Consider the following 65,946-nt stretch of genomic DNA (forward strand, 5'->3'; position numbering starts at 1 on the left):
TATTACCTGTACTTCATCTCTGCTTCTTCCACAGACAGGACATGAGTGAAGGATGTCAGCAGCAGGAAAGATCTATGTAGGTCAGTGTGGAGCTGAGGGACCTTTCACGTGGGACAGAATAGGCCGCACCGCAGGCTACGTGCGGATTTTAATGTGGAATTGAAAATGGGTTAAAATCTGCCTGCAATTCTGCCCAAAAATCAGCAGTTAGACCAGCGGATTCTGGTGTGGACTTCTGCAGCTGTGGATTTGGCTATGACCTGCGGTGTAATCCCGTCCTGTATGAAAGATCCCTAAGGGCTTAACTCTGCCCCCTTTATTCAGGGAAGGGGACCACCTTTGAGATAATCACTTTGGTTGACTTTGGATGAGCACAGTATTATTCTGTCTCTTGTACCTTGCGGTGGAGAGACTTTTACAGTGAGATCTGGGGTAACAATCTACGTCTCTTGTTATCGCGTTACAGAATGCTGTCGCGGCCGTATTTTTCGCCTTCACGGTTCTCGTCTCCTTCATTTCCTTCTTTTATCAGTTGTGGCTTTTCTTTTTCTCATTATAAAGTTATAATTACTCTTTGTGCTGATAATTCTTTATAAAAAAAAAAAAAGTTGAAAACTGAATTGAGGACTCTACTGCCACCTGGTGCCGACTTGGGAAATTACACTTGTACAGGACATCACAAGTAAATTAGAAGGGGCGAGCAGGTGGGTCTTGCTGTACATATCAGGGCTCATTCACACAAGCGAAAACTATTTTATTCTATGAAAAACACACAGTTTTCAATGTATGTGTGTATTTGGTGTGTATGTGTGTATTTGGTGTGTATGTGTATTTTATATGTATGTATTGCATCCATGTTCACTTCGTTTTTCACATGCACAAAAAAATGCACTGAGGTACAAGTGATGCCAGTTTTATCACAACCCACAGAAAACAGGGGGCATTAAAAAAATGCAGTGAATTCGGATACTAATGCATATTCACTGTGTTTTTTTCCCACACCCACAGACTTTAATTGACAATTTTGGTCTGTGATTCCGGATCAAAATAGGACATGCTGGGACTGGGACTTTTTTGCATGTTGCATTAGGGCTTATTCACACGAGCACATATACGCCACGTTTTTACGCCCGACTGTATATACGCGACCATCTGAGGCATTGGTTTCCAATGCATTCATTCACATGGGCGATTCAATGGCGCGTAAAAACGGCCATCTGCTGAAAAGATAACACACGCGACTGAAATACGCACTGACACATATATGGTGGCCAAAAGGCTAGTTCTGAAAGTATAAACGGGCGAAAATACGCTAACTAGCTCTGGCCGCGATCGCCAGAAAACGTCCTTTCTGGCGATTATACGCTGCGAACGTAAATATGCCTATGCTCATGTGAATAAGCCCTTAACCTGCGTAAAAAACGCACATCTGAATGCACCAATTTAATCTGTGCGTTGTCCGTATGCAGTCAGTAAGGGCGGCTTCACATGACCAAATTTCCGCATGTTTTTGCACGCGTAAAATATGCAAAACACAGACAATAGAAGCTATTGATTGCAATGGAGGGAAAAGAAGACAACTTGCTCTATTTGGCATTTACTTGCCATTCTATTTCAGGGAAAGGTGTAATACGCAAATTTTGATTGCAAAAAAAGCAGTCTATCTGCTGGCAGAGTCGTATTCAAGAGTTCTGAGTGAGTGTCAGTGGAGTGTCGTGTTTCTCCTCCGGAGTAATTCAAAGTCCCGGAGTGTGTGCGTCCAGGAGGGGAGCACTGCAGATAATTGAGACTGTAGGCCCGGTTTCATTCTGAGTTCTCCTCCCTGACCAATCACCAAAAAGCTGTCTTTCCTGCAGGTGCGAGTAAGTTGTATTGTATGCAAATTATACAATAAAGTTCACTGATCATTGCCCGTTCCCAGTGACTAAGTTTTTAAGTTCCAATCGTGTGTGTGGACTCTCTTTAATTAACCGCCAGATACTCAACGGTTAGAAGGAAGGGTGGCGTCACGCGTGACAACTTCAAGTTTACCACACTTATACAGATAAACGCTGTCCCAGCATTGCCTGGAAGAGGCCTAGCGGCGACTTGACCATGGTTCTCTGCGTCCCTCCGGGGAGGAGTCTGGTAGAGCCACCCTGACAAGTGACACCTCTACCCTCACCAGCTCCTCAGTATGGGCCTCGTGTCTTGGTCGTCGTTTAGCGTTGCAGACTATTCTTTTGGCGTAACGAACAGGATAAACCACCTCTGTGCTGCATCTATATACCTGTGTTACAACAGAGGTACTCAGAAAAAAACATTTCTTCTGGCGAGTCTGGAGCAAAAAGTAAATAACTCTGTGTCAAGTTTCCGCCATGTCTACAACCGAGTTACAAGAAAGTTCCTCTCAAGCTGCAATTCTACACTGAGAGAGAGAATATGCTGATATTGTTGGACCATGTGCAATTACTGGACTTTGCTGCAGAGCCCCATGTGAGTCTCAACATGGTCACTCAAAATGGTGCCCAGCCGCGCTGTCTTCTTCCTTCTTTACAGAGTGTGCCTGCCAAGAAGTCCCTGCCTTAGCTAGTTGCAATGTAGGGGGGAGGGCTACCCCCACTCAAGAATTTTGGCGCGCAATTCAGGACCACCCCCAGGAGGTAGAGTCCACTAAAAGAGAGGAGCCACTAGACTTCTCAGTTCAGAGCACCTTCCGCCAACAAGCTGCAGAGATGTTGCCTCCTTTGCCAGCGATCACAGACGCAAGGCCCATCCAGGGTGTAGCTTCTGGCTGTCCACCACTGCAACTGCGGTATTTCTGGAGGGATGAACTGGAGCTTGCAGAACCGGTCACCCTAATGTGTCCTTCACTTCCTCCATCATCCGGGGATACCATTGGAGAAACTCCCCAGAAGAGAAAATTTATCTGGCCCGAGACTCTGAAACCTGCCAGACCCAGGAGGAACTCCTCGGCTGCTTGTACGCAGGATGTTCCCATGCTGGAGCCTCGCCTGATTCTTACTCACCAAGAAGGAGTGCTGATCCTTCCCTGGATTATTATCTACAGGCACAACTAAGTAGCACACGCAGCCATTGCCCCAGGGTTGTGCCCCTTCGTTCGGGACTTTGAAGACCCTGGGATGAGAGTCCTCTTCCACATGCGTGAACACTTACACCTATGGAGGAGATTGCACCCACTTGCCACGGGGCCGTCTCATCGAGGGGACAATCTGCAACCCTAGCTAGAATGCTGTACTGCAAACCTTGCGACGCCTGAACAGGTGGCCACAAAACGTCTCCGAAACCCTGATAGTCCCTCGTCTGTTGCTTCACTAGGGGTCAGCTCCTGGGGCAGTCTGCCTACACCCACGGGCTAGACAACAGACTCTGAAACAAATGAGGCGACTCCTGTTTCCAGCGTTATCCGGTCAAGAAACTGTTTTGAATTCTAAAAGACTCTTTCCATAAGAGACATTCTCTTTTTCCTGAGTTAAGCCCCCTTAAGTATTTAAGGACTGAAAAGTTTATATTTTCCCTATTTGCATAGTCAAATGTTTCTATTATTTCCTATTGAAAATGTTTATTGTTATGCAACGTTATTGTTAAAGTACTGTGCAGGAGGTGGACAAAAATAATCATATTGGTCAAGTAAAATTGTTTAGTTTAAAAGAAAAGCTCCTGATTGAATGAGACCGTGTGAATGACGTGAATGATCTATATATATGACTGCAGGTTCTTTGTTCCCCTTGTCGTGTCTTCAGTGCCAGTGTCTGTCCAACGTCCTTGTCTGTCTCAGTAGGCGGGGCATCTTTTTCACCTTATCTCTTTAGTCCCGGACAGGGGGGTATTAACTTAAGCTACCACCCGTCATGGAGTCTTTTCCTTTTTCAGAGAAAGTGATGGTCATTCCACTTGTGTCTTTTTTTTTTTACCAGTTGCCCTTCTGTATTTTGAAGTACCACATCAGTGTTGTATTCCCTTACGTCAGAGGAAGTGATGTTCATTCCACTTGCCACATATCTTTTGTCTTTGGGGAGAAGAATAATGTACGTGCCCCATAGCTATACAAGTGTATCCTGAATTCAGTTCAACCTAATAGAATCTTCTCATGGTTTTGGTCAAAACCATTTTCATATACGCTGTCATAACAATGCTTTACTCAGAAAGTGACATTCATAAAGTGGTCTCAGAACACTAGAATGGGTTAATGTTTTGTACAAATAACCATAGGGTAGGAGCTGTGTTTATAGGTTTCGCCTTGCACACTCCATGACTGTATAGTGTTCCTGAAGGTGAACTGGAGTAGTACACTGAGATATCAATTCTCCGGATATTACACTCTGCTTTAGAAGTGCTGGGGTCAGCTTATTTTAAGTAGGGGGGAACTGTAGTGGCCTGAAACACCTATTTTTGGCCGCTCCATAATTGTCATAAATGTCATGTCTTCCATGTGGATGCACTGTGCAAAGTGTCTTGTATGCTGTTTTGTGCATTTCACAGCTGCAGCATGCAAGAGGTTAATGTCTGAAAGTGACTTGGACATGTCTGCGAAAGTATCAAAATCTGTCTAGTCACATGATGTCTCCCCTTCTATAAATGTGAGTGACTGAAAGCTAGAGAGAGTCTTTTATCATCTTCAATGGTTGTGATTGGAGTAGGAGTGCTGGCCACATTGGGATACCTTCAACCCTCATGTGGTGAAGTGATTGAGGAAGAGGGAAGGTACCCTGAGTTCTTCCATGCCAGGAACCACCTCTGAGAAGAGAAAAGGGTAAGAAGTCCACCGTGCAGAGTCATCTTCAAGAGTTCTGAGTGAGTGTCAGTTATGCTCACTCAGAAACTGTTATGTTTCTCCTCCAAAGTAATTCAGAGTCCCGGAGTGTGTGTGTGTCTAGGAGCGGAGCACTGCAGATAACTGAGACTGTAGGCCCGGTTTCAACCTGAGTTCTGCTCCCTGACCAATCACCAAAAAGCTGTCTTTCCTGCACGTGCGAGTAAGCTGTATTGTATGCCAATTATACAATAAAGTATACCGGTCATTGCCTATTCCCAGTGACTGAGTTATCAAGTTCCAATAGTGTGTGTGGACTTAACGGTGTGAAGGAACGGTGGCGTCACGCGTGACAACTTCAAGTTCACCACACTTATACAGGTAACCGCTGTCCCAGCATTGCCTGCAATAGGCCTAGCGGTGACTTGGCCGAGGTTCTGTGCATCCCTCCGTGGAGGTGTCTGGTAGAACCACTGTGACGCGTGACACCTCTACCCTCACCAGCTCCTCAGTATGGGCCTCGTGTCTTGGTCGTCGTTTAGCGTTGCAGACTATTCTTTTGGCGTAACGAACAGGATAAACCACCTCTGTGCTGCATCTATATACCTGTGTTACAACAGAGGTACTCAGAAAAAAACATTTCTTCTGGCGAGTCTGGAGCAAAAAGTAAATAACTCTGTGTCAAGTTTCCGCCATGTCTACAACCGAGTTACAAGAAAGTTCCTCTCAAGCTGCAATTCTACACTGAGAGAGAGAATATGCTGATATTGTTGGACCATGTGCAATTACTGGACTTTGCTGCAGAGCCCCATGTGAGTCTCAACATGGTCACTCAAAATGGTGCCCAGCCGCGCTGTCTTCTTCCTTCTTTACAGAGTGTGCCTGCCAAGAAGTCCCTGCCTTAGCTAGTTGCAATGTAGGGGGGAGGGCTACCCCCACTCAAGAATTTTGGCGCGCAATTCAGGACCACCCCCAGGAGGTAGAGTCCACTAAAAGAGAGGAGCCACTAGACTTCTCAGTTCAGATCACCTTCCGCCAACAAGCTGCAGAGATGTTGCCTCCTTTGCCAGCGATCACAGACGCAAGGCCCATCCAGGGTGTAGCTTCTGGCTGTCCACCACTGCAACTGCGGTATTTCTGGAGGGATGAACTGGAGCTTGCAGAACCGGTCACCCTAATGTGTCCTTCACTTCCTCCATCATCCGGGGATACCATTGGAGAAACTCCCCAGAAGAGAAAATTTATCTGGCCCGAGACTCTGAAACCTGCCAGACCCAGGAGGAACTCCTCGGCTGCTTGTACGCAGGATGTTCCCATGCTGGAGCCTCGCCTGATTCTTACTCACCAAGAAGGAGTGCTGATCCTTCCCTGGATTATTATCTACAGGCACAACTAAGTAGCACACGCAGCCATTGCCCCAGGGTTGTGCCCCTTCGTTCGGGACTTTGAAGACCCTGGGATGAGAGTCCTCTTCCACATGCGTGAACACTTACACCTATGGAGGAGATTGCACCCACTTGCCACGGGGCCGTCTCATCGAGGGGACAATCTGCAACCCTAGCTAGAATGCTGTACTGCAAACCTTGCGATGCCTGAACAGGTGGCCACAAAACGTCTCCGAAACCCTGATAGTCCCTCGTCTGTTGCTTCACTAGGGGTCAGCTCCTGGGGCAGTCTGCCTACACCCACGGGCTAGACAACAGACTCTGAAACAAATGAGGCGACTCCTGTTTCCAGCGTTATCCGGTCAAGAAACTGTTTTGAATTCTAAAAGACTCTTTCCATAAGAGACATTCTCTTTTTCCTGAGTTAAGCCCCCTTAAGTATTTAAGGACTGAAAAGTTTATATTTTCCCTATTTGCATAGTCAAATGTTTCTATTATTTCCTATTGAAAATGTTTATTGTTATGCAACGTTATTGTTAAAGTACTGTGCAGGAGGTGGACAAAAATAATCATATTGGTCAAGTAAAATTGTTTAGTTTAAAAGAAAAGCTCCTGATTGAATGAGACCGTGTGAATGACGTGAATGATCTATATATATGACTGCAGGTTCTTTGTTCCCCTTGTCGTGTCTTCAGTGCCAGTGTCTGTCCAACGTCCTTGTCTGTCTCAGTAGGCGGGGCATCTTTTTCACCTTATCTCTTTAGTCCCGGACAGGGGGGTATTAACTTAAGCTACCACCCGTCATGGAGTCTTTTCCTTTTTCAGAGAAAGTGATGGTCATTCCACTTGTGTCTTTTTTTTTTTACCAGTTGCCCTTCTGTATTTTGAAGTACCACATCAGTGTTGTATTCCCTTACGTCAGAGGAAGTGATGTTCATTCCACTTGCCACATATCTTTTGTCTTTGGGGAGAAGAATAATGTACGTGCCCCATAGCTATACAAGTGTATCCTGAATTCAGTTCAACCTAATAGAATCTTCTCATGGTTTTGGTCAAAACCATTTTCATATACGCTGTCATAACAATGCTTTACTCAGAAAGTGACATTCATAAAGTGGTCTCAGAACACTAGAATGGGTTAATGTTTTGTACAAATAACCATAGGGTAGGAGCTGTGTTTATAGGTTTCGCCTTGCACACTCCATGACTGTATAGTGTTCCTGAAGGTGAACTGGAGTAGTACACTGAGATATCAATTCTCCGGATATTACACTCTGCTTTAGAAGTGCTGGGGTCAGCTTATTTTAAGTAGGGGGGAACTGTAGTGGCCTGAAACACCTATTTTTGGCCGCTCCATAATTGTCATAAATGTCATGTCTTCCATGTGGATGCACTGTGCAAAGTGTCTTGTATGCTGTTTTGTGCATTTCACAGCTGCAGCATGCAAGAGGTTAATGTCTGAAAGTGACTTGGACATGTCTGCGAAAGTATCAAAATCTGTCTAGTCACATGATGTCTCCCCTTCTATAAATGTGAGTGACTGAAAGCTAGAGAGAGTCTTTTATCATCTTCAATGGTTGTGATTGGAGTAGGAGTGCTGGCCACATTGGGATACCTTCAACCCTCATGTGGTGAAGTGATTGAGGAAGAGGGAAGGTACCCTGAGTTCTTCCATGCCAGGAACCACCTCTGAGAAGAGAAAAGGGTAAGAAGTCCACCGTGCAGAGTCATCTTCAAGAGTTCTGAGTGAGTGTCAGTTATGCTCACTCAGAAACTGTTATGTTTCTCCTCCAAAGTAATTCAGAGTCCCGGAGTGTGTGTGTGTCTAGGAGCGGAGCACTGCAGATAACTGAGACTGTAGGCCCGGTTTCAACCTGAGTTCTGCTCCCTGACCAATCACCAAAAAGCTGTCTTTCCTGCACGTGCGAGTAAGCTGTATTGTATGCCAATTATACAATAAAGTATACCGGTCATTGCCTATTCCCAGTGACTGAGTTATCAAGTTCCAATAGTGTGTGTGGACTTAACGGTGTGAAGGAACGGTGGCGTCACGCGTGACAACTTCAAGTTCACCACACTTATACAGGTAACCGCTGTCCCAGCATTGCCTGCAATAGGCCTAGCGGTCACTTGGCCGAGGTTCTGTGCATCCCTCCGTGGAGGTGTCTGGTAGAACCACTGTGACGCGTGACACCTCTACCCTCACCAGCTCCTCAGTGTGGGCCTCGTGTCTTGATCGTCGTGGGGCGTTGCAGCATAACTGTATGTCCTGGCAGGGAGGTACTTAGCGCAACAGGACATACAGTTACACCATGAGGATAGTACTGATCTCACGCTGTCCGGCAATGGGAGCCGTCTGTCACCGATAGCCGGGCTCCTGCTGCAATAGTGGGGGTGAAGTGGGACAGCGACCCCCCGTTAAACCCTTCCCTGACGTGAACTTTGTTGATTGCGGCATGTAAAGGGTTCACAGAGGGAGGGCGCTGCCTCTGTGACGTCATCGGACTCTCGCGATGTAATCGTGGAGAGCCCATCGAGTTACCATGGCAACAGGACGCCAGTTACAGGCGTCCTACTTTACCATTGCCTATGATCGCTGTAACAAGTGATAAGTCCTGCAATGCCTTATCATAGCGATCATAAGTGCTATTGTACAAGTCCCCTACAGGGACATAAAAAATGTAAAAAAGAAAAAGATAAAAATAATTTTAAAAAAGAGAAATGTAAAAAAAAATCCCACATATCTGGTATTGATAATCAAGGAGAGCGCCTGGCACATAAAAAAAGAGAAAATTTGAGAAATATGATTTAACTCACCCGGTGTCAGGCGTGTTACTGCAGCAACCCGCCTGCACCAAGAATCCAAGTGTACTTGTAACGGTCTCTTTCAGAGGTTCTTCCAAAATCCAATCCCTTGGAGAGCTGCAGTGTAGGATAACCCATTTTCGGATGAGGAACGGGTAAATAGCAAAAAGAATAAAATCCCTCGCTGCACTTCTGATGGAAGTGCCTTGAAGAAATCTCCGCCAATGGGTGAATTCCACAAAAATAGGTTTTATTAACTAAAACCACTATAGTAAAAAGAGCTCTTTACAGGGTCAAACAACAGAAGAGAAATAGAAAAAAATACGAATACATGCAACGCGTTTCGGCGGAAGAATCCGCCTTTCTCAAGCAACATATCTGGTATTGTCGTATCCGTAACGATATGTACAATAAGTTGCACGTGCTTTTTATCCCGCACGGCAAAAAGCGTTAACAAGAAACCCTAAAAACTAAGGCAAAATGCTAATTTTTTTCATTTTGCCTCCCAAAAAATGCAATTAAAGTGATCAAAAAAGCCCTATGTACCCCAAAATGGTACCAATAAAAGCTACAGCTTGTCTTGCAAAAAATATGGCCTCACAGAGCGCCGTCCATGGATAAATAAAAAAAGCTGTAGGACTTTAAATTGCAGCGATTTAGAAAAAATAATTTCCAAAAAAGGGTCTTTATTGCGGAAAAGGGGAAAAACCTAAAAAAAATAAGAATTTTGGTATCATTGTTATCTGAACGACCCGCAGAAAAACGTATTGTGTCATTTATGCTGCATGATTAACACTGTAAAAAAATTAATGGCAAAATTGATGCGTTTTGTTTCCCTGCTATGATAAAAAAAATAATAAAAGTTTGACAATATAGTCTATGTACCCAAAAATGACACCAATATAAACTACAGTTCGCCATTCAAAAGACAAGCCTTTATACGGCGCGTCGACGGGAAAATAAAAAGGTTATGGCTTTTGAGAAATGGAGATGAAAATCTGCAAAAAATCGTTACGTCCTTAAGCCCAAATAGGCCATGTCCTTACGGGGTTAAGGAACTTCCTTTGCGGGATTTCATTGTGTTGCAGGAGCCAGTTGCGGTTTGATAGGAGTGCGGCGGTGATTCGATGGATCGGGGAAAGGGGGATGTCGTGGTGCAAGGTGCTGCATGATGTTCAGAGGTTGGTGAATCTGGACAGGGTGACAGATATTTTAGTACTGCACGTACAGGGGGAACGACATTGGTAGCAGGCCTTTTAGGGACTTGTCTCAGGACATGCAGTATGACATGCTGATGTTGTTGTCATATGCGGGTTTAATCGTAGTTTAGTTGAAAATTGGTCTTGGAGAATGTGGCGATTTGCTAGGTCCATTAAGGGACTGGATAAAGCTTGCATAAAATTGAATAGAGAGGTGTCTCGCTTTGTAGGTAGAAATGAAGGAGTGAGGGTTAGGCATAGGGAACTGGAGTCTGGAGAGGGGAATTACTGGTGAGATGACGGTGTACATTTGAATGCCATCGGGACAGATCTGTAGTTGCTAGGAGTTCAGGAGGGAATTGAGCGAGCCCTAATGCTATGGGTTGCGGCACAGGCTTGAGGGGGTCAAGTTGTGCTAGCTGTGGCGTTAAGGGGGGGTCCTGGGAGTCAGCAAAATTGGGGTTTTATTGTTAATAGGTGGATCTGTCACCTCGTGGCTTTGACAGGGTAGTGCCCCTGCAGATGGTTGGAGTGGCTAGCCTGGGTAGGGCTAGCGGGTCTCGGTGTCAGGACGTAGGCGACTAGAGGCCAGTCGGTGAGTGTGGGTCTCCCGAGCCATTGGTTTGAGGCAGGGGGCGTAGTGTGGGAAATAGGGTCTCCTGAGTCAGGTGGTGTGCGGCGGGAGGCACTACAAAATATTTCCCTGGTAGGTGAGGCAACAGGTTAGTTTTTGGGGCTCCAAGGACCTCCCCTAGTTTGGTTATTATTGTGTTGATTATTTTTAATAAAATTGCTGCTGTGGCCAATTTAATGCAAAAAGGAGTGTTGGTATTATTGGTAAAAGTGGGGTGTGGCAGCAGCTGTAGTGACTCTATTATACCCAAGGAGTCCCTGAAGTGATGGTGTGGCCTCACAGAGCCCTGATCTCACCATCATCGAGTATAGAGACAAAACGTAACTCTTTTGCGCTACAGGACACCTGATGATGAAATATATACTGGAATAAGATAGAAGTTACTTACTTCACTGGGGGGATCTGGGCTTAACCATTTCCCCCCATTCCAAGTTAAACCTAAGAGATGTGAAGACAGCGGTATTTCTTCTTTTATTGGTAAAAGTCACAGCCAGTATTAGAATAATGCTGCATATGGAAGGCAACTGACGGACTCCACACCAGACAAGTAAGTCCACCCATTTTTAAATTACCTTCTATACCATTATCCTTTCTCCATTCCTGGGATGCAGATACATCACCTTACTGCATTTTCTCACCATCATCCAGTCTGTCTGGGATTACATGAAGACAAAAGTATTGGAGCAAGTCTACATCCACAGATCTGTGATTAGCCCACTAAGATATCTGGAATAACCTTCCTGCTGAGTTCCTTTAAAAACTGTGTGCAAGTGTACCTAGAAGAACTGATACTATAAGGTAAAGGGCGGACACACCAAATACTGATCTCTCTCACTCTTCCTTTCCCCTTCGGGCTTTTCTATCTGGTTTCCTAGCAAGTTGTGACTGATTCTGCAATCACACGCAATGTTAATTGTGTATGCACCGCGGATCTCACACATCTATAGGGATCAATGGAGACTTTATGCGTGGAGTCAGCATTAAAATAGAGCATGCTGCGATTTTTCTTCCGCTTGCAGAATTCGTAATTCCTATCCGCACGTGTGAGCGAACCAATGGGAACGTTCAGATGAAGGAATTTTAGATTCGCAAAAAACATCTGAATGTTCCCACAGGAAACCATTGGTTCTAAGTTTTTTACGCCCACGATTTTTGTGCGCATAGGTCCCTGTGTGAAAGAGGCTTTAATCGTACTTTTGTGTATGGACATTAGGGACTTTCTGAAAAGGTGCATAAGTTGGCATACCTTATATTCCACCCATTTATTTACAATATGCCGGCAACCTATGATATTTGACCAGACCCCCTAAGCAAATACTGATGCCAGATTCCATAAATACAGGCCCCAGATTAGTGTACCCCTCATAACAGAGTCCAGATCAGATATGTAGATCCTCACATCTCCCATTCCCTGCACCCTTTTCGCTCTCTGATGCCACTGCAGTCCACAGACACCATCCTGGTGCAAGAACGGCAACTGTATACACCTATATGGGGTGTATGGATATATATATATACATGGGATATAAGGATGTATAGACATACAAGGTGTCCACAGAAATAATTATCGGGGCAAATTAGATCTTTTCAGTATTTCACGAGAGGATGTGTTGTTCTTCACTAAAATAACAGAAGGGAATTAATTTCAGATGAATTAGCATAATGATGTTTATTCATTGGTCGCAATTAAAAAATGCTAAGAACAAATTAATGCAATCAGTGAGATTAAAAAAAATCAACTAAAGAGTCCTGCGACAACCGCACGGTAAATCAGCCGCAATAGAGTTTTTCTAGCATCAAGCCAAGATGCAGATCATGAAAGAAATCTAATCACTGCATATTGCGGGTGGTGGTACTACAACGCAGATGCAGGACACGACGCAGCTGGAGGAATTAGAAAAACATGCAATATGTATTTACGAACAAATAAATGCAGGCAGATAATAATATATCAATAAGTAAACGATTAACCTTTACCACAGATTCACCTGTCACTAGCTACAGCTAACTGAATCCTAGGATCAATAATACTATATGCACAATACATAATAACACTAAAACTTTATCAAACAGAATTGACATTGTCTGTAATTAAATGAGGCGGTATGGCCAAATACAACGCACAGCTTTATTTCTGGGATGACTGCAGCATCCAGTAAGGTGACCCCGGACACATGGCATACGATAAGGAGCTGGGAGGGCAAGATGCTGGCTTGTCACGACGGCACTTACCACACTCCCTCCTACAGGGACGCACGCAGCCAAGGCCAGGGTAGCGCTGGGCAGCTTTCGGACACCCCTAGGATAGGGATGCCCAATAGATGGTAGAACAGGGATTGTAGTTGTCACGAGTGGCGCCACCGTTCCGGTACCCACCAGCATGAACATTGGCATGGAAATAAATCAGCCAGAGACAGTAATATAGTACCTCAGGTCCCCAGGAAGTTCAGGGCCTGGAATAACTTTACTTTAGATGAAACATCAGCAATACACAAGGCACAAATTACAGATTGAGAAAGTGCAGGCAATAGATAAGCTAAAGTACCTCCACACGGCAGACCCAGACTTTAGGATGCCTGTGTGTGATGAATTAAAGACGCATACCTCCACTCAGCAGATCCAGACTTCAGGACACTTGAGTGTGAACAATGAGAATAGAGTACCTCCACCTGGCAGTCCCAGACTACAGGATGCTTGGGTTTGAAACAATTATGAAGGAGTACCTCTGCACTAGGCCTTGGAAGAATGCGCTCACTTACTGCTCGCTCTCTCTCTTTGGGGCTCTCTCTTCATTACGGGAACACACACTCGGTGGAACCTCTCCTCCTCTTCCATCTTCACTACATGAGGGCTGAAGGTGCGCTTGTGTGCCTCTGTTCTTTACTTTTTCTCAGCTCCAGAAGATGGAAGACAACAACCTTTCCCGCTCTCAATCACTCACATTTATAGCCTCTCTCATACCACGTGACAGGACATAAATTGGTACATTTACAGACAGTCAGCTCACACTTTGCAGACATTAACCTCTCATTTGCTGCAGCTGTGCAATACACAAAACAGAATGACAAGACAGTTTTGCACGGAGCATCTACATAAGACATACATGTATAACATTATGGAGGGGGCCATGAAAGCATGTAGTGGGCCACTACAGTTCCCCTCTACTTAAAAATAAGGCGACCCCGGCGTCTCCAAAGCAGAGTGTATGAATCCGGAGTCAGGTAATCTTCAGTGTGTGACTTCCAATTCACCTGAGAGGCCTCTGCACAGTTACGGAGTGTGCAAGGCAAATCCTATAAACACATCTCCTACCCCTGGTTACCTATGTGAAGGATTAACCCACTCCAGGTGTACTGAGACTACAAGAAGTGTCATTTCTGAGTATGTTTTTTTGTTTATGACAGCGTATAAGGAATATGACTTGCAAGTACATTTAGAAATTTTACTAGGCTGAACGGAATTCAGGGACACTAGTATTGCTATGGAGTACATTCATAAGTTTTCAATCCAAAGCCTAAAGAATTGAGATAAGTGGAATGACCATCACTTTCTCTATTGAGGACAAAACACACTGTGACCATTACAAAAATTAGAATGGGCGAGTGGCAGGAAAAACAAGAGACGAGTGGAATGACCATCACTCTCTGAAAAAAGTAGAACAAGGTGAAAGGAAGGTCCCGCCTGCTGGAACAGACCAGATGGACAGCTAGCACTGAGACGCGACATGGGGGACACAGGAAACCTCCAGCCATACACATAAATCATGCATACCATACACGTGGCTTCATATACACGGTAGCATTTCTAGACTAAACATTTTTAAATTAGCATATTACATCTATAGAAAAATATATTACTTTAAACTAGGCATGAGCAAATGAAGCAAACAATAAGTGCTGTATTAAACATCCTCCTGCTCATTACTTGAGCATTATAACGTTGCAAACATATCAAACTTTTTAATATAAAAAAGAAGAGCATAAATTGGACTATGAAAAGGGACAACTTTAGAGTTCTTGTTGTAGAATGGGCCTAACGGGGGTCAGAAAAAAATGTCTCTTATAAAAAGAGGCCATATTTAAAATATAAAGCGATCACGGTGTGTCAGGGTGTGCTGATGGGATCTGTAGTACTGGGGTTGCTAGCAGCACAGCTTCACAGGTTGGGGTTAATTGAGCTGCTGGGTGTGGTATTCTCCAGCAGCCAATCCCCTTTAGTCTGCAGCACATATGAACCAGCATCTCTCAGTAGTTGAGGCGGGTCTTGCACTGTTTGGATGTATCTGTCTTATTCCCACTCAGATGTTACGGCACTCTGACCCCCTGAGCGCCAGGTGGGGTGCCCTGAACTTCCCGCACCCCACTGTCCCTGCCTACTTGCCTCGAACCTGGCTAACCCCAGGCGGACAACTGGACGGCGGTCCCTATCCTGGCTAGGGACCTGGCGACTACAAGGATACCACTAACTAACGGGGGACAGAGTGCCGACAGAAAAGGCAGATGGAAAAGACCAACAGGACTTACAAGGCAAAGCAAGGTTGGAGATGGAAGCTGACAGGCAAACTAGAAGGAGACTGACTAGCAACTAGCACTGACTGAGACAGGCTGACTAGATGCAAGCAGAGCCAATAACTAGCAGTGAGCTCAGGTCACTGCCAGCCTTATAAATGAAAGACTCCGCCCCGGGGCGGAGAGTGGGAGGAGCCAGCTCCCCCACTACTGCACAAGAGAGGTGGAGGAGTGCGAGCGGCGCCCTACGGGCGGACACGCCCACGCCGCCGCACACCAGCCACTCCATGTCGCTGGGAGAGCCCCAACATCAGGGCTCCAGGATGCCGGAGCCGACGCCGGGGTGGCGCGCACTGACCGCGAGACCCTGCGCCGCATGGTAACATCAGATCTGTGTTTGCATGTAGGTCTGTTGTGTCTCTCTGCTTCCCTAAAGACGGCTTGGACACCTGTAGTCCTAGTCTGCAGCACATGCAGCGCCCTTTTCCCTTCCTCTGACAGGTGCTGCCTCGAAACGTCGTATGTCTCTGTCTGTGTGTCAGTTGGTTGATCCCTGACACAGCTCTCTATGTCAGCACGGTGGCTGACTGTCTATTCCCCCTGTATGAGGACACATAGACTTGCTGTGGAGTTTCATCTGTGATCTGTTCTGTCGTGCTGCAGCTTGCTGTGTGATCTGTGCTCTGTTCTGTCTTGTTGCAGCTTGCTGTGTGATCTGTGCTCTGTTCTGTCTTGTTGCAGCTTGCTGTGTGATCTGTGCTCTGTTCTGTCTTGTTGCAGCTTGCTGTGTGATCTGTGCTCTGTTCTGTCTTGTTGCAGCTTGCTGTGTGATCTGTGCTCTGTTCTGTCTTGTTGCAGCTTGCTGTGTGATCTGTGCTCTGTCCTGCCCTCTTGCAGCTTGTTGTATGACCTGTGTCCGGTGCCGCTGGACTCCTGGTTAGTGTAGGGACTAGCGGTATAGCCAGGAGCCATGAAGTGGCCCGCTAGCTTCCACGTTTTGATCAAAATGTCAACTAATACCTGGTATTTATATATCCCTTATTATCTGTTACCAGTGGTTGCATTTTGGCTGCTGTATGCTGTGTTTTCTGGCTCTGTGTGTCTTGTTCTGTCCCTGTCATGTGGCATGTGTATGTATCCTGTCCTGGTGCGTGGTTCCTAGGAGCAGTTAGAGCCCACATCTGAAGACCGCTGGGCCGCCTTTTATCGGGGCGATGTCCCCGTTCAGGTGGGGCCATGCCATCCTCCCTGTAGCACAGGGTCAGTTGCCAGAAACCAGTGTGCGTATTGGGAGGGATTAGCATTAGGATAGGTAGCAACCTGGGCATCCACAGCCAGAGACAGTGATACACAGAATAAAGTTCGTAGTCCAGGCTTCGTCTGGGTTTATTTCAGCACAAAATAAAGCAAAACAGAAATGAACACCTGCTCGTCTGAGCACTCACTATACAGAGATCGGCCCTGACTACTCACTTGAAAATACGGTTTGCTGCGCACAGCCAGTCCGGTCTTCAGACCTGCAGCGGTCTCACCACCTCTCCTAGGTGTGGAGGTTAGGGGCATCTCCCTGTTAACCTCTGACCTTCTCAGCCACACACTGGGCTAGCCGGGCTCCTAGCTCCACTAAGCCGTCTCTCTGGCTCTCTCAGCCAACATCTCTCTGTTAGACCTGCAGGCCCAGGCTTTATAAGGCCTGGTACCAGCCTCACCTGGTACGTGGGAGTGGCCATCCCACCCTTCGCTTTGACCACTCCAGGAAAAGCTGGCCCAGACTATGCGGCTTGGAGCCACTTACACACTACGCTGTGTCAGTAACTTAGTGTTACTGACACACAAATGCTGGCTTCGTCCACCGAGCCCAGGCCGCTCGGTGGCACGTATCCACCCTCCAGCACTTTGTCAGTCACTGTCTCACAGTATCCATCTCTTGGTCACAATCGTGTTGGCCCTGTGCTTAGTTTGCCCACATGATCTTAACACAGGGCTTGGAATCATGCTGCTCACCAGGATCTCTTCTTCCTCTGATCCGGTAGACCAGCCCGTGGAAGACAACGCACTTTGCCAGGAACGAACTCAAAAGGAGGCCAATAATGAGGGGCTATCAGGGTCCTGAATGCATCACCTCTCAGTCCAGGGTGGTGTAGCAGCACCAGCCAGTTGAGGTCCTTTAAAGCCCACCAGACGGATGTGTGGAGGACGCAACTGCCTCTACAGGTGGAAATGTTCCCTGGTGCTGAAATACACCTGTACCCCAGGGTCCTAAAAAACTCAGACAAAAGGATGCAACCCTGGAGGTATCATAGCACAGGCCAACCAGTTGGCCCGGTGAATCACAATCCAGGGAAGGACGGGTTCTGCCTCCCCACATCTTAGCAATCGTGGAGTAGGCCTCCTATGCAGCATGGCCCATGGATCGTTTCCCCACGGAGTCCTAGGGATGGCCAAAATAGGAACAGAGGTCCCGCAGCTCCTCTCTCGGTCAGTGGACTTCTGTGGTCTTGCGGCTGCAGCTGCAGTGGTCTCAACTTAAGCCACCACTTCAAGAGCCGTGCATCCTCCAATCTGGCTGCAGGAGGAACGTTCAGTCTCTTGAGGTACTCCGTATCACCCCAAAAGAACCTTGGGTGGGTTTGTGGGTAGCCAGTGGCTACGCCTTGGATGGAGGAGTTGGAAGTAACCGCCATTTTCTCCCCTGAGAGACACAAAAAATCTTTTGGAACCACAAGACAGAGTCTTTAAAAACAATGAAACTCTACCCCTTGGGGGTTACTAAAAGTCACTTTGATGGGAGTGTCCTTCCCCTCTACTTTGCGCCAGGCCAGGGCGCGGTCTTTTTGGCACCAAATACTTGGTGGGAGTCTTTTGGCGGGAATGAGCTGGAGAGAGAAGAGTGTTAGAGTTTGGGCGCCATTTTCAGCAGTCCCTCGGCGGAGCGTAAAGTGCAAACATTTGTAAATTATTTGAACATTTCCTCTTTCTGGGTAGTACCTCTGCATTACTGCAGGCATGACTGTGTGGCACAGCAGATTCAATCCTGTTCGTCACATAAAGAAGAAGTAGGCTGCTGCAGCGTCCCGCAGGGTGACCCCAGACACATGGCATACGCTAAGGAGCTGGGTGGGCAAGATGCTGGCTTGTCACAGTGGCACACTCCCTCCCACAGGGATGCATGCAGCCGAGGCCAGGGCAGCGCTGGGCCTCTTCCGGACACCCCTAGGATAGGGATGCCCAATAGATGGTAGAACAGGGATTACAGTTGCCACGGGTGGCGCCACCATTCGGTACCCACCGACATGAACATCGGCAGGGAAATAAATGAGCCAGAGACAGTAATATAGTACCTCAGGTCAACAGGAACGGTCAGGGCCTGGAATAACTTTACTTTAGATGAAACGTCAGCAAGACACAAATTGCTGATTGAGAAAGTGCAGGCAATAGATAAGGTAGAGTACCTCCACACGGCAGACCCAGACTTCAGGATGCCTGTGTGTGATGAATTAAAGACGCATACCTCCACTCAGCAGATCCAGACTTCAGGACACTTGAGTGTGAACAATGACAATAGAGTACCTCTACCTGGCAGTCCCAGACTACAGGATGCTTGGGTTTGAAACAATTATGAAGGAGTACCTCAGCACTAGGCCTTGGAAGAATGCGCTCACTTACTGCTCACTCTCTCTCTTTGGGGCTCTTTCTTCATTACGGGAACACACACTCGGTGGAACCTCTCCTCCTCTTCCATCTTCACTACAGGAGGGCTGAAGGTGCACTTGTGTGCCTCTGTTCTTTACTTTTTCTCAGCTTCAGAAGATGGAATTTCTCGCTCTCAATCACTCACATTTATAGCCTCTCTCATACCACTTGACAGGACATAAATTGATACATTTACAGACAGTCAGCTCACACTTTGCAGACATTAACCTCTCATTTGTTGCAGCTGTGCAATACACATAACAGAATGACAAGACAGTTTTGCACAGAGCATTTACATAAGACATGCATGTATAACATTGTGGAAGGGGCCAGGAAAGAATGTACTGGGCCACTACAAGACTACCGTAGAAGAACGGTAGTTCCCATATCCAAGGACAATGTATCTTTAACTACTTCAGGACCGCTGAACACATATGAATGTCCTGTGGTCCTGAAATGTGTAAGGAGCTAGCTGAGTTTGCTCCATACAGTCCCCAGGATAGATAAATAATAGTTCATTGCCTGGGGTCTGTCGCTCAGGACCCCTGACAATCAGCTGATTGTGTAACAGCTGACAAGACCGCAATTACACAGAGGTCAGAGTGGAAGCAGTGGAAGTCTCTGCTCCGAAGGCAGCGCTTGCTGGAGGCAGGTATATTCCAATCCCTGGCCAGAAGGCATGCCTGAAGACCAGTGTTGGGGACCAGTGTTTTTTGTTTTTTTTTGTCTGCAGCCAGGGCTTAGTTTAGGACTTTGACAGTAGGATTTTGTAGTGTCAAAGTTGCATTGCACCGCACAGAAATCGCGTTTTTGTGCGCTGCGATGCAACAAAGAGGAAGGCTCCATAGGGAAACATGGGCTACAAAACCTTTCAAGTCTCATGTATATCGCGAAACCCACAAGGTTTTTGACTCCCGATGTCACATGCTACAAAACATTGCAAATGGTAAGGAACCCATAGGAAAGAATGGGCTTTGCATACATGTGATTTGTAGCATTGTCACAACGTGAGAAAATCGCGCAACTTTGTCACTCGTGTGAAAGAGGCCTTAAAGTTTCAAAGCACATGAAGATATGGAGACACCTAGAATTCGAAGAGGGACGGGAAAGCAAATTATTTACACAATGGCAAACCAAAGGAATAGAGACCGTTCAGCATATATTACATCCCCTGGAGCCTAGAGTACAAACTTTCCCAGAACTCCGAGAAACCTTTAAAGGGGTTGTCTCGCGCCGAAACAAGTTGTTTTTTTTTCAATAGGTTCCCCGTTCGGCGCGAGATAAACCCAAAAGATGGGTTAAAAAAAAAATGAAATAAAAAATATGTATATATATTACTTACCCGAATCCCCGCTCTGCGACGACTTCTTTCTTCCTTCTCCAAGATGGCCACCGGGATCTTCACCCACGATGCACCGCGGGTCTTCTCCCATGGTGCACCGTGGGCTCTGTGCGGTCCATTGCCAATTCCAGCCTCCTGATTGGCTGGAATCGGCACACGTGACGGGGCGGAGCTACGATGACGACGCGGGACCAGCTCTCCGGCACGAGCGGCCCCATTCACCAGGCAGAAGACTGGACTGCGCAAGCGCGTCTAAAAACGCCAGAAGACAGCGAATTTAGACGGATCCATGGCGACGGGGACGCTAGCAACGGAGCAGGTAAGTGAATAACTTCTGTATGGCTCATAATTAATGCACGATGTACATTACAAAGTGCATTAATATGGCCATACAGAAGTGTATGACCCCACTTGCTGCCGCGAGACAACCCCTTTAAGCTTAGAAACTCACACTTGCGCAATTGAGAGGGTTACTTCACTCACCAATTTTTGACAAATAGATAAAGAACATATCTCTAACCTGTTATGTTTAATATACAGTACGTTTTATTGAATTTTCATGCATAGCAAGTACAAAACAAACCATATATAAAGGAATATGGGGAAATAAAGAGAAAGGGAAGGGAAGAAAGGCACTTGCTCGGTGGCGGCCACGCAGGGACCCTGTGTAGCGGTAAAATGTAACAGTACAGGTAAAACAATAATTAGAGAGCCCAAACTGGTTTAGGGCTCTCTGTTATGTGGCCTTGGGTTCATTACACAAATAGCATAAACTTTCTTAACATAACGGCAATGGCTTGGCTCTGGGTCTCAATAATCTCTAACCTGTTAGACCTCTTAATCACCTCCTCCTCACAAAAACACTCCTTCTCAAGTATATATCAAGCCTTCAGGTTAAACCTTGCGGAATTCGATGGCCCATTAATATTTAAAAAATGATCAGAAGAAATCAATGACCCAGAAATTGAACAGAAAATCATGGATGGCTGGATAGCAATGTGCAAATATTTTTACTACCATTGACACCCCAGTAGAGATGAGCGAACATGTCCGTTACGGACACATCCGCACCCGGACACCGGCTTTGCCGAACACTGCAGTGTTCGCGCGTAAAGGTCCGGGTGCCGCCGGGGGGCGGGGAGATGCGCGGCAGCGCGGGCGGCAGTAGCGGGGAACAGGGGGGAGCCCTCTCTCTCTCCCTCTCCCCCCCACTCCCCGCCGCACCCCCCCCGCGCTGCCACGGCGGCCCCCGAACTTTTTCGCCCGAACACTGAAGTGTTCGCAAAGTTCGGTTTTCGGGCGAAAAAGGGGCGGGGCCGAACGTGTTCGCTCATCTCTACACCCCAGGTCTTTATATTCCATTTTCTCCCTGATGAAATTCAATCAAGACATTTGATCCATGCTACCCTTATAATAATAAAACGTTACCTATTAACACTATTAAGATTGGAATTAGAACATAGGGTGGAGTCACAGGCTTTGGGATTTTTTAGGAAATGCCGTGCGTTCATTGAAGAATGTTTCACCACACAAGAAATCGATTTTTTTCGATTTAGAACACCAATATTCAGGTATAATATTGAGTGCAGAGAGATTAGAGTGACCTCAGAGCCAGAATGTTAGTTGGTTTAAGTTTATTAGTATTTTTATAGCAACTATATAATGGTCCAGGGTTGGTGCCCTATAGCACGTATCTCGTTTGGTGTGTATATGTAAATATATATGTACTGTCAACTGGGTTAACTTATGTGTATTGGCCTAGACAGGTCACAAAAAGATCAATATCTGGTCTCTTCTCTGACTAATCTGGGTATGACTGAGACCAATTTACCATAACTCACTCTGTGCCATGTCAATCACCCTTAACCAGCCCTGGGATTGGGTATTGGGAATTAAATTTAGCTCAGGATTGGTTGGTGGGGAGAGCTAGTGTGGTATAGGAAAAGTCTGGGGGAGAGAAGGAAGGAGAATAGGGAAAGTCTGAGTGCAAGTCAGGTCGAGCCTAAGATAGGCTGGACCAAGTCAAAGTAGAGTCTTTTCCACCATACCAGAAGGCATCTGAGTCAGGTCAAGGATTTGTGTATCAAGATTAATCCACAGCACTCTTCAAGACATATAAACCAGATGACCCACCCTTCAGGTCCCTGATGCTCGTCACTATAGGAGTCTGAGCCAAAGACTCAAATGTACAGTCCACCATATATCAAAATAGTGACAGCATATCAGGCATGCAAATTCAGATATGAATTTATTCCTCCATTATCGCAACGTTTTGACCCACTTGGGATCTTTGTCAAGCAAAGTGCAATACAAAAGAACATTCAGCAACTTATAGTAGGGCAACACAAACCCACCATCAATAACAGTTAAAAGCAATCAGGTGTTACTAGGTCTTAATCACCAGGCTCCGCTTCACTCTACATCTAGTAAATTTCCATTGCAGTAGATTTCCTTGCAAACCTCCTGCTTACACCAAGCTCTGTGTGACTCCGGCTCCTGTCTTGCGTTCCTTCCCATCTACTGCGCATGTGCAGGAGTTGCGAGCGCATCGCGATGCTTACTGATGTCCTACTGGAGTCCCGGGATCCCCTCTCTCTACTGCGCATGATAGTGATGTTTATGACGTCTTCAGCTGACTGCTCTGTGTAAACAGTCCAGCGCAGCACTCACTCTTGCAGCAGGGGATATTAGAAGCATAAGGCCGCCTGCACATGGGCGGAAATCCCGCGGCGGGATTTCCCGCGGGATTTCCGCCGCTCAAAGCCTGCATAGGAGTGCATTACAATACGCACTCCTATGCAGACGGCCGCGGTTTGGCCGCGCGAAATATCGCGCGGCAAACAAACCGCGGCATGTCCTATTTTTGTGCGGGGCTCGCAGAGCCTTGCACAGTAACGTCACTCACCCGGCCACCGGCTCCGGTCTGCGCATGCGCCGGCTGCCCGGCAGCCGGCACAGGAAAGAGCCGGGGCCGCCGGGCGCGGGTGAGTACGCGCTCGTCTCTGCAGGCGCTCAGGTCAGGTCCCGCAGCGAGAATTCTCGTCGCCGGATCCGACCGGCTCGTCTGCAGGTGGATTAATTCTAATCAGTTCACATATCTTATAATCACTGCCTGCCAAATCTGTCAAGTGAATTCTAACCTGTGATTCTGCGAGAGTCAGTAAAAACTGTGTGCCTCTGGTTTTACTAAAGCTCTTTGGTCTGGACTCTTTATTTCACTGTTACACCATATTCAGAGGCATTGGCATCACGTTGTACTTGTACCTTTTGCTGTCACCAATCACCCTTGTGAAAGCCTGTCTACTGCGCGAGTCAATGTTCTACGTGGAGTAGCCCCCACTGTGACTAGGCCTGAGTTAGAATACCCACTTGAGTTACTTCTGCTAACTTCAACTTGTTGCAACTACAGTGCTGGAGATTTGTATGACAACACAAGGAAGGGATACTGCTTTTCTAACGCCTTTCTTCCCTATGTTGTAAAGTGTTTTTGTTTATTGTATTTTGTACTTTGTACTATTTATAAAACTTAATAAAAAAGTTTAAAAAAAGGCATAGAATACCAGAATTGTGCTTTTTTTGTATCCCAGCTACCAAAAAAATTAAAAAGTGATCAAAAAGAGATACATTTCCTAAAATGGTAGTAATAAAAACTACAGGTCACCCCACAAAAAATGATTCCTCACACAGCCCAATCAACAATTAAATATGGCAGCGGAAAGCAATTTTTTATTTAGGAAAAAAATGAATTAACTTTTTAAAAGTTGGTTACAGAAAGAAAAAAGGGAAATCCGCTTATCCGGAAACTCGGGAAGCATGTGGGAAAGAAAAACAAGAAACGCAAATACATTTTTAACCCCTTAACGACCAGCCCATAGTGTTTTTACGTCCTCCCGAAGTGGGCTCTATTCTCTGAGGACGTAAAAACATGCTTCCTGCAGAGAATAGTGCCCCTCGGGCTGTGGACGTGACAGCTCCATGCTGTCGGTGTCCGCAGGTAGCTGACAGCATGGAGCTGTCATCCCGGGCTGTTCGGAGCCCCCCCGGCATTGCGATCGGCGCTATGCAATGGATAGCGCCGATCGCAAAAAAAGTAAATAAAAGTACATAAAAGTTAAAGATTCAGCTGCTCTGATGGATCGGATCCATCGGAGCAGCTGAAATTACTCACCGAGGTCTGGCACGCTGCTCCCCGCTCTCCTGCCGCTCCGGGGCCCGAAGCCGGTCTTCTGCGCATGCGCGCCAGGCGGCATTACGTCAGCCGCATGCGCAGAAGGCCCGGCGGCGCGGGAGATTTAAAATCTCCTGGCTCCCGGCTCCTGTAGGTAGCCGGGAGGCAGGAGATGTCAGCGGGGACTGCGGTGAGCGGTCCCCGGTACCGCGATCGCCGTTATCCAATGGTTAGCGGCGATCGCGAAAAAGTTAAAAAAAAGTTTTAAAAAAGTCAGTTTCACCTCCCCTCATGGATCGGATCCATGAGGGGAGGTGAAAATACTCACCCCCAGTCCTCAGCGGTGTCCCGATGTCCCGGGACCCGAATCCCCGTCTGCGCATGCGCGCCCGATGATTGACATCGGGCGCGTGAACAGACGGGCTCGAGCCCCGGGAAATTTAAAATCCCTCTGCTTCTGGCTGCCATGTGTAGCTAGGAGCAGAGAGATTATACCGGGGACATGATCACTGTCATCCAATGGATGACAGTGATCATGTAAAGTGAGAAAAAAGTGTAAAAAAGTTAAAAAAAAAAAAAGTAAAAAAAAGTTTTTAAAAGTTTAAAAAGCGTACGTTTCATCTCCCCTCATGGATCATATCCGTGAGGGAGGATGAAAGTACGTACCTAAGGCCCCCAGATTTATCCACGGACCTTACCACAGCTTCTGCACACGCGCCCGTCGCCAAAATGGCGGGCGCATGCGCAAAAGCTGTGGATTGCCAGGATAATTTAAATTCTCCCTGCTCCTGGCTACAAAACGTAGCCAAGAGCATGGAGATTTAATGGGGGTCCGCGGTGAGCGGTTCCTGGTCACGTGTTCGCCATTATCCAATAATGGCGATCACGTAAAAGTAAAAAAAAAAATTTGAAGTTTCATCTCCCCTCACTGATGCGATCGGTGAGAGGAGATGAATCTTTTTACCGGAGGCCTGCGTATTTGAATCCCGACGCGATCTTCCTCCGTGGACCTTCCAGGATTCTGCACATGCGATTGCCGGCAAAAAGCCGGACACATGCGCAGGAGTCAGGGAGCCCAGGAAATTTAAAATCTCCTTGCTCCCAGCGACCAACGGTCACAGAGAGCCTGGAGCAGTGACGGGTGGCCTCGTTGAGCGGTCCCCGGTCACGTGATAAAAAGGTAGCGATCTACCTTAGGCCAGTCTCACATGACCGGATAGGAATGACGGATTCCGCATAAGTCTGATCCGTGGTAATACGCAGATCAATCGCATTGGATTACACAATTCCGCTCACATTAGCGGGTCAGAATTGCGTAATCCACTCGAAGAAAAGAGAACGCAGCAGGTTCTATTTTACTGCGGATATCGGCAACATAGAGCCCATTGTGCTCCATGGTCGCGGATATACCCGCAGTCCATACGCAACTACATTGTATACGGGCTGCGGGTACCCATGTCATCGCTAAGCGATGGTGCGGGAAATACAAACAAAGGTGTACTGTGCATGACCGCCTGTGTGAGTACGCAGTTATGCGCAGTACATTACGCAGCCGTACGCAGGGTCACAGCCGGGCTCACAGATGGGATCCGCTGTGGGCCTCCGCAAGCAGATTCCGCCTGCACCCGCGTGAGCCCGGCGTTATTCAGACCGCTACCTGTGATACGTATTTTACAAGAAGCCCCGGGAACGCTCGCTTTCCTGCAGTTCCAGGAGCACCTTGTTGAGCGCCTTCTGTGTGAGACCGCCGCACCTCATCAAGCTTACGGAGACTCACGGAACGCCACTTTTTACACCCCATACCCGCCACTGAGGTCATGAAATACCCCCAAAAAGCATGAGAGGAGGGGGGGGGGGATACCCGGTTTTATTGCCCCATGGGCCCATTCCAACCAGCCTCCGTAATTACCCCTGTCTTCGGAAATACTACACAGTTCACATTTTTACTTTTATCTAAGATTTGCGAACGCCAAAAAGGGCGCGGAGGGGGAGGGGGGGAATTTTTAGGGAGTCAATCTTTATTCTGTACAAATAAGCAATGGGGCCTAGAATTTATTCAGTTGTGCCCTAAAATCCAACAGGTGTTCCGTCCTTTATAGGCCTTGCCATGCGTCCTGTAAGTAGATTAGGGCCACAATGGGTATGTTTCTGAACTCGGGACAAACGGGGGTATCCATTTTGGGGTGAACGTCTTCATTCCTATGTGCACTGTACAAAAAAACTGTTTTTAAATTGAAAAAATTGCCAAAAAAATTGAAAATCGTAACTTTTTCCTTCTGCTTTGCTTAGATTCATTCAAATACTGTGGGGTCAAAATACGCAGTACACCCCTAGATGAATTCGTTAAGGGGTCTAGTTTTCAAAATGGGGTCATTTGAGGGGGTTCTTTATAGTTTTGGCCGCTCAATGGCTCTATAAGTGGGCAATGGGGCCTGAAATTTATTCAGTGGTACCCTGAAATCCAACGGGTATTCCTTTCATTGTAGGCCTAGCCATGGGTCCTGTAAGTCTATTAGGGCCACAATGGGTATGTTTCTGAACACGGGACAAACAGGGGTATCCATTTTGGGGTGAAAGCCTTCATTTATATGTGTGCTGTATAAAAAAAACTGTTTTTAAATTGACACAATAGCCCAAAAAATGAAAATCCTATTTTTTTCCTTTTGCTTTGCTTAAATTTATTCAAAAACTGTGGGGTCAAAATATGCAGTACATCCCTAGATAAATTCGTTAAGGGGTCTAGTTTTCAAAATGGGGTCATTTGTGGGGGTTCTATATGGTTTTGGGCGCTCAAGAACTCTACAAGTGGGCAATGGGGCCTAAAAGGACTTCAAGCAAAATCTATGTTCCGAAAGCCACCGATTACTCCTTTTATTTTGGGCCCCGTTGTGCATGCGGACATAAGATTAGGGCCACAATGGGTATATTTCTGAAAACAGCACAAACAGGGGTATCCATTTTGGGGTGTAAGTCTTCCTTCATATGTGTGCTGTACAAAAAAAGCTGTTTTTAAAATGACAGAATTGCCAAAAAAAACAAAAATCCAAATTTTTTCCTTTTGCTTTGCTTGAATTTATTCAAAAACTGTGGGGTCAAAATGCGCAGTACACCCCTAGATAAATTCGTTAAGGAGTCTAGTTTTCAAAATGGGGTCATTTGTGGGGGTTCTCTATGGTTTTGGGCGCTCAAGAACTCTACAAGTGGGCAATGGGGCCTAAAAGGACTTCAAGCAAAATTTGTGTTCCGAAAGCCACCGGTCGCTCCTTTCATTTTGGGCTCCGTTGTGTATCCAGACATAAGATTAGGGCCACAATGGGTATGTCTCTGAACACGGGACAAACAGGGGTATCCATTTTTGGGTGCAAGTCTTCCTTCATATGTGTGCTGTACAAAAAAAGCTGTTTTTAAAATGACAGAATTGCCGAAAAAACGAAAATCACAATTTTTTCCTTTTGCTTGGTTTGAATTCATTCAAAAACTGTGGGGTCAAAATATGCAGTACACCCCTAGATAAATTCCTTAAGGGGTCTAGTTTTCAAAATGGGGTCATTTGTGGGGGTTTTCTATGGTTTTGGGCGCTCAAGAACTCTACATGTGTGCTATGAGGCCTAAAAGGACTTCAAGCAAAATTTCTGTTTTGAAAGACACTGACTACTCCTTTCATTTTGGGCCCCGTTGTGGACTCAGATATAACAATAGGGCCACAATGGGTATATTTCTGAACACGGGAGAAATAGGGGTATCCATTTTGGGGTGTAAATCCTGATTTTCATGTAAACTATAGGAAAAAAATATGTCTTTAACATGACAGATTTGCAAAAATATGAAATTTTACTTTTTCTCCTCTAAATTGAATTAATTCCTGAAAAAAAACTGTGGGGTCAAAATACTCATGACACCCCTCAGTGAATACATTAAGGGGTGTAGTTTTTAAAATGAGGTCATTTGGGGGGGTATCTATTATTCTGACACTCATGAGCCTTTCCAATCTCGGCTTGGTATAGGAAAACAAAGTGTTCCTCAAAATGCTAAAAAGTAATGTTAAATTTGTACGTCTCCTAAATAGTTAAAAAAAACCGAAAGTTTTTCCAATGTGCGCCCAAAATAAAGTAAACGGGTGGAAATATAAATCTTAGCAAAAATTTCTATATTATGTTTGCACATATTTAAGATATTGCAGTTGGAAATGTGAAAAAATGACGATTTTTTCAAAATTTTCCCAATTTTGGCGCTTTTAATAAATAAACACAATTTCTATCGGTCTATTTTTTCCGCCTAAATGAAGCACAACATGTGGCGAAAAAACAATGTCAGAATCGCTTGGATATGCAAAACCTTTCTGGTGTTTTTCCATGTTAAAGTGACACATGTCAGATTTGCAAAATTTGGCCTGGTCATTAAGGCGCAAACAGGCTTGGTCACTAAGGGGTTAAAATTTCTCCCCACTTAAATTTTTTAAACGTTTTTCCATACATTATACAGTACATTAAATGGTACAATTAAAAATGCAACTTGTCCTGCAAAATAAAACAAGCCCACATATGGCTATGTCAATAGAAAAATTAAAAAGTTATGGCTCTTAGAAGACAGGGATAAAAAAAAGTAAAGGAAGGAAAATGAGAAAACTCTGGTCCTAAAGTAGTTAAATAATACAATCCATAACCTGGATTAGAGCACCTAAAATTTGCATAATGTTAGTTTCCGCAATGTTACCCCTTTGTATAGCAGGCCTGCTAACAAATTGTCCCTAGCAGTGTGCACGCCTAGCAGTTTTACTGAGGCTGGCCTCACTTACAAAATCGTGGGACAGGAGTCATCGCTTCTACAACTCGAGACTGTCTGGGGGTCAGGAACACGATTCTGCCACCACTCTCTTTGTCACGTTTCAGTTGCCTCCTCCAATCCAGGGCTGTAGTGAAGGCTCTCTTCTTTTGGGCCCCCGCGTGACCTACTGTTGTTGTTCTCCCCAGCGCTGCTCAACTAAGTCCTCTCTGCTCTCTCTCCATTTCCTGAGCAACCTGCATCCTCTGAAAACTATCACGCCTCTACTAGCATCTCCTCAGCAGCAACTCAGCTCTTTTACACAGTCCCTGCGCTCCCCTGATGATGTAGCAGAAATTGTCCATTTTATACCTCAGGCATTAGCCAATCAGTCCTTTACCAGAGAACATACTCAGCTTCACTGTGCCAAAATTTTAGCGCATGCAACAATTTGGCATGATTTTTAGTGCCTCTCATAATCCATTATCATAGCAACATTTTAACTATTTAGGGTCACCCCTTAAAATATTGCAACACACAATATCAATATCTCTACTATACGAGATACAAGCTGCTGGGTGATATGTAAAGTACAGTGGCGATGTCCTATACAAATGAACAATACATTGAAGTGATTTGGAACTTTGCATGCAATACCAAGCCTAGCCACTGCAGTCGGAACAGATTTGTCTGCTTTCTGCAGATATCAGCTCAGTTTATGAGTGCACTGGCCAAGAGAACAGCTGATTGGTGGAGTCCTAGATGGCATATCCCTACAGATCTACTATTGACCCACCCTGATGATAGACCATCAGTAAATTAGAACTGGACAACCCCTTTAAAGCAGGGGTCTATGACATACCAAGCAGTAGCTCATGATGTTGAAGACCTAGAGAGACAAATATGAGCGAAATGGCGACCCTAAAAATGCTATATGCCATCCATTCTACTACACTCAACGGCATACATCTTTGTACTGCCACTGATGGCAGTCATTTTGAACATTTTCTGTATGATAAAGCTCTCTTTATTCTTTACAGTCAGACATTATTTGATATGTTAATTTGTCTTGGGATGCTTTCACATCTGCGTTGGAACCTCCAATCGAATGATTCATTGCAGATCCGGCACAAAATACCAGAAATACCGTTGGAAAAAGTGCTGCATGTAGAGTTTTTTCTTCCAGCTAAAAGCCAGGCAGCTGAGCGGAAAACGAATGAGCCCCATTATAGTCAATGGGGTCCTTCAGCACTGTTCGGTTCCGTCCTAAGACAGAGACGTTCAACCACGGGGATTCCCCATTTTCTGCTTCCTGAAGTGGAATCCCCGACGCAGGTGTGAAACCACCCTAAATTGCTTCCCTTCCGTTATTTTAGTGCTGGAACAAGCAACTTCACACATACATTCCCTCGTGCAATGCTGGAAAGAACTCTTTTGCCCCTGGATAGGAATTTCTGTGGACCCCATCTACATGGGATGTATAGATATGAGGATATATAGACATACGGGATATACGGCTTATTTCTACAGCTCAGAGAAAGTGGGCGGTTGTGTGCGCTATTTGTAGACGTGTTGGTGAAGGTGCAGGATAGAGGAGGATCAGTGTAAGTCTTTCCTCCCTGGACTCAGCGTATACAGAGATTTAAGATAAACCTCTTCCCTGGATAAGAAGAACACTTGTGTGCGGGGTTATGGACTTCAGCTGAGCTCAGCAACACTACACCTGTCTCCCCCCTTTACCTGTCCTTGGCGACTATAGGCCCCCTAAGAGTCACATGACAAGATGTGGCTGTAAAATCCTATTGAGAATTAGAACAGATGAGATTTGGAAGGACGGCAAGTGGACAGGACTCATTCCTCCAGCAGTCCTAGTGGTGGTCACACAGCCAGCTCGCCGTTCTCGGGGCCCCCATAAGGAGGAATTTTTTTCCAGTGCGGTTTAACTTCCCCACTTGGGATACGTGAAACATGGGAGCCGGAGCCAGCGCCGAGGAGAAGCATTCTCGAGAACTGGAGAAGAAATTGAAGGAAGATGCAGAAAAGGATGCCAGGACGGTGAAACTGCTCCTACTGGGTGAGTGGCACAAATGCTAATAATCTACATAAGGTGCCAACACAGTCCACACTACTGACCAATCACAGAAGACTGCAATAAGGCGAAGGAAGAAATGGTATAAAACGTCTATAAAAGAAAGGAAGAAAATCTAATATTTGTCATTTCTATAATCTCTAATCCATCTACTTATGTAATTGGTGCAAATTTTGACTCGAGAGTTTCTGCATCAAAACATGTGTTATTTTACTGTTTTTGATGTGAAAATGCTGCGGATTTTGCACTGGAATTTTCAGCTATGGAAAATCGGCTACATTTCTTCAGCGTGTGAATGTACCGTTAGATAATATGAAAAAAAAGGTTTGGTACCATGTTAGCCAGTAAGTGTGATTGTTCTCAGTAAGAGAAATCAAGTAATCTTGTAGATATACCTTTTAATGGCTAACAAAAATACATGATGTTACAGCAAGCTGTCAGGTTCTTCTTATTGACCCTTCATCAGGCAGCTGAAGAGTTGATAAGAAAAATCCAAAAGCTTGCTGTAACACCATGTATTTTTGTTAGCCATTAAAAGGTATCATATCTACAAGATTACTTGGTTTCTCTTACTGAGAACAATCATACTGTACCCTTATACAGCCTTCATAAGAGTGTGGTGCTGAACTACTTTTCTGTGGTCCACCTGGTATCTCATATCTTCTCTCCCATGTCTAATTATCCATCTCATATCTATTTTATCTCTCTTATATGCTTCTCAATCTTTATTGCCAGACTCGTTTCTCTGAGTTCTGTGTAGCATCCAATACTACGGTGATGTGGACTTGTAGCAAGTATCCTATCACTGAAGTTTGTGCCCCTCGCAGTCATTATTCTGCTGTCTCGGTCGCTTCCCGAAGGTGTTCAGTTCTCAGCCGGTTTGAGATTTGGGTTAGGAGGACATTAATCTGCTACTTAGTTTACAAACAGATTAAGGACAGAAAATGGCACCTTGGGTACAGTAATCTAAGCGTATTAGAGTCATCAATGCCACTGTATAGCTGCAGAGAACGCACAGTGCACAGGGAACACTTCTTAGAGTATATTATTTTACATTACGGACGTGTTCTCCTTTAAGATACAGATTATTAGATCTCTATTTGGGTTGTTGGTGGCGGTTTTGTCTGACAGCACAGAATCTTTTTATTTACATGAAGCGTATAGTAACATGGGGCGGGTTTTCCAAATTGGATTTTGCTGATATTCTGTGACAAAAGCCGTAGCAAAATGTGCATGTGTTCTGTGCTGATTTGACATAGACTCATAGTATGGTAGATTTGGAAGGGACCTCCAGGGTCATCGGGTCCAACCCCCTGCTCAGTGCAGGATTCACTAAATCATCCCAGACAGATATGTGTCCAGCCTTTGTTTGAACACTTCCATTGAAGGAGAACTCACCACCCCCCATGGTAACCTGTTCCACTCATTGATCCCCCTCACTGTTAGAAAGTTTTTTCTAATATCTAATGTGTTTCTGCTCCCTTTCAGCTTCATCCCATTACTTCTAGTCTTTCCTTGTGCAGATGAGAATAGGGCTGATCCCTCTGCACTGTGACAGCCCCTCAGATATTTGTAGACCACTATTAAGTCTCCTCTCAGCCTTCTTTACTGCAAGCTAAACATTCGCAGATCCTTTATCCGATCCTCATAGGCCATGATTTGAAGACCGCTCACCATCCTGGCAGCTCTTCTCTAAACTAGCTCCTGTTTGTTCATTCATTGAACCTCCACTCATCGGAAAGGGGGAAATTTGCTGTTAAAATCCACAACATTAATCGACATTCTGCGGATTTTAACCCCTTAGTGACCAGCCTATTTTGTGCCTTCAGAACCAATTCTCATTGCAAGAGCCATAACTCGTTGACGTAGCTGTACGAGGGCTTGTTTTTTGGGATGAGTTAAATTTTCTAATGGCACCACTCTGGGGTACATGTAATGTGTTGTATAACCTTTAATACATTTTTTTAGGGGGGAAATGGGAAAAAAAGCAAAAAACTGAAATTCTGCCATTGTTTTGTTGGTTTTGTTATCACAACGTTCCCCATAAGGAAAAATAACATGATAACTTCAATACAAATTTTATATCTTTTTTATAATTTTATATATTTTTTATTCTATACTACTTTAGAAAAATAAAAATGTGTTTAAAGTAAAACAATTCTAAGACCCATAACATTTTTATTTTTCTGGCAATGGAGCAATGTGAGGTCTTGTTTTTTTGCGGGTAGGGTTGTAATTATTACTGTTACCTTTTTGGGGTACATTTGACTTTTGCATTGCATTTTATTGCATTTTTGGGAAGTGAACAAAAAAATAGGAATTCTGGCATTACTTTCACCCTGCGAGAAAAATAACAAAACATTTTCATTGTCTGGGTCATTATGAATGAAGTAATACCTATTGTGTGTTGCTTTTTAAAAAAAGGTTTTTGGCATTTCATCCATTTAACAAAGGGTTTAGAGAAAAATATGTACAGTTTTTTTAAACTAGAATTTTTTTAATTAAACTTTGATGAACTTTTTTGATTCTATTTTTTAGTCCCTCAAAAGCACCTGAAGATGCAATCAATCGATTGCTAGATAGTACACTGCATTATTTATGTAGTGCATTTTACTATGTTTATGACAGCAGCCTATTAGACTTAGCCAGAGGCAGGGTCTAATAGGCTGAGTTACGTGGCAGACACAGAGGCCTCTAGCTGCAATGTGGACCCATTGATACTTTATGATTGCAGTACAGGGTGCCGATGGGTGTCCCCTCTGTGTTAGATTACTTTTTTACATTTAGAATAAGGCTACTGGAATCTGAGTTCTCTCATATGTACAAATTAATTAACGATGATCATCGGAGAAAGAACATGAGACATCAACTGTGTGAAGTCATTGCTATGCTCTTTCTAAAGAGCACAGCCCAGTAATAACTTTATTTTTATAGCGCGAGCAGACAAAAGGAATATACTGGTCTATCATGGTGGGCAACCTTCCTGAACTAAACAAATCATGGCAAATTTTAATGAATAATTATGTGATTTGTTGTCCCCACCATCCTAGTAGAGGATTTCCGTACACAATGACCAAACATAGTCTCTAGGGAATGTCCAAATTCCCCACTACCAAGAATAGTTTAGTTAGATCTGTGCTGCTTTAAAAGTTTCAGACTTAAAGTTGTATTAACCAATGAGCGACAAGTGCAAGAACCACCATAATACTTTCACATATTGCCTCCTTTTGATTGTACTTTTGTTCCCAAACTAGGTATGTCCCATGGGTAGTCCCACAGAGGAGAATTCAATACTTCCTTTTCTTGAGCTAGCCTCCAAGGAGGACTTTGCTTCACTCCATTCCACAATTAGAGAACTCATCTAGGTTAGGAAAGCTTTGAGTGCTGGATGAGGCAGATTATAGTTGTGCCATGGGGTGAGCATCTTCCCCTGGACATTACCCTATTGCGTACAACTTTGGTAATTCATTTGATTTGCTTCTTGCACATTGTGAGAAAATAAAGTATCCAAACCATTAAGATTCTAAATGCAGCATAAACAACTAAGAATAGCAATGACATTTGGAACAAAATTTGAACTATATCCAACACAGTAAAAATCTGGTCATCTAGATAATCTGTGGCTTCTACTAATTCATCCCACATTTGCATAAGCATTGGATAGTATTCAGAAACTAATATAGCATAAAAGCAAAGATATTTTCACATCTTTTATTTAAACATTAATAGTTAATTCCAATAAATGCCCCAGTCCTTGTGCAATCATTCTTCCAGCTGCATACCCTCTGACAAGTAAGGGCCCTTTTACTTAGGATGACCTGTCAGGCTGTTACACAGGAACGAGCATCAACATAATGTACATTTGGCTGCGTCTCTTTGTTAGAAATGAGGAGTCTTACAAAGAGGAAAGGTGCATGTAAGTATCGGACTGGCATCATTGACAGGCCTACTGCTATGAAAAACAAAAGTTGCAAATATTTCCAGTATACATCTGGTAAACAATTTAACAATAACCGTGAAGCAGACTCATGCTGTTATCAATGCTTGAACTAATATATATATATAATTCCCGAAATTTCAGCTTGCAATGCCCTGACCCAACTTTATGGGGTTAGACTATAAATCACTATCAAATGCAGGTGCTTTGTACGGTTCTCCTGTGCATAACTTGTGTCTGTTGTGGGAAGCACAACTCTATACCAGGGACCTGAACAAACAAAATCTCCAAGGATTAAGTGACATCTTTCCATTGGGTGTGTTCCTGATATATAACGTAATGATTAGACATTATTCTCGGTTTCCATTTCTCCATTTGGGCCTTGCTAATCTTAAAGGTTGAGGCTCCCATTGAATTTATTTTCCTTGCCACTACTTTCTGAACAGTGTCGCCTATCACCCTCTACTACCTCAGGGGACTCCATATTAACATACTACCTCAGACAATAGCTTCTTAGCCATATTCTTTTCGTAGCTGTGGTCCCAGCCTAAAAAGAGATCAAAAGAGATCAAAACAGACAAGGATACACTCATATCAGCCCACCTCTGGCAGTTGGATGAGGCCCACTTGGAGTCTCTGAAACACATGGAGTCTCTAAACAGGTCATACAGTGTGTTGGGCAAGTACCTTAACCATTTTACCTGGGCTATGACAGGCACGGACAATACCGTCCTGTACAAACCTTGTTTCAGCATTGTTGAACCCTTGGGGCAATCCAAGCAAAGGATCTATACCACACATTACCTCCTTTGACTGGTGAGATGATCTGTGGCTGAAATGTGACATCATAGAGTACAACGTTCAAGGGAGGAGCAGGTGTTGCCCTTTCCTTCAGACTCCCCTTTCATCCGGCTCGGCACCCTTTTTGTGCGCTCCTTTTTTTTCCTTTGAGGCCTGTTCCTGCAAAATAGATAACAGAGAAATATCAACGCCCACGCTGGTTGCAATCAGGTTAACGGGCCTTACCTCATCCACAGAGTGCCAGGACCTTGTGTGCAGTTTTGCCTCCAGACATCTTACATGCCTCAGTGAGTGCCTTCAGCTGCACATCCTTGGCTGACATCCTAGGTGGGAGTGGTTGTCATAGTAGTACTTCATGTTGCATAGTCAGTGCATATCCTGTCTTGCATGATTCATCTTTGTAATATCTGAAGCCATCTTGAAATAAAATTTAAAAACTACATAAGTAATGGAATTCCCTTTGACATTTCTTAATTTTCTGATTTAATGAATTAAAAGCTTGAGACATGATACCTTCAAAATAAAGATATATATTATAGTTAGAACATATTACTTTGGCAATTGAGTGTAGACATCATTCTTCAGAAAAGATGACACAGGTCCTTATTTGTCGTCAGACATTCAATTGAAGCAAGCAGTGTTAGTTACTTACACCTACTTAGGTATGCGTGTATATATATTCATGCCTCTTCAGATGTATTTCATTATGCCTGAGGAAGGACCCTGAGAGATTCAAAAGCTTGCTATAACATCATGTATTTTTGTTAGCCACTAAAAGGTGTAATATCTACAAGATAACTTGGTTTCTCTTGCTGGGAACAATCACATTCAACATATACTGTGCTGTCTGGCTATAGTGCAAGCACCACTCCCACTGGAGTGCACCTTATTTCTTGAAGACAATGGGAAAAAATTAACTCCTTCTAAGCTAGTAACAGAATTTTATAATAGATTTTACAGTTTTATTTTTCATTTCTACATGAGTTGACCAAAATCTCACATCTGTCAAAGAAGGGACTTCTATATGAAGAAATTGATTCTGTCTTTACAGTCACTTGCAAACATTCTCTACCTATCTACATCCAAACATCCAGTCTTTGGCGTACCTGTCTTTTGGTGCTAGTGAAGTGCACATTTGAATTGAGCATGACCTGCACTGGGTCATCTCCTTTGTCCCTCATCCCAAATGAGCTGCAGGTGCAAATATCGTTCTCTGAAATATTACTTAACAGACACTTCCCCGAAGTTTTTTAATCCACTAATTTGGAATTCGGCTAATCCAGAATTACTGTTTCAATTGTCATTCCTGGAATGACTATCTAATAGAAACTTCCATGAAGTCTTTTAATTCACTAATGGAGTCCCAGACTCCAATGTAGCAATCAGGTAACCCATTAGACAGAATAAGCACAAAGCTACCAGTATGAGACTGAAACTTTTGAAACATGTACATCTATCCAGCACAGATCAATCTCACAATGTGTTACATTCATTTGTACAGGTTATTTACATGCACTCCTCTATCATTACAAACAAGTATAATTATTCAATCTCAAGCCTAGGCTCAACTTTTTATGACCCAGATTCATTAGACAAGAAATTTCTCTCTTTTCTAGCAGCCTTGTCTATTGCCTGTCTTTTCAGTTAAAGTCATTAGCTCATGGAAGTGGGGAACATTTCTTGTCCAGTAAATCTTCTAACAACAGATGGGATGTTATAAACACACAATAGGTTACAAGAGTTTCTTGTAGTCTTCACCTTAATAGAACATAGAAAAAAGAAATGAGACACTTAATTCATAAATAAGAGAAATCACCTAAGCAGATTGTGAATCCGTGAATTGTGCCATGACAGATGCTAAAGCAGCAGTAAAAAGTTTCAATTTAAGCTTTTAATTTAATGGTGCTTAGCCTCCGCTGGTATTTAGCAGGTAATTCACTACATTTTTTAGTCTGCCCGCATTCGCCACCAAAAACTGTTAGAGTAGTTCTTTAAACTTAGAATTGGCTATAAGGCTACCAAGATCTAAGTACTCTCACGTATCCAAATTAATTAACAATGATCACTGGAGAAAGAGACATCAACTGTATGAAGTCACCGCTATGCTCTTTTTAAAGAGCCGAGCCCAGTTTTAACTTTTTTTCTAGTGCTAGCAGACAAAAAGCGTATATTGGCCTATCATGGTGGAAACTTTTCTGAACTTCACAAATCAGTACAAAGTTTAAGAAAAAAGTATGTGACTTGTTGCCTACACCATCTTAGTAAAGAAATGCAGACACAATGACCAAACATGGTCTCTAGGAAAAGTCCAAATTTCTCACTACCAAGAAGTGAAGTGCTGCTTCAGTTTCAGATTTAAAATTGTATTAACCCATGAATGACATGTGTAACAATCGCCTTAATACTTTCACGTTCCCCTGTCATCCGCTTACATGCTGCAATTGCTATTGATTGTGGCATGAAGTCTTTAAACAGAGGCTGGACATCTTGGATAATTTAGTAGATCCTGCATTGAGCAGGTGGTTGGACCAGATGACCCTGGAGGTCCCTTCCAACTCTAACATTCTATTTAAGGGGTTAAACTGACAGGATCTGAGGTTTCTCCATTCCTGTTAAAGCAGGAGCCTGGCTTTCAGTAGTCAGCCAAGCCACCACTTTAAAAAGATGTATTTGCAGGTTTAAAGCTTATTAGAGAGGTCAATAAAGAAGTGTATTGGGGTCACTTCCTGCTGTGGATTTTTTCTGCAGCAGGTAGATGATATTTCTTTAACCCTCATCTACATGGCTTCTACTATAATATGCTGCTGAATACATGATTCCACGGTGCAGAGGCTACTCCCAGGGCCGGATTTGGGTTGGCTGGAGCCCATTCATAGTAATAGCCATGTGATGTATGGCTTTGCAGAGTCAGCCATTTATATTAGATAACTGTCAGCAGATCTGCCAATAATATGTGTATGAGGCCAACCCCAGTATGCCCTCAGGCGAGTTGATGGATTGGTATATGGTATTTTAACCCTCTTCTGCCCTGCACTGCAGTAGCAAGTCATGGAGCATTACATAGCTCCTGAAAACCACCGTACTATTACAGTGCAGTGATGGCATGGTTTGTGAAGCTGTGCTTGCACCACCACTTGCAGGTGCCAACTATGTTATATAGTTAACACCCCGCGCTAATGGACAAACCAGACTGTTTAACCCCTTAGATGCCGAAGTCAATGTTGACAGTTGTATTTAAGTGGTTGAGAGTTGTGGCTACCTCTGTCTCCCCTTCAAACCCTTGCAGTGCAATTAGAGGGTGCTGATGTGTTGTTATGACAGACAGGTCCTAACAATGGCCTCCAGGTCTTACATGTAAGAATGCCTATTAAGCCCTATCAAAAGTACAGTAACAGACTGCAATACTGAAGTATGTAGGCAATTGGGGGATCACAGGTTCAAGTTCCTACTGGGACTAAGAGCCGATTTAAACGGAGCGATTATTGTTCAAATAATAGTTGCATGATGCGAAAAGGAATGATAATCGTTAATTGTAAAATGGCCAACAATTGAACAATGAATAATATTTATTCACTTATCTTTCGTTGTTCATTTTATGCTGACATAAAAATCATTGTTAATTGTTTGCCAGTTGCTCCATGTAAAAGACGATCATTCATTTGTTCACCTACCATTCTCAGACTCTTCTGACAGACCTACGATGAACTGAACCAAAAAATTGATGAAAAATGTAAAATATTATCTGTACGTGTAAACTGGTGTCATTTGAAAGCAAACGATGCATTTGCTCACTGCAACTATTAATTGTTTTGTGTAAAAGGACCCTTAAAAAACAGAAAAAAAGGTAGTAAAAAAAGTACATTATTTATCATTCATGGTAAATAGTGTACAAAGAAAAATCAAAGAAAAAATGCAAAAATGCTGTATTGTGTCCATTCTGCCTACCTGAAAATTGTGTTATATCATATTACGTATTGCATTATTTGTTGCATTACAGCACATATTACAATATATCATTCTATTATTCATTACATCATATTATATATTACATTATGAAAAAAAGTTCCAAATTTGAGGAATTTTATAATCAGCAGTGCATTGCCTTTTGACACACAAAAAGGAACTTATCCCTGTAATGTAAGGAGCTGCAAGACCTGCTCACATGTACTGACTGCGGACAGGATACGGATCCCCAACACATAGCAGGACTATAAGATCCCGGGGACATTCACATGTTCCACGTCTGATGTTATGTACCTGATCATGTGCAGTAAATGTCCTGTAGGGGACTAGCCAATTTCAAATCAGAAAACCACTGAAGAATTTGGGAGTACAAATTTATAAAAACCTTTTTTTTTTCTCAATAAATTTTTATTCAAGAATCATGGTACATGTCATAAACATACAAAAATTGAACAAATTAAAAAGCTTAGTCACAATGATTTAGCTGGAACTTGTGCACATAAAATCAATTTATATCAATATTTGACACGTTCAACATAGAGTTAAATTCCTCAAGAAGATTCATGCATGACTGGGAAGTATGAGAAATTTATAGCAGAGATAATACACAGGACTGGTGACCCCCTAACACTAATTCAGGGACCATACAACATTCACATCTTTACCAGTGGACTATTTAAGTATTTATTTATTTCTCTACTCATCCTGTTGTGGCATTCTTTTGCATTTCTGTAGTAGTATTATTTAAGTGCAAATTAATCACATCCATGTTTGTGCCTTGTCATAAGTATATGTGTGTACACACACACACATATATATATATATATATATATATATATGCCTCTTTGGATCTATTTCATTATGCCTGAGGAAGGACCCTAAGGGCTCATGTCCACGGGCAAAATAAGAATTAAAATCCGCAGCGGATTTTAACTCTTCTTCTGCCCGCGGATCCGCACCCCATAGGGATGCATTGACCACCCGCGGGTAGATAAATACCCGCGGATGGTCAATAAAAGAGATTTAAAAAAAAATGGAGCATGAAAAAATCTGGACCATGCTCCATTTTCGTGCGGGTCTCCCGCGGGGACGGCTCCCGCGGGCTTCTATTGAAGCCTATGGAAGCCGTCCGGATCCGCGGGAGACCAAAAATAGGAATTTAAAAGAATTACTCACCCGGAGCGGGCGCGGAAGGTCTTCTCTTCCTCACGGCCGGATCTTTCTTGCTTCGGCTCGGCGGATGTGCCCGGCGCATGCGCGCGGCACGTCGGCGACGTGCCGGCGACGTGCCGCCGGCGTGACGAATTCATCCGCCGGCCGAAAATGAAGATCCGGCCGTGAGGAAGAGAAGGCTTTTCCCGCACGCTCCGGATGGGTAAATGCTTTTAAATTGCTATTTTCAGCGCTCATGTCCGCGGGGCAGGAGGGACCCGCTGCAGATTCTACATGGAGAATCTGCAGCGGATCTGATTTTCCCCGTGGACATGAGGCCTAAGAGGTTTGAAAGCTTGCTATAACATCATGTATTTTTGTTAGCCATTAAAAGGTATCATATCTACAAGATTACTTGGTTTCTCTTGCTGGGAACAATCACACTTTACCTTGTATTACATCACATTACATTATATTATGATTTGTTACATCACCTTCCATATTAAAGTGCATGATAACTTTCCCAGCTCCACAGTGTTGTGCCTAGACTGAGCACTGTAGTCACATTACATAAATGGGGGTAACTGGCAGCTGATCCTGTATACTCCTCTTTTATCCTATTAAACCTGCTCCGTCCTTGTAAGCAGAATCTTAAGATTAACTACAGTGCAAGGTCGGTGGAGTAATCTCTGTTGTACTCTATCGGCACACACACTTTGTAGACTCTCTATTAAAATCACATCAGGGACATGCAGGGGTGGATATGGACAACATTGTTCCTTGCTCTCCAGCAGTTCATCATAAGCCCCCTTATATCTAAAGATTCCCCCTGCAATCGTAAGCTTCTTACACACAATCTAATAGTCTGGGGCTGCTTACTGCTACACTGTGTACAAGTAACGCTACTAACACATCCTGTGTGCAACTACTACAGCGTGCATACAACTACTACTAGTACATCCGGTCTACAACTACTACTACATCCTGTGTACAACTACTACACCATGTATACAACTACTACTATATCCCATGTACAACTACTACTACATTCTGTGTACAACTATTACTACTAATACACCCCATGTACAACTACTACTATATACTATAAAACTACTACTAATACATCCCATGTACATCTATTACCACAGTGTGCATACAACTACTACTAATAAATCCTGTGTACAACTACTACTACATCCTATGTAAAACTACTACACCACATATACAACTACTACTAATACACCCCATATACAACTACTACTATAGCGTGCATACAACTACTACTAATACATCCCATGTACATCTATTACTACAGTATGCATACAACTACTACTACTACATCCTGTGTACAACTACTACACCACGTATACAGCTACTACTACTGCATCCTGTGTACAACTACTACACCGTGTATATAACTGCTACTAATACGTCCGGTGTACAACTACTACTATTACATCTTATGCACAATTACTACTACATCATGTATACAACTACTACTACACTATGTATATAACTACTATTATATCCCATGTACAACTACTACTATTATTATCCTATGTACAACTACTACTACACAGTGTACATAACTACTACTACATCCTATGTATAACTACTATTAGACCATGTATATAACTGCTACTACGTATGCTACACTTCTTTATCACTGTACACCTTGTATATTCAGCACCATAGAGAGCAACTTCCATTGTGGACATGTTGTATCTGACCAATTCTTACTCTTCATATTATAGGAGCTGGAGAATCCGGGAAAAGCACCATCGTAAAACAGATGAAGTAAGTATAATATATGTTTCATCCATCTATGCCATATCATCTACCTACATTCAATGGTCCCGTTATTAAAAACCCAGGCCCATTATTAGAGCCTCTGGCCCTCTCATAGTTAGCACTTCCTCTGTATCGAAATGATCCCCATGACCCCGGAGTGCAGCATAAAATCAGGTGACAAGTTTTCCGTGGATCAGTTTCAGTGTGAATCCACATTAGATGGGAAAATCCAGCGATCTGAGAGACTTCCAACGAGGCCCGGTCATCAGTGCTAGACTAGCCGGGCCGGGATTTCACTGCCAAACGCATGAGGTTTTCTCACTTAACAGTGTGGAGAGTAAACCGAGAATGGTGTGATCAAGGAAAGCATCCAGAGAAAGGGGATTCTGTGAACGGAAACAACCCATGAAAGGGGTCAGAGGAGGATGTCAAGAATCGTTCTGACCAACAGGCGCGGCACAGCCAAGAACAACCGAAAACAACACTGGTGCTATAACTAACATGTCCTAAATGCACTTACTCTGGCGTATTACGCTAGCTTCTTTGTGCAATTGTGTGTGCAAAGTCACTGCGTGTTTGCACACACAAATAAATACAAACAAAGTCGCACTGATTTCATGCGTATATGTTCTCAAATATGCAGATTTCCTGTGTAGGTCGCGTGCATTTACGCAAGCCTATTGATTTCAATGGGCTCCTGTGCTGCGCAAATACACAAAAAATGTGTCAATGTTTCACTTGACCGAAATGTGTGTGCAAAAAATATGAACATGTGAACAAACCCATTGAAATCAATAGAATCTATTCACTGCGCAATACGCTCACAAATTTTGCGCGTGCAGATACGCCCATATGAACCCAGTCTAAGAAAAACAGAAAGGCCAGACTCTGGTGGGCAAAATAGAGCGAAATTTGTAACACTGAGCAGCAGAAAAACATCACCTGTTCAAATGGATCCAGATATCTGTGCTGATGGGAGGGTCAGAATTTGGCACAAGCAGCATAAATTGATGACCTCTTCTTGTCAGATAGTCATGTACTGCTACTACAAGAAGCTTCCTGTCCACAAGGGCCGATATTCCTGCAGAATTTACACCATGACGTATTGCTGTAGTTCTGAAGGCCAAAGGAGGTCCAACGAGCTACTAGATGGGGGTCTAATAAAAGGGCCATTCAGCGTATATCCTTATTTAATATCAGTCCATGTTTCACCCCTTCCTGGACTTGATGATAGATTGGTCACCTACAATGTGTAATCTTTCTTGATTTCCTCCAGAATTATCCATCAGGATGGTTACTCGCTTGAAGAATGCTTGGAGTTTATCACCATTATTTACGGAAACACGCTTCAGTCCATGCTGGCCATTGTCAAAGCTATGAACACACTGAACATCCAGTATGGTGACCCCGGCCGACAGGTGAGGACAATCATATTTATAGAAGAACTCCACCTAAACCCTTATAACAAATCTCCAGTTTTGGGACAGACATATGTCCCATGAGCAGAGAAGGGGGATATTACTTGCAGTTGTTTTCTGCCATCCCTCCAATCCGCCAGTTCCTGATCCCATTACTGGCCATCCAGGATGGCCAACATAGTCTTCAGACTACCTAATCTCCCGGAGTGCATTGGTAGAGTTAGACTACCAATGCACTATACTGTACTGGCTCTCTGATTGGCCAGGGAGAAGCATGCAGTGCGCATTAGCTAGTTTGAAAATTGTAGCGGCCATCTTGGATAGCCAATAACGGGACCTGGAAACAGTCCTCAGTGTAGATCCACTTTGGAATTGGCGATTGACCCTGAACGCCTGATATAATTGATCCCTATCCTCATCTTGTAAATTAGTGAAAGTAGTTGGCTCCGTATATGACCAGGCTGTAATATGAGAGGTTACCCATTTAATTTGCTTCTAGGATGATTCTCGAAAACTCATGCACCTAGCAGACAGCATTGATGAAGGCACCATGCCCAAAGAGCTGTCAGACATCATTGGCCGCCTGTGGAAGGATTCGGGTATCCAGGCGTGCTTCGACCGTGCATCTGAATATCAGCTCAATGATTCAGCAGGATAGTAAGTGTCCTAATGGTCCTGTAATAAACATGGTTCTACATGGTTGGTTGACCACATAGAGTCCACCTCATCTGCTTGCCTTTCCCGGGCTGGTCTACTCACTACCAGACTGTTCTTGAGGATCCTGATGTTTTTGTTTTTTTTACTCCAGTTATCTGAATGACCTGGAAAGACTGGTGACCCCGGGGTACGTGCCCACTGAGCAGGATGTCCTCAGGTCTCGAGTAAAGACCACTGGTATCATTGAAACAAATTTTGGATTAAAAGATCTCAACTTTAGGTAGGTCAGCCTGTATTGCATACATGTCAGGGGTGGGATAAGACAATGATATAAGGTGATATAGAACATGGACAGGTAACACTGGTACTGATAGCAGAAAAGTCCATAGGACTCAGTTGCACATGATTCATTCTTGTTCTTCTTACACGTTTCGCTCTGTTGCAGGATGTTTGACGTGGGAGGTCAGCGATCTGAGCGCAAGAAGTGGATCCACTGCTTTGAAGGTGTCACCTGTATCATCTTTATTGCTGCTCTGAGCGCGTACGATATGGTCCTGGTGGAGGACGATGAAGTGGTAAACAGCATGACTATCCATCTATAGATTCTTACAGTGAACCCATCCCTAGGACCAACTAGAACAAAGTCCTAATATCCTGCAGTTCTCACACTGACCACTAAGCCTAAAAAAAATCCAACACTTCCCGTACTCTAGAAAAACTTCTCTGCAGCCATTTTATTATAATCTTAGAGAGGATTATAATGAAAGGTAACACCTATATACAGATAACACAGGATCCACCATTCACAATATGTGATGATCAAAGCTCACCTCCCCCTCCTACCTGTACAGGTCGCAAAGCATGCCTACAACACTTTCCCATAGAAATCTGTAGGTGATGGTTACAGCTCACCTTCTCCCCATTCCTGCGCAAAGCATGTACACAACACTCTACCGTAGTAGTCTATAGGTGAAGGTCATAGATCACCTCTTTCCCCTTCCCTCACAGAACATGCATACAACAATCTATCATAGAAGTCTATAGTTGATGGTTCCAGCTCATCTCCTCACCCTTCCTGCACAAAGGATGGCCACAATACTTTCCCATAGGCATCTATAAGTTAAGGTCATAGATTATCTCTTCTACCTTACTCCACGGAGCATGCACAAAACATTCTCCCACAGAATTCTTTAGATGATTATCACAGATCACCTCCTTCCCTCTCTGCACAGGTCACAGACACTAACTACACTCCCATATGTCTACAGGGATGAAAGCAGCTCACCTCCTGCCCCTCTTTGCAAAGATCACAAAACATGCTCAAAACACTCTCCCACAGAATTCTATTGGCGAAGGTCACAGCTTACCTCTTCCCCCTTCCTGTACAAATCATGCCCACAACACTCTCCTATAGAAGTCAATTGGTGATTATTACAGCTCACCTCCTCCCCATCCCTGCACAGATCACACACCATGCACACAATACTTTCATAGAATTCTATACGTGATGGTTGCAGTTTACCACCTTCCTGCACAAATCACAGAGCATACCTGCAACATAGTATGCTAGGCTGAAAAAAGACAAATGTCCATCCAGTTCAACCTGTTTCCACCGCCCCCTTGTTAATCCAGAGGACGGCAAAAAATCCCAATGAGGGAGAAGCCAATTTACCCCATTTTGGGGGAAAAAATCCTTCCTGACTCCATAATGGCAGTCAGAATAATCCCTGGATCAACATTTGAAAAGTTCTTACCTGACTGCAAGTCCGTCAGTCGGAAGATCCCCAGATCAACAACCCTTCTGATTATTTAATGTCTATATTCTGTAATGTCGTAGTGCTCCAAAAAGACGTCTAGGCCCCTCTTAAACTCCTCTACCAATTTTGCTATCACCACGTCCTCAGGCAGCGAGTTCCACAGTCTCACTGCTCTTACAGTAAAGAACCCTCTTCTGTGTTGGTAGATGTCAGTGTTTTCTATCCAATCTATCGTATCTATGGCCCATGAAACTGCTGTAAACCAAATCTCTAAATGCTGTTAATTGAAGCTCAGGCAAGATGGCAGCCCCCATTGTCATGTACAGACAAGAGAAAAAAAGTCTACAAGCAGTAAATATAAACAGATTAGAAAAATGGAAAATCTTTCACTCTCTGGTTTATAGGTGATGCATTTGCTTTAAGATAACTTCCTTATCATTTGTTCACTGGTTGTTCAACCACCAGCCTGCTTTTACATAATGTGGTTGGCCGCCTTTAGAACCTTCCTTTTACTTTCTAGATACCTACAAATCCCTCAACTAACTCCAAGACTCTTCTTCCTTTCTTCTTTGCAGAACAGAATGCATGAAAGTCTGCATCTGTTCAACAGTATCTGTAACCACCGTTACTTCGCCACAACTTCCATTGTACTTTTCCTCAACAAGAAAGATGTCTTCACAGAAAAGATCAAGAAGGCCCATCTGAGCATCTGCTTCCCAGACTATGATGGTGAGGAGAGAGGGAGGGGATCTGCTGTTATACTCCAATTATGACCCCACACCTTCATGTCTCTACCTTTCTTGTGACCCAGGTCCAAACACATATGAAGATGCTGGGAACTACATCAAGACTCAGTTCCTGGAGCTGAACATGCGACGAGATGTGAAGGAAATCTACAGCCACATGACCTGCGCTACCGACACAGAGAACGTCAAGTTTGTGTTTGACGCGGTCACAGACATTATCATCAAAGAAAACCTGAAGGACTGCGGTCTGTTCTAAGGAGGTGAGAACCCTACAGATCCCGCTCCTCACATGTCTACCGAGGACTTCATAATAGCTCATTGCTTAAAGGGGAACCCCACTCTGAACTGGAAAAATATAGTTGTGTGAGAGGAGTATAATAACCAAATATTGCTTAGACCCTTTCCCCCATCTAATAATCCTCTGATAGATACAGTTCAGAATCAGTGTAGTCAGTAATAGGGGAAGGGGTTGTGACTACCTCTCAGACATGATATTCAGGCTGGTTGTCAGCAGTAATAGACAATGTTACCGAAGTATAAGGTGTGCAGATCTTATTTCTGATCACATGCAATATATCAGTGATATCACCAGGGTGTGGGGCTGTGACTACCTCTCAGACAAGATATACAGACTGGTTGTGGGCAGTAATAGATAAATAGATGTTACTGTAGTATAAAGTGTGCAGATCTAATTTCTGATCACTATGTTATATCTGTGATGTCATCACCAAGGGGCAGGGTTATGACAAACTATCGCACATAATATAGAGGCTGGTTGTCAGTATCAGGGGGCGGGTCTGTGACAACTTCTTGGACACCATCCTGTATGCCTTCTATCAGCATGTTATTATCAGTGCTGTAGGCCCATTGATGTTCTCTTCTCTCCTGTACGCTAAGATCTCCCACCTGATGCTGTAGTAGCTGTTATATGGGGGTTGGCCTATGTTAGTCGCTGTCACCTTCTTGACCCTTTTAATCTTATTCAAATAGTGCGTCCTGCCAAACAAAACGCGTGTCGCCTGCGCACATGGTGGAGTTGTATTCATGCAATAAGCCTGCAGTTATCTAGGAACATCATGATCCGAACGGGTTTCTCATACACAAAATTACACAAGTGTTCCACTAACGATGGACAAATTTGCATAATTTGAGGGACATAAAATGAATGCTTCCCTGGGAATAAATATCTTATACTGAAATATACTTTACTTTTTGTGTACAGAGTCTAAGGGGACCACGGAAAGGTATCCCAACACTTTTGTGCCTACATTGATTTTGTGCCTATGTGCTTCACGAATACGCAAGTTTCCTGCATATTCGCGGCACATTTGCAACGACATGGCAATGAACCCATTGAAATCACTGGGTTCTATTCACCGCAAATTTTGTGCGCGCAATACGCTGTACAAATACAGTTGTGTGAATCCGGCTTAAGAGTCCCTTTTTATTTGAAGATCAATGGGATTAGCGTTCATGTACCTGACCTTCATATAGGCCAGTTCAGACTCTATAGGACGAATGATGGTTCATTGTTTTTGGCAGCACATTCCCATTTACCAAGGACGATGCTCTGCTGACAATTTTTGGTGCCACATGAAAGCCTTAATCACCTGAATTTGACGGATGATCGGTGACCCTTCACATGCCATATGAAAAAATACACTCATATGAATGGAACCATTGAAATTAATGGGGTCCATTCACTGTGTATTACATGCACAAAATTTGTGCATGTAATACACTGCGCAAATATGCTCGTTTGAATGTGCCCTGAGTCTGTAGTTCATCTACAGTATGGTCACCTACCATTCGTGAATCTGTAACTGTCATCAGAGCTCCCACATTGTACTCCACCAGCAGAATGGTGAGTGTACATCATGGGCGAGAGGGCCAGCTGGTAATCAAAGTCGTTGTCCTGCTGAAGCGATAGGAATCATGGAGAATCACATAGTACACAGCCTTACAAAAGTATTGCAGTATATTATCCGAGCGATCATAAGGTTCAATCCCCTATAGGGACAATAAAAATCTGGAAAAAAATTATGTGTTTAAAAAAATATAAAAAATCTCTTTTGCATACTTTTCCCTTTTTTGTTTAAAAAATTAACAAAAAAACACGTTATTGTTGTATACGTAACAACTTTTACAATAAATTGAATAGAGTTTTTATCCCACATGGAAAATGCTATAAAAAAGGCTAAGAAACTGGCTATGTTAATGAAAATATAAAGTTATACTTTTGAAAAGTGGAAATAAAAATTCACAAAAATGTTCTTAAAGGGTTAAACATGGTTTCATCATACGTTTGGATGTTACATTTTCAATTTTCTGACCTTCATATTTTGCCATTTCAGATCCCTGAGGAGTTTTTGTTGGGGGTCTTGCCCTCAACATCCTCTTGCCCTTCCACCCCAAAGAGCCTCAGAACAAGGAGCGCTATACCCTCACCCTCCTAGAAGGAGGAAAGAAACTGCACGTCATACTGTCTGATCCAACAGAAAGCTTAGGGGTGTAGAGAAGACCTTAATAGCCCCTGCCTCCATGTCATGTCCTCAGCCCCCGCGCTTCTAATCCTTCGCAGTAAAGGACACTTAGGACTTCTATAAGTAAACATATCGCTGTTACCAGATGTCCAGACGCGGGGCTCCATCCGGAGACGCTCTGCGCACACTTCTCTTCCATCAATGTCTTAGCAGAAGATCGCAACAACTGCAGAGAAGACCTCAGGACACGAAGCGCCCCCCTGTGTACAGAGATCATTATTTCTGGAGACACTGGTGACCTCACTGATCCAAGGCTTAAAGGGACATCTCCGAGCGGGAGCTGCCAGTCTGTTTATAATGCACTTTTTTTTAGCAGCCTGGAAAACACCTCCAGATGTGGCCCTTTAACACTGTGCAACGGTCAGTGCTGGTTGCTATACCACAGGGGCCCTATCGTCTGGAGCCTCATCACAAGGCGGCTCCGCGCTATTCCCTTTCATCAATGTGCTGTAAACCATTGAGTGGACCCGCCACACCTGTAGACTGTTAACCCCTTGTTGTTCCTCAATGTATGTATTTTTATAAAGTATAATCACTTGCCCCTCCTCCCACATTGAGGGTCCACAGCCCATTGTACAGTTAGTCTGTAGCTGTTCGATACCAGGCTTCACATACATTAAATGCCAATGTTAGGCGGAATGATGTCAACCGCTACGTGTCTTCTTATCGGGACCATCAAAACCTTTTACTAAAGGAAAACACCTGATAGAGCTGCTTCATGGAGAACATGCACCATACTCATATATCTTTAGGGTGGGAGGTATACAGTGATTGATGAAGACAGACTGAGGCCTTATGTCCACGGGGAAATTATATTTATCAAATCCGCGGGGTTCTCCCACGCGTGAAATCCACATATCTGCATCACATAGGAAAGCACTGACCATCCGCGGTTAATTAATAATAATTAAAATAAGTGATTTGCGGATTACACACGTGGGAAAAAAAATGTGGCATGCGCTATTTTAATGCGGATCACACACGGGTGGGCTTAATTCTCCTCTATCTCAATGGAGACAAATTTAAGACAATTTAAAGTGCATCCGCTGCGGAAATCTGCAGCAGAAATCCGTGCGGGCCATATTTTTCCCATGGACATGAGGCTATAGAGGGCAGTTACCTCCAGGGCAAAAACTACATATGCAATTGCAAGAAACCAGCATTGATTACTAATAAAATAGAGTCTGATTGTATCTAAATCACAGTTGTAAACAAACACAATGTAACTAATAACACACAAACATTCGTACTGTTCATCATCCACAGTGCAAGGAAAAAACTAAATGAACTCTGGAACGTAATAACCTATAGAACCTCTCCAGCATCCGAGGAGCGGGCCCATAGCCGAGGGGATAGATAAAGGCCTTGTCACAGGGCTCTACCATCTCTTCCCACTAAGGGTAGCTTGGGACTCGACCACGTTACTGAAAGGGGGAGATCACAGCGGACGTAACCGGAGGTTACGTGTAGTCTTCTTGTCACGCGTGACGCCACTGCTCCATCCTCTGCGGTGAACTCCAACATCTTGAATAAAATAGTCCACACACAGGGAAAACATTCTGGACAAACAAGGAATGGTCGGTAATGTCCGTTAACTTCAACTTTAGCACAATCCATCTTGCAACAGCAAATTGGCTCAAATATAACATTTGAAGGGTGGTGAGAAAGGGAGGCTTCTTGGGTAATCCAGACAATCGCCAGTCTAAGTTATCTGTACGTTCCTGCTTCTGGCTACTCTCTCTCTCCAACTATCTACCGGCCATCACTCACTTCTCTTTTGTCCTTCTCTCTCACTCTCAGTGCAAATAGCGTCCCCGGCACATCCTGGGTAGTATAGGCCCAGGACCAGCTGGGGAATATCTCTCAGCCTCTTCCATACCGGACCACACAGACCAGATAATGTCTGTGTGTCTCACTCCCTTGCCAGCTCCTGACTGACTTGCATTCACCTTGTAAACACATAACCATAGCATGATCACATGAATTACAACATGATACATTTCTCAGACATAACCCAGACATTAACCCATTCAGTACTGCAGAGGTGCAATACACATCAATTGCATACAACATAGAAGATACTGATAATACCATTGCACAAGACAAACATTTAACATGATGGAGGGGCCCCATTTACTCTGGGCCACTGCACCTCCTTTAGCAGCAATCACCTCCACCAAATGTTTCATGTAGCTGCAAATAATATTTACACAAAGTTGGGGGAAAATGTTAGACCATTCCTCTCTGCAAATGTTTTTCATTTCATCAAGATTTCTAGGATGCCTTGTGCACACAGCCCTCTTCAGGTCATGCCACAGCATCTCCATAAGGTTTACATCCGGACTCAGACTTGGCCATTCCTGAAAACAAATTTTCTTCTATTTCACCACTCTTTAGTTAATGACATGTGTGCTTAGGGTCATTGTCTTATTGCATCACCCAACATTTCTGCAACTTGAGGTTCTGGATAGCCAAACTTACAACCTTCTGTCAGGTCTTTGGATCCACCTTAAAATTCATTATATTCTCAATCATCGCAAAGCATCCAGGCTCTAATGAACAAAGCAACACCAATTCATGATCCCTCTCCACCATAGTCCTAAAGCATGATGTATCCTCCATCATATGTCCAAACCATGATGCCCCCTCAAACATAGCTCCAAACCATGATGCCCCCTCCACCATAACTGCAAACCATGATGCCCCCTCCACCATAACCCTAAATTATGAAGACCCCTCCACCATAGCCACAAACAATGATGGTGACTTCACCATAAGCATAAGATACGACGTCCCCTCCACCATAGCTCCAAATTATAATGCCCCCTTTCACCATAGCCCCAAGCTATGATTCTCCCCCCATCAAAGCCACAAACCATGATATTCTCTCTACACTATCCCCAAACAATGATGTCCCCTTCACTAGGCTCCACAGTTGGATAACATTTTTGTGTTGATGTTCAGAGTTCTTCTTCTCCTATGTTATGCATTGTGCTAAAAACTTCCACTTTGGTCTCAACTGTCCATAGAGCCTTTTCTCAGAAGAATTATGAAACATCCAGATGGTCTCGGGGAAACTTGAAACAGGCTGCCATGTTATTTTTGGATAGCAGTGGCCTCCTTCATGGTGTCCTTCCATGAATATCATTATTAGTCACTGTTTCTCTAATCAAGCGCTGCGGAATAAGTTGGCGTTATACAAATAAAGATTATTATTAATATTATAATAGAGTACACATGAACAGAGGTTTCTGCAGTCTGTAGAGTCTTTTGTAGTTCTTTCAATGTTCCTCTTGGGTTCCTTCTCATCTCTTCCACGGTTGGATGTTGTGCTCTTGGAGTGAAATGACAGGATGCTACTAGGGAGAGTAGAACAGTCCTAAATGTTCTCAATCTGTAGATAATAACTGTGCATTGATGTACATCCAGGTCTTTAGTTTCTGTAGCCTTTTCCAGCTTTATGTGTCTCTAGAACACGTCACCTGGGGTCCTCAGAAAGTTGCTTACATCGAGGCATGGTTCACACCAAGCAATCTTTCCTGACAAGAATAGATTTGTTAGAAACCAAACTTTGTGTGCCTTTATTTAATGGGCAAAGCACCTGTAAGACTTGCACTGCCAACCTTATCTCCTTAATTGAAACACCTTTTGCTATTCAGCAAGTCATCAACACAGAGGCTCACTTTTATTAGTAATCAATGCAGAAATCCAGGGAATTCCAAAGGGTTCACTTACATTTTTTTCAACTGTACAGCTCAGCATAATACACCCCCCATGTTTTTCTAACAATTCCTAGTAATTTTGATACATGAAATCCATTAATAGCTCAACCTTTTACTTGCGATATAAAAGACAATATGAAGCTACTTCTATGAGGACAAAGGCCCCCCCGACTGCACAGGTTGCACCTACAGTATGTCCACCCCTGCCTGGGAATAAAGCAAGTAACTCAGCTGCACCTGTTAGAGGAGATGGAGTGTAGGTAATTTCCCCAGCATTACTTTATGTTTCCACTAGATGGCAGTAGGGCTCATATTATGCAGTCACTGGGTCGATATTGTGGATCTGGGGTGAGTTCTGAGTATTCCACTGAGCGCCACAATACCTGAGACAGAGATTACATAATAACCATGGCTATGAGGCACAATAGCCAAGAGCTCAGGAGTCAACACATCAAACCTCAGATCTGTTTGCCTTTCCTATTTCATCTGAGCTTTGTATAACCCCATCATGTCATACCAGCTCAATTTATCTGAGCTCAGGATACTCTCATTATGTCATATCTGCCCCAATTTATCTGAGCTCAGTATACCCCTATAATGTCATATCTGCCCCATTTTAATCTTAGCTCATTATGCTCCCATCATATATCCTCATTACGTCATATCTGTCCCTTTATCTGGACTCAGTATACCTTCATCATGTCATATCTGCTCCATTTTATGTCAGCTCAGTAAATCCCCATCATGTCATAACTGAAACTGCCCCTATATTATTAATGACACATGATAGTTGAAACATTTACATCATACGTAACTGATATCAGCTCCTCTTCTTATAACTCTCCAGAACTGATATAACCTACAGTGACATTTACATCATATATGACGGATATCAGCCACTCCTCTTACAACACTCTAGTACTGATATAACCTCAAGAGACGTTTACATCATATGTGACTGATATCAGCCTCTCCTCTTATAATACTCCAGTACTGAAATGACCTCGAGAGACGTCATATATGTGTCTGATATCAGCAGCTGCTCTTATAATGCTCCAGTACTGATATAACCTCCAGAGACATTTATATCATATATGACGGATATCAGCCTCTCCTCTTATAGTACTCCAGTACTGAAATAACCTCGAGAGACATCATATATGTGACTGATATCAGCCTCTCCTCTTATAATGCTCCAGTATTGATATAACCTCTAGAGACCTTACATCATATATGTTACTGATCTCAGCAGCTCCTCTTATAACGCTCCAGTAATGACATAATCTCCGGGAACTTTTACATTATATGTGATTGATATCAGCCACTCCTTTTATAACGCTCTACTACTGATATCAGTCACATATGATGTAAATGTCTCTGGGATTTATATCAGTTGCTTTTCTTACAATGCTCCGGTACTGATATAACCTTCAGAGAAATTTACATCATATGCGACTGATATCAGCTACTCCTCTTATAACGTTTCAGTACCGATATAACCTCCCGAGAAATCATATATGTGACTGATATCAGCCTCTTTATGCACAGACCCTTCCTCAGACGCTGATAACATTTGAGCAGAATTCATTAGTTACTAGTTATAATGAGTAATGGTATATCAGCTCCTATAAGGGAGCTCGTGCTGCATCCAAGCCGGAGACGTGACATCTAAGTCCGGCATCAGGTCAGGGCCATAGAATAGGGAACCAATGGCAGCACAGACTTGATGGGTGTGCAGCAGGCGGAGGTGTGCAGCTATGTGACTGCATGAGTGTATGACACGGGTGTGTCGGGGGCAGGAGGTTCAACATATAGACACCAGTCATATTTATAGAAGTGTGTACACACAACGAGGGCGGCAGAACAACTACATCATCCACTGTTTGATGCCAAAATGGCGCAATCTAGTGTACCATATTGATATCTCACATCATGTCTAATGTTCTTCTCCTGGAGTATCGCCAATGACCTTTTCTGGTGTGAAAAGGTGGGTCTTGGCAAAATTGGGTGGGTGTGAAAGTGACCTTAGTGTCCCTTAAAATGGACCTGTGTATGGGAGGAGCAGATTATCAAGAGTCATCAAGGGCAACTGCAGCCATATTTAAGGAGAAGCTCAGCAGGTCTGGACTTTTGGAAAAGTTCCACATCTTTCTAATAGACGTTGTCCGGCTTCTCACTGCCGGATTTAAATTGTGGAATCCGGAGCAGGCATCCGCCTCTGGGTTCCGCAGCAAATACCGTCCATAACATGCTATGGAAAAGTGCCTTTTCCAGCACACGAGCGGAAATCAATTGCAATTTTCTGCTCGCGAAGGAAAAATCGCAGCATATTCTATTTTTGTGCGGGCTCCTCACGGATGGCTTACACTGAGGTCAGTGGAAGCTGTCTGACCTGCGGCGCTTCCGCAATTAATAATGCGAAAGGTCGCGGGACCCGAGTTATCGGCGAGCTGTCCGGACCATCCACAGTACTGAAGAAGAAAAGAAGCGACAGGTTCGTGGGGTCACTGGCCGGGCACAGGGTCGGATTCCGGTGCGGGATCCCGCATCCGGAATCCGACCGGGTCGTATGCAGCCGGCCCTTGGGGCATATTTACTTAATCTGTCTAAGAAAAATGTGCCCATCTACCAGTGCCAGATGAAAAACGTACCCCAGCTAGGATCTGAAGTAGTTTCTTGTATAATCTATGCCAATTACTAGTGCAGATTATAGTAAAAGTGACAGGCTGCACGTGGCCATGCCCCCTAAAGCCGGAACTCACCCACTTTTTGAAAAAGTGTTGGGGTGCGGCATACATGGCAGAAAAGTCACAATTTTGGCACTTGTGCCAAAATTGCAACTTTCTAAAGACAGAATTCTTGTGCAACTGTGATGTTAAACATGTTCCTTTGTGTTTCACTTCCTTATCAACTTCAAGCATCTCCGCTTGCTGTCAGTGAATAAATACATTCCGGTTTACATTCAGAGACTACAGCCTGTTCTCACCTAACCTTTCGTACACAGCTGAGGGCATGTTAGAATGTATCAGTGCAGGTAAGAGACTCATTCCCACTAGCATTACTCCGCAGTACTGAAAGCCTACTGATTTATATTGGGCCATTCAGACCTGCGTCTTTCACATACACATATTACGCATGCGGAAAAAAATTGTCCTATTGTAGTCTATAGATGCATAAAATACGCAGAGAATATGCATGTTACATGCTTATTACATGTGTAATATGGAGACAACATGTGCCCGTGTGAGTGAGCCCTGAGAACTAGGATGTTTAGCTCACAGACTGGATACACTGACAAACACTCAGCTGTGAGAAGTAAGAAGTCAGGGCAAAATGTTTCCATTCACTAATAGGAAGCAGAGATCTTGAAAAAAAAAGGGAAGAACTGAAATATAAAGTGCAGCTCTCATGATAGGAGGCTGGTTCTCTCATTCCTCCTGTGTGGTGACTGCTCGCTCTGACTCTGGGGCCTCGCTGCTCTGTAATCTCAGGATTACCGGGCCGATAAGAAGCTTTCTGAAATGAAGTGGTTTCAGAGAAGTGGATTATTGTGGACACTCCGAGTGTTTCAGAGCTGCGCTTTATTTAACCCCTCCTTCTCCACAGCCCAATCTGAGGCTGATTCTTTCACATGGGCTACATGTATCCACCATGAAGTTACAGTGTATGAACGGTTCCCACGCTGTGATGTGGAATACAGTGCTGGCAGCATTGAAGTATATGTGACGTTCGTAATGACTGACTGTATCATACACACTCATTGTCACAACCAATCCTTTGGAATGGAATTAAACTTTCCCTCTGTGATTGTAGCATTGATATAAGTAAGTGATTACAATATCAGAGCAAAATGATCACTTACCATGGAAAGTTGACCCCTGGAAGGAAGGTTTTGGTACCCTGTTGGGGCACCTCGAACCTCTAGCTTGGATACAAGATGTGATATTGACAGCCATGGAGGCTCTAGGACCCCATTGGGCCGCCTCTAGCTTGGATGCAAGATGTTATATGGATGGCATGGAGGCTCCAATTCCCTGTTGGGATGCTTATAGCTTGGATGCAAGATGTGACACGGATGGACATCAAAACTCTAGTACCCTGTTGGGTCGTCTCTAGCTTGGATGCAAGATGTGATATAGATGGCATGGAGGTTCTAGTATCCTGTTGGGCCACCTCTAGCTTGGATGCAAGATGTGATGTAGCAGAGCATGGAGGCTCTAGTACTCTGTTGGGCCGCCTCTGGTTTGCATGCAAAATGTGATTCGGATGAGCATGGAGGTTCTAGAATCCTGTTTGGCTGCCTCTAGCTTGGATGCAAGATGTGATTCGGGCGAACATGGAGGCTCTAGTACCGTGTTGGGCCAGCTCTAGTTCAGATACAAGATGTGATATGGGCGGGTATGGAGGTTCTAGTACCTGGTTGAGCCTCTTCTAGCCTGGATACAAGATGGAAGCATGGAGGCATACAGGTTCTGTATGGTATTCTGCGGTATATCGCTCCACATTTGCTGTAACTGAGTGAGCCTCTAGATCTTGCAAACTTGTAGACTGTTGAAGTTGGTGTCCTAGACAGCCCCATACATGTTCTATTGGCAATAAATTCAGCAACAGGGCAGCCACAGAACTTTGACAATGTCGTGGAGACATTCCTGTGACACCCTTGCTGTGTGCGGCCTAGCATTATCCTACTGAAAAATGCCTCTTGGAAGCCGCCATGAGAGGAACACATGTGGCTGCAGGATGTCCTGAACATATCTCTGAGCTGTCATTGTCCCTTGTACCCCTATTAGGGGTGACAGACTGTCATATGCGATGCCCCCCAGACCATCACACCAGCAGGGAGTAGTGTGCCGCTCCAGAGGTCTCCAGACACAAACACAGCAGTCGTCAGCGCCCAAACTAAACCTGGATTCATCGCTGAAGACAACCTGGTTCCACTCTGTAGCGTCCAGTTTTATCGTTCACAACATCACTGCAAACAGAGGCAGTGCTGGATGGGTATCAAAGGCAGTACATGTAATGGGCATCGTGAGACCAAATGTCCTTCAGCCAAACAACTGGAAGTGGTTCTGACAGACACAGGGGTGTAATGATGGCGCCATCTGTCTCTGGATGGTGGACAATGAAACAGCTGGAACTACTTGTTGGATGAGACTATCCCCTCTACAGGTGGTCTGTCAGGGTGTCCTGAGCCCCGTTGCCTTGTGTGTGTGTGCTCACGTATCTACTAGTCCCAACACCTCCTAACAGTCTGGTCAGAATGGCCCGGTGGTGGACAATTCATCGATACGACCATCCAGCTTCTCACATCCCAATAATGCGCCCCCCTCTGGTAACAGGGTGACATCTCTTCTCTGCGTCGTAGAGGCATCTAGTAATCAACAAGCTCTACACAAGCGGAAGAAGAGGTCACTACACACAAGGAGCCTCCGAGAGCCTTTTTTATAGGCTAAGGTTGGGACCACTTTTAGGGCCTCAGGTGACAAGACCGATCATCTGATTCATCTAATCACACCACAACGTTAATCATTTGCATATCTGCCTGAGATGTGACTGCATGCCGAGTTTTGCAGCAAAACGCCAGCTTCTTCTAGAGGGTGGATTTTTTTTTTACAAATAGTATACATTGAACCATCTAGGAACTATCAGCCGAAAATGTCAAACACAGCCAATTTCTTTCCGGGCCAGTTATGACGTGTCATTGGTCGGCCAGAGTGATTGTTTACTATTATATTTCACCTAGTAATTGTATTTGTTGAAATTGTCCATGATGCTTAACTTTGGCATATGGTCATCTTAGGCCTCAGTCAAACGAGCATTTTTTTTCCACATCTATGTGCGCAAAAAAATGAGCTTCACGCATGTTCAAAATGCACATGACCGAAGCTCTGTGCCCATTGCTTTCAATGGGGCCGACACTACTGCCACCCCATAGAAAGCCATGGGATGCAGGCAACCCCCGCAGTGATTTTTGGGGAAGGGCTTGAAATGAAAACCTTTTCCTGAAAATCATCCCTAGCTGCTGTAAAAGGTAAAAGAATATATATATGACATCTCTGCCACTGCTGGGGCTCCGACGTGTCTTCTCACTGGCTCCCTGACACTGTTCTGAAGCACTTTCTCCTGGCCGGGGATTTAAAAATCCCTGTCTCCTTAAAGTGCTGAGTCTGATTGGCTGAGCGCTCAGCCAATCACAGGCACCGCTAAGCCATTCATTGAATAACAGCTGAGTGATGCCCGTGATTGGTCCCAGTGCTCAGCCAATCAGAGGCAGCGCACAGCCATTCATTGAAATCAATGGAGAAAATGCTTCAGAACAGTGCCGTGGAGCCAGCGAGAAGATACACTGGAACCCAGACGGCGGCGGAGAGGGGATGTATATATTTTTTTAAATTTTCTATAGCAGCTAGGGATGATTTTCAGAGAAGGGTTTATATTTCAAGCTCTTCACTGAAAATCACTGCAGGGGTTGCCTGCATCCCATTGCTTTCAATGGAGTGGCTGCAGCACCGGGGCCATTAAAAGCAACGGGAGAACATTGCGATCCTCTGCCACAGCTGTGACAGCTGTGGCAGGAGATTCTTTCGTCCCCACGGGGAGTCCCCTCATCACTGAACACTATGACACCTTGCTGGTGCACGCATCTCCTCTCTTTTGCAGGTGCAAAGATTTTGCGCCTGTAAAAAACAAACATGTGAACACTGCATAGGAAACCAATGGTTCTAATAGACGAACTTTTTTTTGTGCACATAGGAACTCGCAAAAAAACCCACTCATCTGACTGAGTATCAAGGGCAGAGGTCCGGGTCACTGGAAGTCCCTATAACTACCTGCAACCCCTGTCCCTACCTACTTGCCCCCCTGGGCTAAGCCCCAGGACGACAACTGGGTGACAGTCCCTAAACTCTCTAGGGATGAGGGGCAAGGAGTCAGACTACATACAAATACTGAGACAAACAAACACAGAGGCTGGTTAAAGGGGTTGTCCCACGAAAGCAAGTGGGTCTATACACTTCTGTATGGCCATATTAATGCACTTTGTAATGTACATTGTGCATTAATTATGAGCCATACAGAAGTTATCAAAAGTTATTCACTTACCTGTTTCGTTGCTAGCGTCCTCGTCTCCATGGTGCCGTCTAATTTTCAGCGTCTAATCGCCAGATTAGACGCGCTTGCGCAGTCCGGGTCTTCTTCTTTTCTGAATGGGGCCGCTCGTGCTGGAGAGCGGCTCCATGTAGCTCCGCCCCGTCACGTGCCGATTCCAGCCAATCAGGAGGCTGGAATAGGCAATGGACCGCACAGAAGCCCTGCGGTCCACCGAGGGAGAAGATCCCGGCGGCCATCTTCACAAGGTAAGTATGAAGACGCCGGACCGCGGGGATTCAGGTAAGCGCTGTGCGGGGTTTTTTTTTAAGTCCCTGCATCGGGTTTGTCTCGCGCCGAACGGGGGGGGGCTGTTGAAAAAAAACAAAAAAACGTTTCGGCGCGGGACAACTCCTTTAAGTAATCCGGGCTGGCAACAGGAGAATATGCAGTACAAGGGATCAAATGAAGGCGAAGTTGGTGTCCAAGCAAGAAAGTCAAACAGGGAGTCAGTTAAATCCAAGGACCGCGAGTGCAGCAGAAGACCCAACAAACACTGGCAAAGGTCTAAAGGAACAGAGCAGTTTAAATGCTATTAGAACTCCCGCCCAAGCAGCTGATTGGGGTGGGGAGCCTGACAGCAGCAGGACCCAGACATAAGTAGCAAGTGCCGAGCAGATAGCAGACATCCAGCAACGAGTGCCGAGCAAGCGCACCCAGGTGTCATGGCAACGGCGACGCGGCGTGAGGCGGTAACCCGCCGCGTCCCCAGTAACCCAGCTAACTAGGCGCACGCCCCCTGGCAACGGGAGCACACGCCCGGAGCTAGTGTACTGGATAATGGCGGCCAGGGAAGGTCACCAAGACCGGGGCTCCTCTGCGTCGCACCCCCGCAGCCTGGGTAATAAAATTGGTAGTGCGGGCAAGGAGACCACCAGAGCCGCTGGACCTGACATTGAGCCCTTAAATGGTGTTCCCATCTTGGCTTTTCATGGCTTCAGCACAGCGCTTTTTGCGTAGCTCTTAAGAAGGTGTGCTACGGAAACAGCATATCACAGAGTACTACACTGTTTCTATAAATCCCCAAGTTATGGAAACCCCATAGCGTGCTGTGCTACCCTATTCCCATAGCACCCATCCACTTCAATAGTAGCTGCACTGAAGCACTTGGCTGTTTTCATAGTTACTGGTCGAGCAGTCAGTGACTATAGCAGTGGATTCCCATCTCAACTATTAAAGGAACACCCCTTTAAGGTTTTATTCACACAGAGTATTTTAGCATGGATTTTGGTGCATTAAATCTGTGTCCCATTGTGTTCAATGCAGATATTTCTAATATGGATTTTGACATTTTTCGTTACAGAAAAAAGTGGCCTTTCAGTTTATTGATGCGACTTACACATGGATTTCCGATTTGATGCGGAATCCTTGGCAAATCTTTTGGTTAAAATAGAAAAGCCGTATTAAATATACGCATTTAAATGCGTGGATTTCTGACGCGGAATTTAATCACGTGACACTACCCTCTCTTCCTGAGCGCTTATAGCCTTACTTTCAGAGCCTACATTATACAAAAACTGATATTACTAAAGTGTCAAACGATCTCCTAATGGTGAAATCCAATAGTAACTACTCTCTACTGATTCTTCGGGTCTCTCTGCGGACGTTAGATCACCAGCATCTCCTAAGGCTGCTCAACTCTATTGGGTTATGCTAGAGCTACATAGTGAATTTGGTCGCGACAGGGGTTGCATGATCGAAGATTGCAGTGTGGATCTGCGATCCGTCAATCCAATATAAGTAAATATGGTTGCATAGTAACCCGCAATTAGTTGCGACTGCGACCTGCAGATTGCAAAAAATGCACCCTCGTTCTACAAAAGCTACAGGCTGCAGTTGTGGCAACTTACGAGTTGCCATGTAACTGATTTCTATTAGACTGCCAGAGCGCAGAGCTACACTTTAATCTTTGGACACAGCCAAATTCTCTGTATAGCTCTGTTCTGAAGGACTCTGCTCTTTTGGTTTTCCTCCTACCTCTCTGACCGCTCGTTTAGTGAATCATTTGCTCTACATCTGCCCATCTTGCAATTAAAGTTCCTCAGGGTTTGGTCTTAGTTCTTCTCCTCTGGTCGACCAAGGTATTCATTCCAGCACAAAATGCTGGTAGCTAACGGAAGCCTGCCAAAACAGAAAACTATTAGTCCACTTTGTATCGAGGGGTTCTGTTTTCAGAATTTTAGACATAAAGCTTGATGGATTCCCTAAATATAGGCAATAACAAGATGTGAACAGACCATAACTGACACCAATGCATGCCTTAGGTACACTATAACAAGCCTGCAGCTTTGTCACTTGGACATTGTTTCTGCTTCTGCTTTCATTGACAGCAAGCAGAGATCTTGAAAATGATGAGGAATCTAAACACAAAGTAGATTAGACAGCTGCAGAACGTCTCATTACGTGACGGTTACACTTTATCTACTGGAGAACGCCTCCAACGTACAGGGCTATGCTTGGTGCCTTACCTCACTTTCAGTTGTCTGGTTCAGTCCTGATTTGTCTGAATGAAGGAACCACTAATTACTGCCATTGTGTTTAATCGTCAACATCGTTACATTCTGATTCTCAGAGATGTCCTGTACTGCTGATTATGGCAACATCGGAGACACGAATGTGAAAACTGCCAAGAACAGAGGGTGTGGAGGTTCACTGGGTGTATAATAACCCTCCTTACCCCATTCTAGGAGCCAACATAAACCGTCCAACGAGCCACCAAAAGACAGCACTCCCTAATGATTTACCTCCCCCCGTTATGATCAGATGAGAGTTCTGATGCTTTTTACTATTAGGAAAGGTTAAGGTATTAAAAAAAAAGTTAAGAATAACAGAAAATCCTTCCATGCAATGTGTAATGTCCAGACAGGTGACTACTTATGAAAAGTGCACCCACAGATCTGCTGCTGGGAACCGATCACTTAGTTTCCACAGATGTAAAGATGTCATTCTCATCAGTAAAGGAGAATCTGGTTTTCTGCAAATGGATACAATTGTCGCTAATGTTGAGCGAACTGATACAATCAAACTCTGTTTTGGGTCAAATTTTGCTAAAAGTTCAATTCTGAGCAAACCTGAACTTTGGGTGGTTTGTCTTACTTGAACCAATTGGAAGAGGAAGAAGAAGAGGAAGAAGAGAGAAAGAAGAAGGGGGAGGAGGAAGAAAAATATGTTTCTTCTTCTTTCTTCTTCTTTCCCCTGCTTTCTTCTGTTACATGGCTCTTAGTGCTATACACCAGTTTTAGGGGTACTGGTGAAGTTCAGATTCAGTTTGTACTAATTCGAACTGAACCAAACTTTTTGCCTAAATTCGTAGAACTAGCCAAGCAGAATGTTTGAAAAATTTGTTCCTCACTAATTGTCGCCATCCCTCAACTGTGAGAAGTATTAGGTTTATGTGGACTGTTTAAATATGCTAGGAGTTTTAGTTTTTCAATACTTGCAGACCACTGACCTGTCAGAGAGGCCTGCATGGTCTTTTGACCATTAGATGGCACTGCTGTATTCACATACAGTATGTTTATCTCCTGTATAGGAGAACACTGGGAATATGGAGGGACAAATTAGAATTAATCAGAGCAGACAAACCCAAGAAAAGTTCTGGTATGACCCCGCACCGCCCCCGCTCCAGCATAACTCATTATAATGGATGATTCCATCCCGCTTCCTGCGCTGCAAAAATAAAATACATCTCATAAAGCTGGGATATTCCCATCGCCAAATACAAGCACTAATGGACACAAATAATCAGACTGTGAATATAGGATTAGTCAGGGCATGACAGAGACGACTAGGAGGGGGCACCATGGAGAGGGAGGCTGGAGCAGAAGAGTGAAGAGAGAACTGGACACCCAGGCCAACAGAGGAAGAAAAGCAGATACCGGGCACCAGTGGTCCCCAGCTAGTGACTCTCCAGCTGTAATAAAACTACAACTCCCATCATTCCCAGACAGCAACAGGTTGGAGAACATTGCTGTAGAGAGATATGGACAGTAGGGGAAAGGTAGTCATAGACATAAAAGAATAAGTACATCCTGCTCAGCTGAGAGTATTACAAAAACCTTTCAATCAGGGGGTGTATTTGTATAATCCGAAATGTTGCATTGAGTAATTGTAATACATATTTTTAAAGGTTTGGACCAAAATTCCTTGATAGGCATAGAGTTACATGATGGCATCCTTGCTGCCTAGAGCCACAGCTAGCGGGAACTTACTGTATGCAGCTATATACAACCACCAGTAGGGAGAGCTCATTGTATACCGATATTTATATATAGTCACCATTATGGGGAGCTAATTGTATATATATTATACAGCCACCACTAGAGTGAGCTCAGTGCATACAGATATATACAGCCGGCATTAGTGTATCTTGCCGCCACCAGGAATTCCTGCTGGAGTCAAGAATGACAGGGGGGTTACGCCCCCTGTAGCTGATTGGCTGAACACTGTCTTCACACCCAGGTCCTGCAAGGGCACTAAACATTAATACAGAAGCCATGCAGCTGGCGGCGCTACAGCCGCCCACCCCCTTGACTAAGTGCCTTCCCAGCCAGTGGTGGAGAGCAGCCAGAGGCCCCTTCAGTGTCTTAGCGCTGCAAGCCAGCACCAGCTGTGGGCCGAAACAGAAGTTTTAATTATTTACTATGTGCGGCCGTCACGGAGGAGTACTGCAGCAGGCGCTACGGGGCTGACAGCCGGGACGCAGGGAGCCGAAACTGAAGATACAGCAATTTCCCATGAGCGGCCGTCACGAAGGAGTAATGCCGCAGGCACTATGGAACTGACAGCCAGGACGGAGGCGCTGACAGGGAGTGAGCCATGAGGTGGCGCAGGGGACGGAGCCGTCATGCTAAGGCCGGGACCAACAGATGAGCGGGCAGCAACTACCACACTTGCCTGAAATGCCGGGCGGTAGCGCCCTACATGCTGCAGCGTGTGCATCAATTTGTGCCAGCTATGCAGGCTTAGCCTGAGGA

The 65,946-nt window shown here is 44.3% G+C and overlaps 1 protein-coding gene across 1 annotated transcript; it reads left to right on the plus strand.

Annotated features, from left to right (window-relative positions):
* Positions 1 to 31,216: 31,216 nt before the first annotated feature.
* GNAT1 (G protein subunit alpha transducin 1) lies at positions 31,217 to 50,105 on the plus strand. Its single transcript, XM_066594667.1, has 9 exons — positions 31,217 to 31,322; positions 42,945 to 42,987; positions 44,258 to 44,399; positions 44,899 to 45,056; positions 45,208 to 45,336; positions 45,502 to 45,631; positions 47,389 to 47,542; positions 47,625 to 47,819; positions 49,914 to 50,105. Exons 1-8 carry the CDS (start codon positions 31,217 to 31,219, stop codon positions 47,813 to 47,815), a joined length of 1,053 nt encoding a protein of 350 aa, XP_066450764.1. The 3' UTR covers positions 47,816 to 47,819; positions 49,914 to 50,105.
* The last annotated feature ends 15,841 nt before the right edge of the window (positions 50,106 to 65,946 follow it).

This window comes from Eleutherodactylus coqui, chromosome 3 (assembly GCF_035609145.1).
Source record: "Eleutherodactylus coqui strain aEleCoq1 chromosome 3, aEleCoq1.hap1, whole genome shotgun sequence".
NCBI lineage: Eukaryota > Metazoa > Chordata > Amphibia > Anura > Eleutherodactylidae > Eleutherodactylus > Eleutherodactylus coqui.

Bases quoted from the DNA above. Each gene is read 5' to 3' on its own strand.
- GNAT1 (XM_066594667.1), top strand. From the start codon at position 31,217: ATGGGAGCCGGAGCCAGCGCCGAGGAGAAGCATTCTCGAGAACTGGAG. The intron at 42,988-44,257 runs GTAAGTATAATA...GATTTCCTCCAG, and splicing joins ACCATCGTAAAACAGATGAA to AATTATCCATCAGGATGGTT. The intron at 47,543-47,624 runs GTGAGGAGAGAG...CTTGTGACCCAG, and splicing joins CTGCTTCCCAGACTATGATG to GTCCAAACACATATGAAGAT.